At 41.4% G+C, this 67,232-nt stretch overlaps 2 protein-coding genes across 3 annotated transcripts in view; both read left to right on the forward strand.

The window, feature by feature from the left end:
• Nucleotides 1–3,344, forward strand: part of EXOC1L (exocyst complex component 1 like) — a 17,653-nt gene extending 14,309 nt beyond the window's left edge. The window contains exons 2-3 of the mRNA XM_070949113.1: nt 694–824; nt 3,078–3,344. Coding sequence (XP_070805214.1) covers nt 694–824; nt 3,078–3,344 — 398 coding nt within the window. The remainder of the gene's footprint in view (nt 1–693; nt 825–3,077) is intronic.
• An 8,059-nt stretch (nt 3,345–11,403) lies between these two features.
• On the forward strand, nt 11,404–60,699 carry EXOC1 (exocyst complex component 1). 2 transcript variants are annotated; one of them, XM_070948624.1, is made up of 19 exons: nt 11,404–11,445; nt 14,950–15,083; nt 16,311–16,441; nt 17,314–17,473; nt 23,598–23,785; nt 24,130–24,357; nt 27,688–27,820; nt 30,081–30,190; nt 32,609–32,662; nt 35,558–35,707; nt 38,600–38,705; nt 47,942–48,105; nt 49,305–49,415; nt 49,506–49,582; nt 51,587–51,815; nt 52,722–52,905; nt 54,638–54,837; nt 57,651–57,845; nt 59,053–60,699. In XM_070948624.1, the coding sequence occupies exons 2-19, from the start codon at nt 14,960–14,962 to the stop codon at nt 59,203–59,205; spliced, it is 2,697 nt and encodes an 898-aa protein (XP_070804725.1). In that variant the 5' UTR covers nt 11,404–11,445; nt 14,950–14,959; the 3' UTR covers nt 59,206–60,699. The 2 variants fall into 2 exon arrangements, with proteins under 2 accessions (XP_070804725.1, XP_070804726.1); XM_070948625.1 differs by lacking the exons at nt 16,311–16,441; nt 17,314–17,473.
• The last annotated feature ends 6,533 nt before the right edge of the window (nt 60,700–67,232 follow it).

Below are 67,232 nucleotides of genomic sequence, written 5' to 3' on the forward strand. Positions count from 1 at the left end.
CCTATATTTCAAAATTTTGTTTTGCGGGTCAGTGCTGGAATCAAGATGACTTCATGTTGCTTATTTCTTTTAAATCATGTCTTCCCTGATCTACAGTTAAAGTTTTCAGAGTAATTTGTAATTATTATTTTTAAAAAACCCTTCTATATTCCAATAGATTTCCAACCTAAAAGACACAACACAAAAGGAATATTGGGCATTAATAATATCATAAATTCTTTAGCAGTAGATAGTTTACATTAGCAATACATTAGATGCAATGAGGTCTACTTATATTTAAAATAAAAAACAAATTGTACAAACATTGACCCATCAGTAAATTGTTGAAACCATTAAAGAATTTGGTGTTATGATTGCAGTCATAGATTGGAAATAAATCCAACTTATTTCAAAGTAAATATGCTTCAAATCTAATTTTAAGTTGCCCTTTTAAGTTTAAATATGGACAATTTGTACATTTTATTTAAATATGTACATTTTGATATCATAGGTAGAGCTTAATTAATTAATTAGGTTAAATTAGTTTAAATGGCTTGAATGCTAAAAGCAACTGCAATTGCTGAATCTTAGAAATGCTGGCCCTAACTCACCAAGTGCTATTATTAGAAGGCATTTTTTTTCTTAATAAAGATTTTATTTTTGCATTCTGTATGAAAATATATTGTGTGTGTAAACCAAATGTTCATCCTGCAGTGTCAAAAGGTGAAGAAGTACAAATATCTATGGTAAAACACTACAGAACTGGCCTTGAAGAGAAGTATGAAATATCTGAAAAATGGCTTCTAGATGATTTGGAGATGATAGATGGAAAAGAGGCAGATTCTGTAAGTGCTGCATTTTATTACAAGGCATATATTCTGTTGTTGATGTTATAACAGCTAGAATGTAAATGTCTGTGGAGATTCTCAGTCATCCGGGTCATAGTTGTCTCAAAGGTGCTTTTTCAAAAGGCAACTGGACTGTTTTTTCCTTGAGGAAAACGTTTTGCTTCTCATCCCAGAAGCTTCATTAGTTCAGGCAGGATGGTGGGAATGATGGAAGGATTAGTACTGACTGGATTGGGGGGAGGTTGGAAGGATCATATTTCTCTGCAGTCATCCGGTCATTAGTACTCTCCCTGAGAGCTCTTTAGGCCAATTCTGTCCCCTCAGGATTACCTGTATCAGAGTTCAAATGGGGGAGGAAAGTTCTTGGAACTGCTGAAAGGACATCTTGTAGTCATGAGATAGATGGTGTCTGTTGAGAGAGGGCTGCTCGATGTTAACATAAATGGCCTCTTTTACCCCTCTTTCAAATCAATGGTCAAAAAGAGGCCATTTATGTTAAAATTGAGCAGTCTAGTACAGTGGTGGGTTTCTACCGGTTTGCCCCGGTTTTGGGCAAACCGGTAGTGGCGGTGACGGGAGACTCCGCCCACCCACCCTGACGTCATCATGGATGCTCTTCGCCAGAGGTAGGTTTCAGGAGGTTCTGACCAGTTCTGGAGAACCGGTAGCGGAAATTTTGAGTAGTTCTGAGCACCAGTAAATACTACCTCTGACTGGCCCCGCCCCCATATATTCTCTGCCTCCTGAGTCCCAGCTGATCGGGAGGAAATGGGGATTTTGCAGTAACCTTCCCCTGGAGTGGGGAGGGAATGGAGATTTTACAGTATCCTTCCCCTGCCACACCCACCAAGCCACGCCCACAGAACCGGTAGTAAAAATTTTTGAAACCTACCACTGCTCTGCGCATACGCAGAAGTGCCACGCGCGAGAGAAGTGACGCACGCACTCACACGCTCACAGTTCCGAACCGGTAGCGAAGGTAAATGAAACCCGCTACTGGTCCAGTGTCAACAAAGGGGAAAGGAGAAGACACCAACTATCTCCTGCCTACAAGGAGGTCCTTTCAGCAGTTCCAAGAAGATTTCGCCCCCATTTGAAGTCAGGATACCAGGAAGTACAGGGTTATACAGTCCAGGCAAGGTAATTGAATCACTAAGTATGAATATAGCAATTGCAAATTACTGTTATCGTTGCAAAATGAAAAAGAGAAAATGAATGTGAATAGGCAGGAATGTGCCTATTTTGACACTATAACTTCAGCATCACCAAAGGGAGCCTTTACTCATGCTGTCTTTGCCACATCCTTGGCTGATTGTTAATTGTTGCTCTATTTGAAGCTATCCTGGGAAAACTTCCAAAACATCGTAGTTAGACTGCATGCCTTGCTAAAAGATCTCATTAATTGGCAGCTGGTTTCCAACCACAATTGATCTGATATTCTAATCAACTCTCTTACCGCCTCGGTCAAACCCTTCCTTATTTTGCATGCGGATAAGAGCTCTTTTTGTCCCTACACTGCTTTCAGAAGAACAACCAACACAAATCTCTTTTCTTTTTTTTTTTGCCAGATCTTAGAAGGGCAATGGTTCTCTATAGCAGGTGTCTCCAATCTTGACAACTTGAAGACTTATGGACTTCAACTCCCAGAATTCCTCAGCCAGCAAAGCTGAGCAAAGCTGGCTGAGGAATTCTGGGAGTTGAAGTCCACAAGTCTTCGAGTTGCCAAGGTTGGAGACCCCTGCTCTATAGTACATTTTACAGATAGTCCTTGATTTACAATCATTCATTTTGTGACTGAAGTTTCAACGGCACTGGAAAAAAGTAACAAGACCATTTTTCACACTTAACAATCAGCATCTCCATGGTCATGTGATCAAAATTTGGACAATTGCAATTGGCATGTATTTATTATGATGGTCGCAGTGTCCCGGAGTCATATGATCTGTTTTTGTGACCTCACAAGCAAAGTCAATGGGGAAGCAAAGATTCACTTAACAACCGTGTTACTAACTTAATAACGGCAGTGATTTACTTAACAACAGTGGCGAGAAAGGTTGCAAAATGGGGCAAAACACCCTTAACAACTGTTTTAGCAATGGAAATGTTGGGCTCAGTTATGTCTACAAGTCACCTGTATTGTTTCATAGATGCTACTTTATATCTGCCATGTTATTTTAAATTCTGTGCTAGTCTGAATCTTCTTTCTGAGCAGAAAGGCAGCAAATAAAACATTATTTTTGTTCCTTTTAGGATAATCCATGGTTCGATTTGCATTTCAAGCAAGTTTACACTTGGGAAGCTTACAGCTGTGCATCTAAATACGCCTTTGCAAGAATAGTAAACCAGTTGAATGAGATGTACCTGCAAAAGGATCTGAAGATTGTGAACTTTGATTTTACCTACATTAACGACGCAGCACTCTGGTCATCAAATAACGGGGATTGCTTAGTACTTATGAGAATCTGCTTTTACGCATTCAATCTTGTGTGTCTATCTCTGTGCCCCCTGCCAGTTTGACGGTTGTAGCTACATCCAGATTTGAATATGGCTACCAAAAAGCTCGATATTCAGTACTATATCAGGGTTTCAATTTTCATAACATTTTTAGCCAATTGTTCTTTCAGTCCTGATAATCGATTTAAGTACCAATTTCCTGAAACCAATATTTTTCAGCATTCACAAAGCATGTTCAGGTTAACTGTAAACTCCACTGAATTTATCTGGCTTGCTTCTCAGCAGCCATTTATTTATTTCGGCTGCAAAGCTACACAGCACTCTGGTATGTGTTACTTTTGTATATTATTTCCCCAACTTTCCAAAAGAAGCCATAAAGTCTTGCACAAATTATATAAACCCTGTGTAACTATGCACGCAGTGAATTTCTGTGGAGTTTTGTTGCCTTTGCAATAATTTTTCTGTGGACTTTTGAATAAAAACATTTCCACTGCCTTTGGTCCAACGATTCTGCAGCAAGTTGTGATGACCCCAAAATGCATAGTGATGCATTTTAACAAATGAAGTCATGAAACAAGTTATGGCCTTGCATACTTGCATCTCAGCTTCTGATGTAAGCAAGGAACCCACTGTTCTGACCAAGGCCTCCTGAGTCAGGAAAACACAGGAGTAGTCCCAAAAACCTGTTTTATTTTAACAGCTGTGAATTCTGTTCATTCACAGATGAGTCCCAAATAGTTGTAAAGAGTCCTTCGGGATAAGGCTGATAATCACCCATCTTTATTTCCCTTGACACGCTGCCAATGACCTAATTGGCAAAGCCACACGGAGTCTAGAATCAAACAGACTTTAAACTGCACAGAATTAACGTTGCTTCCTGCAAAGGGCCCAAGTGCCTTTGCTCCTCTTTTAAGTCTTATGGGAGGGGCCAATCATCCCCAAGCCCTACTCCCAAGTTGTCCCTTTTGTTTTAACTGTTCTTGCCTTCTGGCAGCTCTGCGCATGCATGCACTGGGAACAGGCTCCCCCTGTTCCTCCGCCTCGTTGAGGTCTGACTCTGGAGGTTCCAGAGACAGTACGTACCTCCCAGATGGCCCTTTCTCTGCCTCCGATGCAGAGCCTTCATCTGAGCCTTCCCCAGACTCCAGGACTGGCCCATGTCCAGGGGTGGGTTCTAAATTTTTTTACTACCGGTTCTGTGGGCGTGGCTTATTTTATGGGTGTGGCTTGTAGGTCATGTGACTAGGTGGGCGTGGCTAGCTGGTCAGTCATTTCTGGAAGGTTCTCGCACTTACGACCAGTCCTCGCACTTACAACCTGACTCATTTGTTTGCTTTTAACACTGATCAGCTGTAGGACGGCCCTTTGAAGCCCCACGGCAAGAGTTTAAACAGGTTTTTTCCCTCTAGTCATCAGCTGGGACTCAGGAGGCAGCAATAGATTGGGGGTGGGACCAAATAAAAGGTAAGAATAACTGGGGGGGTGGGAGGGCGGGGGGGAGAACCGGTTCGGTGACGTCATCGTCACCGCTACCGGCTCGGCCGAACCGGACCGAACCGGGAGGAACCCACCACTGCCCATGTCCCTCCCCCGCCTCCTCACTGTCCGACTCTGCTGCCAGCTCTGCAGGCTGCTGGTGGACACCCACACTATTTGTATCATGAAGTCGTGGCATGCATTTTATCACCCACAATGACTAATGTTTTGGTCCAAAATATAATGCATATGTATACCAGTTTGGGAGAACTAGCTGACACTAGTTTACATAATTTCTAACCTATCAAGATGAACTTCATTCTTCACTCTTCACTAAGGCTGAACATTTTTTTCGTGGCCCATCTGATGCTGCAAACTATTAGGTTTGGCTTGCTTGAAAATCCCAAACTATGGCTGCTGTATTGTGTTTGGATTGCATGTTATCACCTTTATATGCTTCCATTATAAAAAAAAAAAATGTGAGTGTTAAACTTTGGGTGCTGCAAATGGTTTCTCTCCATTTGCATCTGAACTAGCCAGGGTGTAGCTTACCAGTCTTAACATAATGACATATAAGTGTTTTATGTTATTGTACGAACCTTTTTTTCTACCATGAAACTAGTCAATGAATATCCACATTGATTGCATGCATGCTGTGTTTCAGTGGTGGGTTGCTACCGGATCGGGCGAACCGGTAGCAGTGGGAGGCTCCACCCACCCACCCGGCGCATGCGTACCCACGAGCAAACTGGTAGCGGCCAAAATTGAAATCCACTACTGTGTTTGTAAGGAGCCAAAAAATCTGCTTATTATCACCAATTAGGAAATTACGGTACTCTTAAAGTCTGAAAAGGGATTTGATCTCAAGATTTAGATAAACAGATTTTTTAAAAATAAATTTTATTAAAAGTTTAAGATCATTAAAACTAACATAAACTATTACAGAATAAATAAAACAAAGACAAAGACAAAAGAAAGTGCAGAAAGATAAAATAGAAAGGATTTCTGTCCTTTGCAGCAAATATAAATATGCTTATAAACTTATCTCTTACTCTATAATTACCAAAAAGCTTTTTTCTATTATATTTTTTCTAAACATCAAAACAACTGAAAAGCACGTTTTTTTCCTTGTTTCATGCAAAAAAAGTCTGTAAGGGTTTCCATAATTGTAAATAACCTCTTTAGCCACCTCTGAACATTCCGTCATCTTCACTAATCATTCCTTGGTTGTGTTGAACTTTTCCACTTTTGAATAGGAGTAATCTCACTGCAGTCATATATTAAAACAAAGCTTCATGGCAGCTGCCTGTCCATTTAATCCTCAAATAAAAAGTTTTTGGTATCCAATTCTGCATTTGTCTTTAAAATTTTCTGAATTATTTTATTCATCAATTCTTTTTTTATCTTTATCTTCATATATATTTTGTTATCATCTTTGTCTTCTGTTTGTTAATCTTGAAACCTTCCAGTGCCCCAAATTCTTTTAATTTACTTATTAAAGTTCAATTCCCTTTTAAAGCACGGGTGTCAAACTCGATCACGTCACGTGACGTATTGCAACGTTTTTGCCTTTGCTGAGTCAGGGTAGCGTGGCCTGCGCGTGACGCGTCCAGCCCACAGGCCGCCAGTTTGTGAGTGGATGCCAAAACAAAAAGTCATCCACTAAACAGAAGATTCTCAGTGCTGAATTACTTACTTAAATATTTATTTCTTGTCTGATCCCTTTTCACAAAAAGTTATACCACAATATGTTCATTACTTGAATATATTTTAGCAGAGTCACATCAATATTTTTGGGATGTATCAATTTGTCAAAACAGGACAAAAATCAGTTTTTTTTTTTAAAAAATGTATATAGAGATCTTCAAAATCTAACATCCAAACCTCAAAACGTGAGGCAAATAGTTAACATTCTCAATATTTAAAAGACAAGAGAGTATAGTGATAGCTGTAAGAGAACTTTAAGACTTTTTGGAAGCAAAATCAATTAGCCAACTATAAATGCTCACCATTCATTTTTTAAAAAACATGATGTAATTGTTATTTTTGTACTGAAAATTATGTGGCTCTATACTTGTTAAATTTCAACTGTTTCTCTATTGCTTTGGTCTTTATATGTTTTCAGTATATATCGTAAAATATAATGGATATGGAATTGGATAATAAATTTAAATTGTTGTGATGATACACTTGTTTCCATATTCAAGGCTCAATAATTCAAATACCTTTAAGTAATTCAGTTAACTAAATACGGTATATGAAAATATATTTTGAAAAAAATATTTTTAATTGACAGAGATAGATTTCTGTTAAGATTTTATGATTTATCTTTTTTTGTGATGTCATTCATTTAGCTAGAACTGATCCTATACTTAGTTATGATGTTTGCTGCTATGATGTGGTTTCAGGATGAGTCGAAAAACTATTAAAAAGAGATTTCTATATTAGTTTTGTCACATTTGTGTCAACTCTGTGTTCGTTTTGATTTAAATATTTATTTAAGTGCCCTGCATTTTTGCACACTAAGGCAATGTAGGCAAGTACACAATACACAGTCAAATAAAAACACCTAAGCTTCATTCCCACAAAACCAAAGCACACATTTCAGTGGTGAAATCCAAATTTTTTTACTACCGGTTCTGTGGGCGTGGCTTGGTGGGCGTGGCAGGGGAAGGATACTGCAAAATCTCCATTCCCACCCCACTCCAGGGGAAGGATACTGCAAAATCCCCATTCCCTCCCCACTCCTGGGGGAAGGATATTGCAAAATCTCCATTCCCACGCCACTCTGGGGCCAGCCAGAGGTAGTATTTGCCGGTTCTCTGAACTGCTCAAAATGTCCCCTACCAGTTCTCTAGAACCTGTCAGAACCTTCTTAAAAGGACCCCTGACACATTTAGACAAAGTAAATCTTGCCGGATAATGCAATGAGGGGGAAAACAGCTTTGGTTAATTGCTGCCTATGTTGGTCCTGTAAAAATAATTAATGAAGTGATCTAATTTAATTAGAGTTGGAGAAAGAGGTGCTTGCTCTGAATTAATGAGTGCAAATATAATTTCGATCCCGGGGGTTGTCCAGCACCACTTTAATTGATGCTCCACTTACCTATCAAATCAACAGTTTCCTTCCTTTCCTAGGAATGCATCATTGTAGAACTATGTTTTCAATCTGGGCAACTTTAAGATGTGTGACTTCAACATCCACTGGCTGGGGACTTCTGGGAGTTGAAGTCACATCTTCCAATTGCCCAGGGGTAGGTTCAGTGGTGGGATTCAACAAGTTCGCACCACTTCGGGAGAACCAGTTGTTAACTTGCTGAACAGTTTGGCAAACTGGTTGTTGGATGAAATCATTAGGGCAGAGAACCGGTTGTTAAATTACTTGAATCCCACTGCTGGGTAGGTTCCACTACTGGTTCACAACGGGAATATGTACGCTTGCTTCACTCGCACACGTGTACTTCTGCGCATGCGCAGATCATCAGTGATGATGTCAGGGTGGGTGGGAGGAGCCTCCCACTGCCATTACTACCGGTTCACAAGAACTGGACCAAACTGGGAGTAACCCTTGAGTTTTCTCAACTCATTGCCCTAGTTGAGAAACACTGCTCTACACTGCAATGCCAATGTACTGCCTTCCTCAAGGTGGAGCAGAGATACATTGGTACAAAAATCGTACGTCAGTGTACACTTCCATCACAACCTTGGCAAAAAAGCCAGTATGTGTTATTGCTGTACATTACATACATACATACAAATGTACATATTTGTACAACCTTCATGTCAATATTGATTCCTGATGACTGAACAAGTCCCTGTAATTTTCTTGTTATGATATTTTGAAGTGGTTTTCCTTTGCCTCCTTCCTATGGCTGGGAGAGAGAGACTGGCCCAAGTCATCCACCTGGCTTTGTGTCTAAGGCAGGATTAGAACACATAGTATAGTAGAATAACAACAGAATAACCAAGTTGGAAGGGACCTTGGAGGTCTTCTACTCCAAGCTCCTGCTCAGGCAGAAAATCCTTTCCTATTTCAGACAAATGGTTGTCCAAACACTTCTTAAAAACTTCCAGTGTTGGAACATTCACAACTTCCGGAGGCAAGTTGTGACACTGATTAATTGTGCTAACTGTCAGGAAGTTTCTCCTTAGTTCTAGGTTGCTTCTCTCTTTGATTAGTTTCCATTGCTTGTTTCTTATCCTTTGGTGCTTTGGAGAATAGATTGACTCCCTCTTTTTTTGTAGCACCCCCTTAGATATTGGAACATTGCTATCAGGTCACCCTTAAACTAGACATACCCAATTCTTACAATCATTCTTTATGTTTTGGCCTCCAATCCCCTAATCATCATTGCTCATCTTCAAGTTCCTTGCCTGGTACCTTAACCAGTACGCCAAATTTGCTCTGATGCGCTCCTGTAACTCATTTTTAAAATTCCTGAGGCTGATAAACTTTTTGTAGATTAAACCAGCCCATTCTCCACATAAAATCAATGTATTTCAAACCTGACAACTTTTAAGAAGTGAGAACATCTTAACATCCTAAAATTCTAGAAATCCTGCTAGCTGGGCATTCAAGTCATTAGCAGCATGGTGGCTGGGAATTCTGGGAGTTGAAGTTCCCAGATCTGAAAATCGCCAAGTTTGAAAAACACTGAAATAAGAACCTCAGGGTTTACACTTTAGTGAAATTTGAAAACCTCTTAAGAAGTGGCGAGACTGAGAAATCGCAAACCCTGTCTCATAGCCATGGGGAAGGAGGAACCAGTACATCAGCTTGCCAATAAAGCAGAGTTGGGGAACCAATAGCCCCTTAATAACTTGTAGAATTCCTGAGCTTTAAAAGTTGCTGAGTTTAAGAAAGCCTCATCTAGTCCATCAGCCTATTTTCCCCACGGCCCACCAACCGCCCAAGGAAGCCCACTGGTCTCCCAGCAGGCGGCCTTTGGGGGAAGCCCCACAAGCCATAACCATCAAGGCTAAGAGTCCAGGGACAACTCACACCCTGGTCAGCACTTCTTTATTCTCCTGGCCGTCGGGAAGGAGATATAGAAGCATAGGCAGCAGCACAAAGAGGCTGAAGAACAGTTTTTTATCCATGGGCTGTCAGGCTTCTGAATGGAAAATAACTTTACAACAACGTAGTACGATTGACTTGCGGGGCCGGCACGATGTGCAATAAATTCACATGGTGCGGTAGGATTGTATGCTTGTTAGTAGTGTAGGAAGAAATATCCTTCTGGGTTCTGCTCCAAGTGGGGAAAAAGACACTGGAAACACGGAGACTGCTTGGAAAGATGGTTTAATGGTGGACAGGATCACATGGTTTGAGTTCCTGAACAGAAAAGGGACGAGATACAGCGAGTCCCCGGGTTTTATGCTTTCTCTGGCTTTGAACTTCCTGGGGCCCCGAAAGAGTATCCTGATTGGTTGTCAGACTCCCAGGGGGTGGGGGTCTTAGCTAGCCTTGCTGGCTGATGTGATCTTCCCAGGTGCCATGTGGTGAGTTTCTGTCCTAGATGGATCCCATTGTGTTAAGTTTCTGTTGCTATTGTGTTGCAGATGGGTCCTATTGTCAAAGATTGAGTTTCTGCCTCTGGCCCATTAACAAAGGGGGGGGCAGGAAGGTGGGAGTTGCTTTGTCTTTAAAACATGTTTCTCCATTTCTCAACCAGGGAAACATAACATTCTGCCTTTTTAATATTTCCTAAAATATTTCATTCTTCCAGGAACTTCCTATAGTAGGATTCACTGGGTTAGGGATTTTTCTTTTGCTGTCTTTCTCTGTGAGTTGTATTGGGTTGTGTGTGTGTGTGTGTGTGTGTGTGTGTGTGTGTGTGTGTGTGTGTGTGTGTACACGAAGGGAGACTCAGCCAATCTCATTGTACACATGTCGTACTCTGACAATAAAGGTTTGAAATTGAAATTTATTTATTTATTAGTTTGTCAAACATGTACAAGACAGCAGGTATAAATATAAACGTGGAAATGAACGGAGGAAATGAATGCAAATAAATGGAGATAGCAGGACAGGGGTGGTAGGCATGCTGGTGTGCTTATGCATGCCCCCTTTACGGACCCCTCCATCCCTATGAAGCAGGAATCTCCAACCTTGGCCACGTTAAGCCTGGTGGACTTCAACTCCCAGAATTCCCCAGCCTGCAAAGCTCTATCAAAGGGAAAAGCAAAGCTGGCTGGGGAATTCTGGGAGTTGAAGTCCGCCAGGCTTAAAGTGGCCAAGGTTGGAGACCCCTGCTATGAAGCCGTCCAAACCACTTCGGAAACCAGTTATGTTATTTATGCTCCTTTTTTTAATCCCTTGTTGAAGCGCACAAATCATAACAAGTCCCATGCTTCGCCACTCCTGCAATGAAGGAATCAGAAGAGAGCCCATAGGACAGCAAGAGAGCGATGAAGAAGGAAAAAAAAAAGAAAAGAAAAGCCGGGTGGGTTGGTGGGAGGGAGGACTCGAAGCCGTCGCTTAGTAACGCGCCTCTCTACCCTCCTCCCTCTCGCTTGTCAAAAAAACAACACCACCCCTCTTCCGGAATGCTTCCGCCTCTGTCACGTGACCGAAGCAGGAAGTTCAGCCGGGATGGAGAAGGCGGGACTTTAGAGCCTGGGAGTGATTGAGGTTTCGCGGGAGCGGCGGAGACTTGCAAGGGAGACCCGTCTGTCCGGGCGCCGGGTAAGAAGGGGGAGACGGACGCGGGGAAAGATCGGTCGGTAACGCGCTGCTTCCGCCGGCGGCGTTCTTCTTTCTTCTTCTTTAAGGACTGGCCGGATCTGGGCTGCAAAACTCCGGGCTGCCGCTTGATGGAGCACGAATCCTCTATCAAAGGGAGGAAAAAAAAACGCTTGCTCTTTGCTGCCCCCGGTGGTTGTCTGGCGTTTTGCACCCCTGAGTCTGGCGGCCGCTTTGCAGGGTCCTTCTTTCCCTGAGCATCTGTCAAGCCATCTTTGCTGGCTTTCTCCAAATTTCACCTTAGACCAGAGATCTTCAAACTTGGCAGCTTGAAGACTTGTGGACTTCAACTCCCAGAAGGGCTGGAGAATTTAACAAGTGACAAGAGTTGGAAGGGACCTTGGAGGTCATCTAGTCCAGCCCCCTGCTCAGGGCAGGACAGCTATACTAGGGATTCGAACCGCCAAACTGCCGACCTTTCTAATGGACTTTCTCATTCTAATTCTAGAAGTCCACAAGTCTTCAAGCTGCCAAGTTTGAAGACCTCTGACCTAGATACTCTTTTCTTCCTGGCCAGTTTTCTTCATTGAAAGGGACGAGAAAGGAAAAGGGATCGTTGTCGTTGCTGATTTTCCAAAAGTGGGATGTAAAATCGTGGCTCAGTTTTCCGGGGAAGCGGTAGTGCCAAAATAGGATACAAAATGGGCAACATTCACAGTGCCAGATTAAACTCGTTGATGGATTGTCCAGAGAGGCTGTGGGAGCTGGGCAGCATATCAATTTAATGGATGATGATGATGATGATTATTATTAATCGGCCCCATTTTGGGCCGATTAATATTCGGATACGGACCACGTATCCGAATATAAACTGACCGGATGAATTGAATTCACACAATAAAAGGCTCCCCCCCCCCCAAGGTAAACCCAATCAGGAGTACCATATTATGCAAATGCTGCTGTAATTTTATTTATTTATTGAATTTTTATGTCTCCCATCTCCCCTACAAGATGATTCTGCTGTATCTTTTTTTAATTATTATAAAACTTTATTGTTAAAACCAAAGTTGGACATAGTGGAACCATTTTGGCGCTATCTCCGCCATACAAAATATCAATATGTACAAAATATAGCCTATGTTTCATATATCTTCGGTATGCATTACTACTTACTGATTCTATACACATACTTAACTTCTTTTACGTATTTACAGATATATACTATATTTATTTATTTATTTATTTATTTATTATTTATTTATTTATTAATTATATTTCTATACCACCTTTCTCCCGTAGGACTCAAGGCGGTGTACAGTCAAGAAAAATATAGATACACAAACATCATAAAATTGCTAATTAAAATTATTATTATAACATAGTTTGGCCCAATATATTACATATATTGCATCTTGTTTCAGTCTATACCTCTTTGTTCTTATCTATTCCGACTTCCATTCCTTAGGTCTAACCATTTATAAAATTTATTCCAAATCTCATAGTATTTTGTCTCTTCTTTATTTTTCAGTTCTAATGTCAGTCTATCACATTCTGCACATTCAAGTACTTTCTTTATTATTTCCCATTCTTTCGGTATGTTTTCACTCTTCCATTGTTGGACGTAAACTATTCTTGCTGCTGTTATGATATGCAGTGTTAAATATATTAACCCTTTACTTAAACCTTCTTTTATAATTCCTACCCTGTTTCCCCAAAAATATTATCCCCTGATAATAAGGCCAATCGGGCTTTTGAGCGCATGGCAATAAGACCAAGCGCTTATTTTAAGGTTCAAAAAAATATAAGACAGGGTCTTATTTTTGGGGAAACACGGTAATAGAAATAGTTCTGGTCTGAATTCCATTTTCTGTCCTGTCATTTTTTCTAAACACATTTGGATCTGCTGTATCTTTTATTGACCAAGTAGAGCACTTTAACTACATTGTTTCCTGAAGATACATTGGTATCAAAGGTTTATCTCCTCCTCTTCCTCTTCCTCCTCTTATATTAAATTTACATGCTGCCTCAGTCTCTATAAATAATCCCTTGCAAAAATTATTCCTTATTTCAAGATTTTATGCCCAAGGTAGCTCATACAATGTCAGGAGATATTAGTGCGTTCCTGGATACCTCCTTTGGTGGCACCTGGCTCTTTCTGTCTTATCTGGCGTTTAAAAAAGATTTTTAATTTCAAAACAAAATTGGAAGTTGGCATATTACATAAAGCCTGTAATGTAAATGTAATCTAAAGCATCAGTCTGTAATGCCTTGTTTATTTGCAGGAGTGTTTTGGAGTCCAGAAAATTCCCAGTAGAACAATGTAGATGATAATTACATAGATAACAGAGAGCATTTCATGTACATTTAAGTAAACTGATGTTTTGTGATGTGCCATTCTCTCTGGGACAGCTCTTTTGAAATAGGGAAGTTGTTCCTGGCAGCTACAGTATTTTATGGCTGTGCCCATCAGGCTCAAAGCAATTGCCTGCCCCTGCTTTTTGGGCCCATTAAATGGAAGTGCTGTATGACCTATGTCCGTGATGGCGAACCCATGGCACGCGTGCCACAGATGGCACACGGAGCCATATTGGTGGGCACGCGAGCTCAGCTTTTGGGCCTTCTGGGCCCACTGGAAGTCAGCAAACAGGCCATTTCTGGCCTCCGGTGGGCCCCCCGGGGATGGGGAAGGCTGTTTTTGCCCTCCCCAGGCTCCTAGAAAGGCTCTGGAGCCTAGAGAGGGTGAAAAATGGGCCTACCGGCCCACCATGCCATCGCGTGCCAAAAGCGGGAGAAGTGCGGAGGGGTCGCACACACATGCACGGGGGCGAACCACATAGAATTATGGGTGTGGGCAAGCGAGTGTGCGACACCCCCCCGCACTCCCCCCGCTTTTGGCATGCGATGGCAGAAAGGTTATCCATCACTAACCTATGTGATACTTGTTTTAGAATCTTCATATACATTTCGTACTTTCCATTTTTGTTCAAATATAACAGCATTTCATACTTTAAATGTTCACGTAACTCTTTAGTAAATTAGTGATTGATTTAGTTCTGATTATTCTGTTAGTTAGGCGGTCTGGGATTGATATAGAGTACCACTTTTGTGATATGTGTACCACTTTTGTGATATGTGTGCGTTTCATATAATTCACATTTACTACTGCAGTTATGTTTTGATTCATTGATTTTAAGTGCATCATTGCCTAAATACTATCAAAATACCATGATGAGCTAGTGTGAAAATAGGCAACAATATTCGTTACGACAGGCTTTTATTTAAAATGCATTTTATCTCAAAGAATAAATATGAAAAAAAATTGTATTATCCATTTAGTAGGACAGATCTTTTACATATCTGAATAACACAATGCCAAATTTGTGAGTTATTTCTGTAGGCCCACCACACGTATTATATCATGGTTTATGGGCTACACTTGGTACAAAGCTAGAGGAACTAGGAATGATCCTGATGAGGCATGCAATTACTTTACCCTCTTTCTTACAGCTTGGAGAAAATGACAGCCATCAAGCATGCCTTACAGAGGGATATTTTCACTCCAAATGATGAGCGTTTACTGAGCATTGTTAACGTTTGCAAAGCAGGGAAAAAAAAGAGAAACTGTTTCTTATGTGCTACAGGTACGTAGATTTTAAATAATAGATAAACGTTGTCTTTAGTTCATTGGATTGTGATGTACACTAGGATAACTTAATTTAGGAATAATGTTTTGTTTGTTACCATCTACACTTCATGTGTAACGTAAAGATGATTACATACTATGTACATTGGTGACACTAAATAAAACAAAACAGTTTGAATTTTCTTTTAGAAGAAGCCATTGTACATTGTTACATATTACCCCAAAAATATTTTGCTATAAAGCTTTAAATCTTAAGATCAATGACTAAAACATATCTAAGGGGAAATTTCAAAAAGCTGGTATATTTATCTCTTATTAACGATAGAAAGCATCTCATATATAAAAAACTGAATCTGGCAATTCATAGCTGAATTCACAAACATGCAAGGAAAATAGTGTTTTGAGGCCAATTGTATGTTGTGAATACTCACTCTCAGTTTTACGTGCATGGAGTTGGTTTACTGATTATCTGCTACCAATGTGTCAACTCTTAGTTTGCTCCCATTCCAGAGAAAACTCCCAACTGTTTTAGATTATTTATTTCAGCATGTTTTTGGGTTAAAAAACACTCTGGTAGTTCACATTGTCATCTGGTTTGTTCTCATTGTTAGTTTTAAATAGATGATTATCAATTAACCTGTTTATCAAGATTATCAAGTTAACCTTGAGGATGTTTCGGAGAGGCTCTTGCTTGATTTAATCCTTGGAGTAATTTTTCTGCCTTGTCCATTATGGTTACTTTTCCTTTAAAGCAGGGGTGTCAAACTCAATTTCATTGAGGGCTGCATCAGGGTTGTGTTTGACCTTGGGGGGCCGGGGTGGGCCTGGCCACCTTGATGTCACTCGTTTCGGGGGCGCCTGTGGTGGCCCAAGCGCTCTGCCAGCGGAAACGGGCTCCCGAGCTCTGTTTTCGGCTGTGACAGCCTCCTGCAACCCTCTGCCAGCGGAAACGGAACTTGTGAGGGCTGCACGGAGCCCTCCCAAGCTCCATTTTCGCTGGCAGAGGCACTGTGGGCCGGTTCTTCGCTTTTTCCAGGGCAGCCCCACGGGCCAGATCTAAGCACCCCGTGGGACGGATCTGGTCCCCGGGCCTTCAGTTTAACCCCCCTGCTTTAAAGCAACTTGGGGGAAGTATGTGTTTAAGTGCTGATTTTTTTCCCCCAAATGTATTTGTGGGGAAATGTGTATTTTCTTGAGAGCTTAACCATCTGTTGTCCTTAAACAGTGACAACTGAACGCCCAGTGCAAGTGAAGGTGATCAAGGTGAAAAAATCTGATAAAGGTGATTTCTACAAGAGGCAGATTGCGTGGGAGCTTCGGGATCTGACCGTTGTTGACGCCAAGGATGCCATCAAAGTATGTCTAAAATACAATGATCCATCTTCACCGTACAAGCATAAGTAGACTTTCACCTGAATATATTGTTATGCTTTTATCACTTCATCCTAGAGTCCTGGTGGCACAGTGGTTAGAATGTAGTATTGCAGGCTAGCTCTGCCCACAGCCAGGAGTTCGATCCTGACCGGCTCAAGGTTGACTCAGCCTTCCATCCTTCCTGTGTTGGACTATATGACCTACAAGGTCCCTTCCAACTCTGTTAATCTGTTAAAAGGTTGATAAAATGAGGACCCAGGACCCAATATGCTTAGAGAGAGCTGTAAAGCACTATGAAGCGGTATATTACTATTCAATGATCATTGGAAATCAGGGTTACTGTTGTTTTGCATACTTAACCTGGGAATGTGTCCAAGTGAACTTGGTAATATTTACTTATATGGACCAGTCTGAACCTTAATTTCTAGAGAAAACTATGCTCTAGGTCAGTGATGGCTAACTTTTTTGCCATCACGTGCCAAAAGCGGGGGCGGGAGCATGGGGGGGGGCATTGTGTTGGCATGTGCTCAAACCCATAATTCAATGCACTCGGTAGGCCCGTTTTTCGCCCTCCCCAGGCTCCAAGAAAGCCTCTAGAGGCCGGAAACAGCCCATTTGCAAATTTCCAGTGGGCCTGAAAGGCCCGAAAATCAGATGCGTGTGCCGGAGCTGACCTAGCGCAACACTTGCGTGCCCACCGATATGGCTTCGCGTGCCACATAGGTTCGCCATCATGGCTCTAGGTGCACTTTTGCTCTGTAGTCTGTCCTGTGTCATCTTTAAACTTGTCTGCAAATTTGTTGCTTAAAGAAGAGAGTATGATAGTTGACATTTGTGTCATCTCTGTTTTTCAGGAAAGTTCTGAGTTCGATCTGCATTTTGAGAAAGTATACAAATGGGTTGCTAGCAGTATAGCAGAAAAGAATATTTTTATTTCGTGTATTTGGAAACTCAATCAGCGGTATATTAGAAAGAAGATTGACTTCATCAACGTTAGTTCTCAGCTTCTGGAAGGTAAAAGATTTTAGCTGAATCCTTGCTATGCTGTCTCTAAATTCAGCATTTGTTTAAGCAATTAGAACATTCATATTGTCACTCTTATTTTTCTTATCTCTAATATAAGTAGTTTCCTTGTCTTTCAAGTGTCGTTCAACTTGACTCTGATCCTGTATTCAGAACATGGAATAATTTCAGTGGAGGTTACATTCTTTGTCACTTTCACAATATTCAAACTTTATTCATTTGGTATAACGAATGGAAAGGGACATGGTGGCTCAGTGGCTAAGACGCTGAGCTTGTCGATCGAAAGGTCGGCAGTTCAGTGGTTCAAATCCCTAGTGTCGCATAACGGGGTGAGCTCCTGTTACTTGTCCCAGCTTTTGCCAACCTAGCAGTTTGAAAGCACGTAAAAAATGCAAGTAGAAAAATAGGGACCACATTTGGTGGGAAGGGAACAGCCTTCCATGCGCCTTTGGCGTTTAGTCATGCCAGCCACATGACCATGGAGATGTCTTCGGACAGCGCTGGCTCTTCGGCTTTGAAACAGATGAGCACCGCCCCCTAGAGTCGGGAACGACTAGCACATATGTGCGAGGGCAACCTTTATCTTTACCTTATAATGAATGGATCCCTGAATTAGAATCTATGAAAGTAAATTCCCCAAAACTACGTAGTCTCAGCCTCACCCAACTTCAATCTTAAACAAATCTTTCCTATCCCAGTTCACTTATATCAGGGAATGAACGTTTACTACTTTTACATAACACATCTGCCCCTTAATTATGACTTTAACGTGGATATATGCATGTAACTTTAGACATAAAATTATATACCAAGCCTTTTCTTGTGTATCCTATTGAAGGGAAATCCTACTTCTCTATGCAGTATGAGTTGTTATCATTTATGTCTTGGGAATTTGGTTATGATGCCAACTATGTAAGATCTAAGTCAAATCCCATGGTGTAGACCAGGGTGGGTTCTAACCTTTACTTCCGGTTCGCAACGGGATCGCGCATGTGCAGATCGCCGATGATGACATCCGGGTCACTGAGCGGGGCCTCCCATCGGTTTTACTCTCGGTTCTTGCAAACCGGTCCAAACTGGGGGCAACCCACCACTGGTGTAGACGTGCTCAGCTAGTAGGTTTGGGAGACTTTTGGCAAATTAAACACAGCACTTATAACAACTTATCAGATCCGCTTTGTACTACACCCAGGTTGGCAGGCTTAACCTGTTTCCTCTCACAATAACTGAACACAATTTTGTTGTAGCGAGGGTAGTCTTAATTACTAAACTTCTAAGCTGGTATAATCTTAAAACTTCATAATAATTCATCTGATCCTCCAGGAGTTACAACATACAGTAGCTGCAAAGAAATCTGCTTTGTGGTTTGTTTAAAGTTCTTCTCAGTTTTCAAAAATTTTGTTAACAGAGACAAATTGTTGCCATTTTAATGAAAAAAAAAATTGTGTTCATTGCCTGCTTAGCTAATATTCTTTGCTTCTTCTCTGCTTTTCTCATACTTTCAATCCTCCAGAGCTACCTAAAGTCACCGAAGGTGCGTAACACCTTTTCCTTCCGTATTTCTTTTTCTGTGTAACTAATTCAAGTTGCTTTTGCACTGAAATTGTGAATAACACTTCGTTAAGAAGATATTTCATTCGGGTTTCTGTCAGAAATACTTTGCAAATTCAGATTAAAAAAAATATTACTCGGATGTTTTTAAACGACGAGCAGTTGAACGGAATTTAAATATGAAGACAGAGTGCCAAACTCCATTAACTTAAACACTTTTTGATGAGAATTTTCGGAATCTGCCTTTTCAGTATAATTCAGTACAACATTGGGTTGACTTTTTGTGTAAGTTAAGGCTAAGTTTTTGGTGGAAAGTTTGGTTAACAAGTAAATAAGTATTTTATTGTTTGTTCATCCAAAGTTGCTTGAAACTCAATATTTTGCTCACAATCTCTAATCAAACTACTTTCATCATGCACCTTAGAGATAAATTGGTGCTAAAAGCATCTTAAATGATATGTTTGTGTGCCTTAAATATATTCTACCTAGAGGTGGGCTGCTGGGGGTCCGCAGGGGTTCAGGAGAACCTCTAGCTAAGATTCTGTGCAGTTCGGAGAACCCCCAAATCCCACTCCTGGCTGGCCCTGCCCACCTTGCCCCACCCCTCCCAGGAGTCCCCAAGCCGCCTGTTTTGGATGCCGGTAAGTGCATGGCGCACATGGAGGCTTGGGGAGGGCGAAAAACGGGCCTAAGTTCGGGAAGGCTGGAAATGGGGCCATTTCTGGCCTCCAGAGGGCCTCCAGACCCTGGGAAGGCCATTTTTGCCCTCCTGGAGGCTCTAGAAAAATCTCCAGAGCCTAGGGAGGGCAAAAGCGCCCCCCCCGCCATTGTGCAAGGGGTGGACTAGGCCCCGCCCACCCAGCAACTGGGCAGAGAACCTTTTGCTAAAATTTTTGAAGCCCACCCCTGATTCTACCCACATCCTATACTTAAGTTACTATGTATATTAAACCAGAGCGCACAAAATTGGGAATAAATTTTATTGAACTGACTTGAGTTTACTTTTGACTAGAATTGCCTAGAATGGAACACACGGACGCACACACGGAGGGGTGTGTGTGAGAACTAGTATGGTATATTATTGGTTAAAGTTTAAAAACAGAGAGACCCTGATTCTCGTTTTTCCTTAGACATGGAAGCCACTGGGTGATTTTTTGGGGGCCAGACGTCCAATCCTAGACTAGGAAATAAAAAGACTGGACCAGCACGGTAGATTTTGACCCATAACATTTAGCTATGAGTAGAAGGTATTTTAGGAAAATTTGAGGGTCATCTGGTCCTCTTTTGGGATATTTTTATAAAGTCAAAGCAGCTAGTCAGTTTGGAATAGATACTGCAAATTCAACATTTTACACATTTTTTGTTAATTTTGCTGGAGAAACTGATTTATTCTTGGCATTCATGATTGAATACGGAACTCTGTTTTAGTTTACCAAACTTAATGGTTCCGGATTACTTTATCCTTTTTTGCCTTTCGGAAATGGCAACAAAAATGAGGAGCATTTTAACTGGATCTTGAAATCATGTCATATTCCACATGTATTTATGCAATTATGCTTCTAATGTTAGAAAAACGCTTATCCTGAAGTGTGCTCCTGGTGAAGCTAATCATGGAATAATCCAAATAAATACTCAATTTATTGACTTCTTGTCAGTCTAGTATTTGCATGTAGTATATCAACGTTCCCCAACCTTTTCAGCTTTATGAAATACATGCTCCAGATGGAGTGATCATTTGTTTTGTAATGGTCTCCAGTGGGTTTTTCACAATGCCTTAAATAAAAGTTACTGTTGGACAGATACATCGCTATTTCCATAAATATGCTCAGAAATAAGCTAACATGTATTCTACGATAAGATGTTGTGTGATGAACTTAAAACATTGCTGAAATATATTTCCCAGCAGTGATTTTTTTTTCAGTCTGGGAACAAGAGAAATATTAAAAAATTGTGGTTTAGTAATATCCAGAGTGCCACGAGTTTCTCAGTCATTATTTAAATAAATGTGCTGAAAGCCATCCTACAAGTTCTAATATACAGGTTCAACCAGGCTCAGCTTAGCTCACCTCTTTAAAATTGAGCAAGATATAATTGCAGAAGAATGTGATTGCTTGCTAAAATAATGGAGGCATTTGCATATATGGTAAAATTCTAAGGGGAACACTTACAAAAAGTCCTCGCTTTACAACTAATTGAGCCTGCAATTTCATTCATCAGTTGTGAGACCAATTTTTGCAGTGGTCGTTAAGCAAACCCATTGTTCACCATGGGTTGGTTTTTACTGTAAACTGGAAGTAAACACCAGTTTCCAGCAACACTGTCATAATTTGTGGTCTTGTGACTGTGGGGCACTGCAAACAGCTGTAAACACGAGCTGGTTGCCAAAATGTGGTCAGGTGACCACGGGGTGGCGAGTGGGGTTGGAAGAGATGTTGGAACTTTGAATCTGGGTCGTAAGTCCCTTTATCAGAGGCTTATCTTTGGACGGTTGTAAGCTGAGGACTACCTACGCAAGGGGACAAACAGTGCAATGAGATAGAAAAACAATTGTGATACATAACAGAAATACCTTTAGTAAATGAAAGCTAGAAAAGTTACATTTGAACACCTCTGGGTCTTTCCTAAAAGGGGCAGCGTGAAAACTGGAATAACAAATGCAGACTTGGAGGAGCAGTAAATCTGGAACAGTGCTTTCCAACCTTGGCAACTTTAAGATGTGTGGAATTCAACTCCCAGAATTCCCCCAGCAGGCATTCTCAGGCACACAAAGGTGTTACACAAACAGGAACAGTGTTTTGCAAATCTGTATGCAACTCTTCCATCCCTTTATTTTTGGGAGAACTAATGCGGGTCAAGAGGGACGCGGTGGCTCAGTGGCTAAGACGCTGAGCTTGTCGATCGAAAGGTCGGCAGTTCAGCGGTTCGAATCCCTAGTGCCGCGTAACGGAGTGAGCTCCTGTTACTTGTTGCAGCTTTTGCCAACCTAGCAGTTCGAAAGCACGTAAAAAATGCAAGTAGAAAAACAGGGACCATCTTTGTTGGGATGGTAACAGCATTCCGTGTGCCTTTGGCGTTTTGTCATGCCGGCCACACGACCATGGAGATGTCTTTGGACAGTGCTGGCTCTTCGGCTTAGAAACGGAGCTGAGCACCACCCCCTAGAGTCAACAACAACTAGCACATATGTGCAAGGGGAGCCTTTGCCTTTTTAATGAGGGTTAGAGGTGGGTTCTACTTACCTTTACTACCAGTTCGCAATGGGATACGCAGATCGCCGATGATGACATCCGGGGTGGTGGGCGGGGCCTCCCGCCGGTTTTACTACCGGTTCTTGCAAACTGGTCCGAGCCAGAGGCAACCCACCACTGATGAGGGTCAAGCTGAAAGTTCTTTCCCTAAAGAGACTGATGTATACACTATGTTTCAGAGAGTCGGATTAAAAAGCACACTATAAATGGGTAATTAATCCATGCTCCTTAAAAATGACTCATAACTAAAAGTAATTATGAAGCTAGATTATTTAACCTTGTGTCTGAAAGATTGTTGCTAACACAGGATATAGCAAAAAGAAGCAGGAATAATAAGGCATTATTATTGGCCTAATTTTTCCTCAGTATTACATTTAAACGAAAAACAGGATAGGTTCCGAAATTAGCTATTATGCTTCCTTAATTATGAGAAGTATTAATTCATGAGCCATATTTTAATAACATGCGGATTAAAATAACTCTCTGATAGAAGGCACCGCAGGGAAACGTCCTTTTATTATTGTCACTGAACGTTGCTATGCATCCTTGTTACTGCCTTTACTTTATTGTTTCTAGTATAAATGGTTTCCAACATTATCACTCTAAAGATTGATACTGTTATCAACTGAAGGAAATATCACAGGTTTTCTAAATTTTTCCATGATTTTTAATATCGTGTTTCCTCAAAAATAAGACATCCCCTGATAATAAGCCCAATCGGACTTTTGAGTGCATGCGCTAAAATAAGCCCTCCCCGAAAATAAGCCTTCCCCGAAAATATTTAACCGCATGTGCAGCCAGGCCCCGCCATTTCCTCTGGTTAGGGTTAGGGAGACAGAGCTGGAAATCAGGAAAGATGGCAAGAGGGGCCCCGTCTTGCTCCACGCGCCCCAAAATAATAAGATCTCCCCGAAAATAAGGCCAAGCACTTATTTTGGGGTTCAAAAAATATAAGAGAAGGTCTTATTTTCGGGGAAACATAGGTATCTATTTTTCTCTTAGTGAAACAAGAGGAATAGATATTTCTTGCAATTTGGTTAAAAATCATAGAGCATTGTAAATTTTCAATTTATTAATAGCTCAGTACCAAATTAAGAACAAGTGTGAAATTTAAGCAGAATATCTTTATTCTACATGATGTTAGATTAAAGAACCTATTTAATGTGTTTGACTTACAGTGAAGCTTATATTACATGGGTATTTCCTTTTTTTTTTTTTTTAAAGAAAATTAGAATTATCCAGAATGATTTTGATGGCCAGTGCAGCCGTATCCATTTTTCATAAATTATGACCGCCTCTTTCCCCCTCCTCTTTAGAATCTGTTCCCAGTGGTGAAAATCAGAATGTGGCAGGAGCAGACGAAGAGGCGGTGGATGAATATCAAGAATTAAACGCTAGAGAAGAGCAAGATATTGAAATAATGATGGAAGGCTGTGAATATGCTATCTCTAATGCAGAAGCTTTTGCAGATAAGTTGTCTAGAGAGCTACAAGTTCTCGATGGGGTAAGGCTGTCTTCTTCTGTACCAATGATGCGGGGGTTATTATTTTAGTATTTTTATTTCTTTTATATTGTGTTTAAGCCAGGAGTCACCAACCTTGGCAACTTTAAGACTTGTGGACTTCAACTCCCAGAATTCCTCAGCCAGCAAAGCAAAGCTGGCTGAGGAATTCTGGGAGTTGAAGTTGGAGATCCCTGTTTAAGTTACCTTGAGTCACTGTGAGATTATTTATTTTCCAAATAAATAAATATAATCAAAGTCCTGCTGCCAATAGTTGCTGCTACAGTCACCTGTTGTGTTTATTTTCAATTTGACGATTGGTTAATTTTGCTGCTTTTGCTTTATAGGCAAACATCCAGTCGATTATGGCCTCTGAGAAACAGGTGAACATTTTGATGAAATTGCTGGATGAGGCCCTGAAAGAAGTGGACCAAATCGAATTGAAGCTGAGCAGTTACGAAGACATGCTCCGGAGCGTCAAAGAACAAATGGATCAGATTTCAGAAAGCAACCATCTAATTCATCTTAGCAACACGAACAACCTAAAACTGCTGTCAGAGATTGAGTTCCTTGTTGTAAGCATTGAAATATTCTTAATTCCATGTATCATCCATACAAAATATTTGGAGTGATGCATTTTAACGTTTTATGAGTCTGCTTCGGAGGTGGTATTTAGCCGGTTTAGACCGGTTCGCCAGAACTGGTAGCGGAAATCACAGGTTTCCCCTCCCCCTCCGGCTCTGTGCCATCCTATTTAGGCATGTTTTTGAGGCTGGGTGCATGCGCGGAAGGCACGAGAGAGAGCAAAGCGCATGCACTGAAGTCCAGGCACATGCGCGGAAGGCAGGCGTGCACATAAACCGGGCGCGCACGAGTCAAACCGGTAGTAACATAAATTGAAACCCACCGCTGGTCTGCTTGTTTATCAGAATCAAAACATAATGCCACTACAGGTGGTCCTCGACTTACAACAGTTCATTTAGTGACCGTTCCAAGTTACAACGGCACTGAAAAAAGTCACTTATGACCTTTCTTCACACTTATGACCGTTGCAGCATCCCCATGGTCACGTGATTTACATCCAGATGCTTGACAACTGAGTCAATTGATTTATGACACTTGCCGTGTCCCGGGGTCATGGGATCACCTTTTGCGACCTTCTGACAAGCGAAGTCAATGAGGAAGCCAGATTCACTTAGCAACCGTGATACTAATTTGACAACTGCAGCGATTCACTTAGCAACTGTGGCAAGGAAAGTTGTAAAATGGGGCCAAACTCCCTTAACAAACTTCTCATTTAGCAACAGAAATTTTGGGCTCAATTGTGGTCATAAATTGAGGACTATCTGTAATCTAAAGCTACCACAATAGTGTTCATTAGATTTGTGGCCACCATGAAAGTTTTCTGTTTTAAAAATCTTTTTGAGTTTTTTCTCTATTTCTCAGACATCATGATAAATGGAGGGGAGGCACAATATCCCTGTAGAACAGCACATTTTTAATCTTTAAACCAAAGCTCAGATTAACTTTTATTATTTTGGTAGTTGGTTTGCTCTCCAAGCTGGTTTCAATTTAGTTACTCAATGTTTCCTTACCAGACTAGGTAACAAAACGGTCAGAAACTACCGTATTTTTCAGACTATAAGACACACCAAGATTTCGAAGAGGAAAACAAGAAAAAAAAAAGTTTTTGCCTCCCCCAGCCCCCCAGGAGCACTCTGCAGGCCTCCCAAACCTTCTGCACGTCCCGTTTTTGTGAAAAACAGGCCCATTTCTGGCCTCCCAAAACCGCTACGCACTGCGTTTTTGCCCTCCCCAGCCCCCAGGAGCACTCTGCAGGCCTCCCAAACCCTCTGCACATCCTGTGTTTCCGAAAAACGGGCCTGTTTTTGGCAAAAACGGGACATGTGAGGTGAGGTTTTGGGAAGCCAAAAATGACTGTATACGGTATATAATACGCATCAACATTTCCACCGTCTTTTGGGGGGGGGTGCGTCTTATACTCCGAAAAGTACGGTAAATTGAAACAAGTTTGGAGAGCAAATCACTGCCAAAATATAAAACCCGAGCTACAAGTATTTTCTATTATTTCTAATTTTTATTACTGTATTTTTCGGAGTATAAGACGCACCGGAGTATAAGACGCAGCTTAGTTTTCGGGGAGGAAAATGAGGGGGGGGGGAATCTGCCTACCAGGTATTCATCTGGCTAGCGTCCTTAGTCTGGTCAGCTTCAGCACATTAGTTTGCTGTTTTTTTTATCCCCTGCTTGGGGATAAAAAACAGCTTCTAAGGCACAGCTGAGAGGAAGCAGCAATGAGAAAAGCAGGCAAAGCACAGGGAGATCGCTTGGCTCGGCTAGCGCCTAGTTAGGCCTGGAAAAAAGCTGGCCTGACCTAACTCTTCTTTTTTAAATTTTTAAATTTTTAATTCGTTTGATTTTATAAATTGGGTGTTTTAATCTGTGTTTCAGCCCAAATATTTAATAATTTTAAGGGACTTTTAATGTTTGTATTATCTGTATTTTATCTTGGCTGTTCACCGCCCTGAGTCCTCCGGGAGTAGGGCGGTATAGAAATTTGATTAATAAATAATAAATAAATAAAATAATAAATAACAGCTTACAGTTGGAGCAAAGCATGGAGATCGCTTCACTCGCTAGCGCCTCCTTAAAGCACAGCGCCTCGTTAGCGCCTCGTTAGCATCTCGTTAGGGCTGAAAAAAAGCTTTGAAAAAGCTACATTCGGAGTATAAGACGCACCCAAATTTTCAGCCTCTTTTAAGGGGGAAAAAGGTGATACTCCAAAAAATACGGTATATAATGAGTTGTAAACAGATTTGTTAAAGAGTACAGTAGAGTAACTGCTTATGATTTCTGGTAACTGCTAATTTACAGTTCATCTGTTGACTGTCAGTCCTTGCCTTTCCTGGCACAAAATGCATACTAATAGATAGAGGTTTCCGGAGAGGTGAGACTTGAGTTTCCATCAGAACTGTCCTTCCACTCACATCTCCCAGACCTCTCTTTCTACAGGTGCCCCACCCCTGACATAAACTGAGAGGAGGTATCCTGTGTTACATCCTTTGATTGACATTTCTAATACCCAATTATCATAGGAGTGTTCTAAAATACTCTTTTACTTATATAATAGTAAAAGACCATTTCAGAAGAACTAGATCAGATTTATCAAAGGGTTTGGGTACCCCAATATACCTATAATTAAGATATAAGAGATAATATGTAAGGCATATAAATATGAGCAGTGCAGTGGTCTAGAGGTGAAGATGCCCGCCTTCCACTTGGAAGATTGCAAGTTCAATCCTAGGCAGCGATAGATGTTTATTTGAGAGCAAAGAGAAAAATAGTGTGAACTCTGTGTAGGTGTCAATAGAAAGAATAGAATAGAATAGAATAGAATAGAATAGAATTCTTTATTGGCCAAGTGTGATTGGACACACAAGGAATTTGTCTTTGGTGCATATGCTCTCAGTGTACATAAAAGGACAAGATACGTTCGTCAAGAATCATAAGGTACAACACTTAATAATAGTCATAGGGTACAAATAAGCAATCAAATTATACTAGGAAACAATATAAATCGTAAGGATACAAGCAACAAAGTTACAGTCATAAGTGGGAGCAGGTAGGTGATAGGAACGATGAGAAAATTAATAGCAATAATGCAGATTTAGTAAATAATTCGACAGTGTTGAGGGAATTATTTGTTTAGCAGAGTGATGGCGTTCGGGGAAAAAACTGTCCTTGTCTCTCGTTGTTCTGGTGTGCAGTGCTCTATAGCGTCGTTTTGAGGGTAGGAGTTGAAACAATTTATGTCCAGGATGCGAGGGGTCTGTAGATATTTTCACAGCCCTCTTTTTGACTCATTGACTCCACTGTTGTTGCAGAATCACATGGATTTGGCCAAAGGTCACATCAAGGCCCTCCAGGAAGGAGACCTCTCCTCTTCACGCGGCATTGAGGCCTGCACAAATGCAGCAGATGCACTTTTACAATGCATGAACGTAGCTCTTCAGCCAGGTAGGCATTAAAAAAGAAAAAGAAAAAAAAACCCAGCAGTCTATATTGTGACCAGATCCTCTGATTGAAATATTCTGCTTTCTTTAAGTTCTCAAAAAAAAAAAACCTAAAATCAGATCAATCTTTATTATAGTTATACCAAACAAAGTTTTTTAAAAAAGGCTTAAAGATGGAACTATAAGCGATAGTCAGTAAAAAGCTCAAATTGTGTTTTAAGTACAATAAATGTTGAAAGCTTTCACTTAAATATGAGTGATTTGGGCTAGAAAAAGTACGTTTGTCCTCAATTTATTATTGTAGGAATAAGCCATATTTAGCCTATTATAATCAGGCAGGTTCAGCTGCTTTTGTGTCTTATTTTATGTGGAACCATGCAGAACCTGATTATATTATCTGTGGCCTCTGGATTAGTATCAGGTAGCAAGAGCTCTGCATATTTTAGAGAGAAAGGAAGATAATCTTGACCTCAATATGTAGGATCCATTGCGTAGGCCGGACGGGGACTATGGCCCCTTTATGTCCTGTGGACTTCAACTCCCAGAATTCCTGAGCCAGCATGGCTCAGGAATTCTGGGAGTTGAAGTCCACAGGTCATAAAGGGGCCCTAGTTTCCCACCCCTGGCCTAGGAAGAAGGGATTGAAGCATTTTTAAAATCCAGAACAAGATAACATTTATAAGCAACTCGGGGAGATATTTGCTTAATTCATGAGGTGTAAGGTGGTGGGGCAGCACAATCAGATTCGCAGGATTCTGTTATTATTGCCAATCTTGCAAGTATGGGCAAGTATTCTTAGAACAGTGTTTCTCAACCTTGCCAAATCTAAAATGTGCAGACTTCAACTCCCAGAATTCCCTAGCCAGACTTGCTGGCTGGGGAATTCTGGGAGTTGAAGTCCACATGTCATAGAATTGCTAAGGTTAAGAAACACTGTCTGAGAAGATGGAATAATAGGGTTCAATGGGATCTTGGAGTTCTTCTACTCCAAATCCCTGCTCAAGCACATGGACATATGACTGGACACATGGCTATCCAGTCTGTTCTTAAAAACTTCCAGGGATGGTGCACCTTTGGATCATTGGATCTTCAGGCCTGCCACATTTACTACTGTGGGAAACTGGGAGGGGGGATTGTATGGAGCCAGGGTGATATATAGTCACAATAACATTCCTTTCTCAGAGAGTCAAGGACATCTTGCCCTGCACCTGGGAGGCTGGAACTGGGAGGCATCTCCAGTTGGGATGATGTTTGGATTGGACCATGTGATGGACTTGTGGGTGCCAGGCAGGGACTTGGACTTCCCTTTGGGTGGGGAAAACCTGGAAGCTTTCAGATTCGGGTTTTCCCAGATGTGCCAATAGGACATCTCTAATAAAATGGAACTTTGAGGAAACTCAAGCCGCTGAGTTTTCTTTCATTGGGGGTCTTACTTGGAACCCTGACAGCTGGCCTTTCACTGAAGACTTGGATGTCCTCCAGAACATGGGGATGGGAGATTAAAGGGGCATGGGAGATGTTTCCATAGTCAAATGTTTATTGTGTTTGTTCTCAGTGACCCTTGGAGGTTTTTCATGATTTTTCATATATTGTTAGCCACCCAAAGTTGTATCTGCAATTTATATGAGTGGCCATATATAAATGGATGAAATTGGATTGCAAAACCAATAATTATTATTCAGAAGGAGGAGTAATTAGGGCCGTGATGGCGAACCTATGGCCCGCGTGCCATAGGTGGCACACGGAGCCATATCTGTGGGTATGTGAGCATTGCCCTAGTTCAGCTCCAGTGCGCTGGTCAGCTGATTTTTGGGCCTTCCGGGCCCACTGGAAGTCGGGAAACGGGCTGTGTTTGCCCTCCCCAGGCTCCAAAAAAGCCTCTGGAGCCTGGGGAGGGAGAAAAACGGGACTACCGGGTCCACCAGTAACCTTTTTGCTATCACGTGCCAAAAGCGTGGGGAGCGTGGGGGTATCACACACACATGCATGGGGGGGCGGGGCATGGGGGGCATTGAATTATGGGTGTGGGCACTCATGACACCCCCCCCCCGCTTTTGGCACGCGACGGCAAAAAGGTTACCCAGCACTGAATTAGGGGTTCTGCAGGTTCCCTGTAGACTTGCCAATAGAGGAGACCAATAGATTCTACGTGTCCTGAATTATTTTATTTATGGATCACATTTTGAAATTGCCCCTCTCCCTCACAGAATGACATACCTTTAATGATCATGCTTTCAAGGCCTCTTTCCATCTTCTGATCTTAGGACATGAATTGCTTCATGCGGTCAATCAACAGCAGCAGCGATTTGGCGACCTGCGTGAGCTGTTTGCCCGAAGACTAGCCAGCCACCTCAACAATGTCTTCGTTCAACAGGTGCTGCTTTTCTCTTTTCTCCCTTTGTAGTTGGTTCCTCACTTCAGTTGTCAGAGTTTTCAAGAAAGTCTTGTCTTGGTAATAGCTGTTTTTAAAAACCATCTTCTTTGCACACTTCTCCATAACCAAATTTGGAATGGAAAACAAAATGGAATTAATTATTCCAGTTGCCAAGTACCCTTTATGTAAAACCAACTGATTTCCAGCGTGCATCTAAATCAGTGTTTCTCAACCTTGGTAGCTTGAAGATGCTGGCTGGGGGATTCTGGGAGTTGAAGTCCACCCATCTTCAAGCTTCCAAGGTTGAGAAACACTGATCTAAATGAACAGACACTGCCTGAATTTTTTAAAATGCGGGGAGTCCAGCATCCATTCTTTTTTTAAAAAAAACAACCATGCAGAAATTGGCATTAATTCAGGCAGCTTTATAAACATACTGCAGATTTGGCAGGGTTAACATAACAGGTGTAGGTAAGAATGGAATTTCTTTTGTAGCAATTTTTTAAATAATTATACCGTATGGAAAAAATGTATTAATTGTGAGGCTTTGATAGAATCAAGGTGGGTGATGAGTCAAATCCAGGAAGACACTTTTTATTGTACAATAGCGTTAAGGTTGACTAGAATAGCCTTTATCCATGTAAGCCTTACGCATTTTACTCAACAATAGTAAGATGTTCTGAAAAGGTAGTGATTAGTATAGTTATATGGAATGATATATTGCCATCTAAAAGAGGTCTTCTTTGGAGGTATGTCTAGCATTCTAGAATAAATGAGAAAATAAACGATCCACAGTATGAACAGAACAGAATAGAGTAGAATAGAATAGAATAGAATAGAATAGAATAGAATAGAATAGAATAGAATAGAATAGAATAGAATAGAATAGAATAGAATAGATAGTTATTATAAATGTTAAATCTAAACCAGATTAAATTTGGACACATTAATATGTGGAATCCTTGTATTCTCTGGTTTTGCTTGTAGACATTTCATTACCTGACTAGGTAACATTATCAGCAATAATTGATCAGCAAGCAATAACTAAGCTTAGTGAGCATCAAGAATAGGATAGGATAGGATAGGATAGGATAGGATAGGACAGGACAGGACAGGACAGGACAGGACAGAACAGAACAGAACAGAACAGAACAGAATAGAATAGAATAGAATAGAATAGACTTTATTGTCACTTTGAATGTACACTAATTGGCATACATTAAAATGAAATTTCATTGCATTAAAAGGCTATATCCTTGGCCCAAATATCTGAGCCAGTATGTTCTTCAATCGTGATTGTTTTAAGATGCGTGGACTTTGATTTCCAAAATTCTCCAGCCAGCATGTCAAGGTTGAGAAACGCTCTTCAAAGAGCTGGACCAAACCAAAAAACATAACATTCCAATTGTGAATATCCTAATCCATTTTCAGCCTTGTAAGGCAGGGGTCCCCAACCCCCGTCCCAATACTGGCACCGGTCCGCGGCATGCCAGTAACAGGGCCGCGCAAACAAGAAAAGCCCCATCCATGAGGTGTAAGGCAGCACACGAAACCACACCCCTTCCGGTGGTAAAACCTTTCTCCATGGATCTGGTCCCTGGTGCCCCAAATATTGGGGGGGGGGGCTGTTGTAGGGCACGATGGATAGTTTTACTAACAACTCAGTTCCAAATCTATTTTTTCCATTTGACTTTTCGGATTTGTCCTTAGTTTGGTATTTAGAATAATGTAAAAGAAAACAGATGGAAATTATATTGTGATGATGCAAAAATATAAAACAATATCCTATTTTTTAAAAGAGAAACTACTTTTCTGGATTATTTGTATACATTATACAAATTATACATTATACACCAAGAGCCTTGGTGGCGCAGCAGACTAAAGCACTGTTAAGTAACACCAGCTGCCTGCAATTACTGCAAGTTCAAATCTCACCAGGCTCAAGGCTGACTCAGCCTTCCATCCTTCCGAGGGAGGTAAAATGAGGACCCGGTTTGTGGAGGCAATAAGCTGACTTTGTATAAAAAAGAACACCGCTGGGGGGGCTGAAAGCCCTACTAAGCAGGAATATACAAAAGTATGAAGGCTATTGCTTAACACATTGTAAGCCGCCCTGAGTCTCCGGAGAAGGGCGGCATATAAATCGAACCAATAAATAAAACCAATAAATTATTCTGACAGTTAAAGAGATGTTTCTGTTGGTTAATTGAAACGTGTGTCGTTAACAAATACAGTATATAGAGATATAAAAGAGAGTTTATAGTGCTCTCCAGATGGCCCTGCAATTGTACATTTATTCCAGAGCAATTCATCCTAAAGTGTTACATTCACCATTCAAGCTCTGTGGTGGGTTGTTTGGGCAAATCTATTCAGTTCTCTGTGTTTTTTTTTTTATCCCTGTATTTTATCTCCAAATAGTTTATTGAACTGGAGAAGGGTCTCAGTAACAGGTCCTACTATGTTTCAGTTTCTGTGAGTATAGAGTTTGAATCAAGCTGCTTGAATTCTACTCGGCCTCTTTTTAAACCAAGCTTGCTAAACCTAACTATTTCTTGCAGTGTTGCCTCTGTAAAGTACAAAATGCAGCTTATGAGTTGAAGAATAAGTCTTTGTGACTGCTACGTCTTCTTTAAATCTTTCACGCTTTGAGCCCCTGGTAAAGAAGTATATCTTACATGAGAAGATATTGAATTTAGATGGACGATGATTAAAATATATGGTTAATATGAAATGTGCGATTAAAGTGCATCAAAGTGTGTTGTTTTGAGAATTACACATGGATGCATTATGAGCTCTATCATAATGGATTATTTCCAAAGGTAGATTTTTTTTCCCCATTAGATAATTCTTCCCAATTACTAAATTATATATAGTGTCCTTTGTATCCTCTCCCTAGAAGCTGGTTTGTGCTTGGTTCTCATTGACTCATTTGATCCTTTTGTCCAATTGAGGATTTTTTTTAAATTAATTCATTGGTTTTCTTGCAAAACATGGGTTTTCCCCAAAGCCTACCATGTTGTGAATGGGTTATTCAATTTTGACTGCATAAGAATCCACCCTGGGAAAATACCGTATTTTTCGGAATATAAGTCGCTTCGGACTATAAAACGCACCTACTTTTTTGGGTGAGGAAAACAAGAAAAAGAAATCTGCCTCTGCCTCCCAGCAATTTTGCCTCGTTGCAGCAAACAGCAAATACCCTGCTTTACTTTCATTTTCGTTTTCAGCATAGCTTGATTAGCATAAGAAATAAAATATCTGCTCCCAGCAATTTACCTCCTTGCAGCAAGCAGCAGAGGCCCATGCAGCAATAGGCAATGGCAATCCCTGCAGCCTAAAACAGCTGAAAGTCGGGAGGCTAATCCAACAGACAATCAACTTGTGCTAATCAGGCTATGCTGAAGCTGAAATGGGCTGTTTCTTGTGCTTGCTGTAGGGAGGTAAATTGCTGGGAGGGGCCAGTGGGTGGGCGGGGCTACATTCATTGTATAAGACGCACCCAAATTTTCACCCCCTTTTAGGGGGGAAAAAGGTGTGTCTTATACTCCGAAAAATACGGTAGGTTTGCTAGAGCAAATGTATACAAATTTTTTGGCAAGAAGGAGCATGGAAAATTTGAAAGCATGTTGCTGAGGCTTCCAGTAAAATGACTATTGTGATGATAGTAACTAAGTGAGGATATTCCTTGGAGGCCCAGTTTGGTCTAGTAGCAAAGGCACCAGGCTAGAAAGCAGGAAATCTGCCGCCATATAGCAAAATGTGTAAATTAACTGACTATCCTAGTAAATACCGCATAAATTCTACGTATCAGTGTTGGGTCAATCATATTTTGCAATTTATTCACGTTTATCAAGCCCAAGATAAAGTGATAATGATTTCCTTTTAATTTTTATTGAACAAAAGTTAAGAAGCTAGATTGTTATGAAATGATAGGACCAAACAACATTCCTGGGTCAGCCAGAGACAGTTGATTGCGCAGTTTCAGAACCAGATTTGTATCTGCAATTCTGAACCAAGAAGAGCTCTGATACACCTGCTTTTATACATATCCAAGACAAAGGATTTTGTGGGCACAGCAGTTTTCCATATATGGTTAACATACATTTGTTACATTATAATTGACACTTTCTAATTACTAAATTCTTTCATTATTTTCTAGTTCATAAGATTATCTTAGCTAAACAACCTTCCTCAGTTCTGTGACTGCTGATGCGTAGATTCATGACTGCTTTGGATAATAAGTAACTTTTTGTTTCTTATGGATGTCCTTGCATCCTTGACAGCTAGGCCCCTCAGAAGATATGTATTACCAAGAATGGAATTTAGCTGATTTAGTGCAATCTCTAAACAAGCACATTTCTTTCTTATAATAATGTGAATAAAGAGGGTCCTTCAGTGTTCATATAGCTGACCCTGTACTATTCCTACATTATTCACATTAAGATCACATTGATAAGATCTTGTTTTTTTGCCCTGTAGACAAATAATTGGTCAAGAGTGTGGCTTACATGTATATGAATAGTGTTTGTTAACTAGCACTGCTTTGTGTTAACATCTTGTCTGGAGTTGCCTGTCAAACGCTTATACAGGTAGTCCCCACTTCATTTAGTGACCATTTCAAAGTCACAACGATGCTGAAAAATGGGTCTTACAACCGTTTTTCACCCTTACGACCATTGCAGCATCCCTATAGTCACGTGATCAAAATTCAGATGCTTGCAGTGCCCCAGGTTCATGTGATCCACTTTAGCGGCCTTCTGACAAGCAAAGTCAAGGGGGAAACCAGATTCACTTAGCAACCACGTTATTAAATGGACAACCGCCGTGGTTCACTCAACAATCGTGGCAAGAAAGGTCGTAAAAATGGGGCAAAACTCCCTTAACAAATGTCTCACTCAGCAACATCCATTTTGGGCTCAATTATTGTTGTAAATCGAGGACTGCCTGTAATTAATTTTACTTAAAAATCATCCTTGACAAGATTGAAGAGTATGAGTCAAGGCAAAGATTGCACGTAAAGGTTAATTTTTGCCTCACAGATAATTGAAACCCTCGTATATTTCTATAAATTGATATTAATTCATCAAATTATAAATTTCATTGAGAGCCACCTTGAACTTTTCAGCAGAAGGAGCAACTCCTGATAAGAAGGATGTGTTGTGGTTAATCTGTAATCCATTGTTTATTTTGTCTTTTATGTTGTTTCTGAATGTTACAGCCATTGTTGTTTTTCACAGAACAGCAGGACGGCCTAACTAACCAATGACAAGCAGAGCCTCTTTTCTATGATTAAACGGCAATCTGTCTGGCAGATTTACCGCTATAATTTATTCAAACAGCTTCCTTCTGTTGCTTCCTTCCACAAAGGGACACGACCAGAGCTCCACTCTTGCTCAGCACTCGGCTGAGCTGACCTTGCCAAATCATCACCCTTTTCACCGAGACCTGCTCCGGTATGCCAAACTTATGGAGTGGTTAAAGAATACGGATTATGGGAAATACGAAGGGCTGACGAAGGTAAATCGCTCAAAGAGTGAAATTAGGATAATACAGAATAAGGCACCCTTGCAAAAATCAAACACGTTTCTCACATCTGCAGCCTCTAGATCGGCGGTCCAGATCACTGGCTGGGGAGGGGAAGGGGGGAACCAGGACACGTGAGCGTTGGGCGGGTGTGCGCATGCACGTACAGCTCTGTCAGAGTTTGTTGCAAAACCAAATCCAGAAAGCACACACAGGCAGACTGATGCAGCAGGATTCATTAACTTCTCTTTATATACATATAACACATGAAGTTAAATGTACAATACCAATAGCTGATTCTTCCAACATGGTAGAAGTTACAGGCAGAGGAGAGAACAGTTCTTAGTTTCAATTCAGCAAAGCAGGCAAGCCCAGACTTGTTTTGTTTTAGAGCTGAGCACAGAGCTAAGCCACGCCCAGACTTCTTGCTTAAGTTTCTGTTTCTAAACAGCCCTCATTGGCTGATCCAGTTGCTATGCCTATTCATTGGCTGACCTTGTTACCATCTCTCTGCCAGTTCATGAATATTCTGACAAGCTCGACTTGTGTCTTATCACTTGCAAGTCAAGCTGTGTACACCGACCCGCAGCTCACATGGCCCAGTTGCAAATAGGCCAAGACCTGGTAGTGGGCCGCAGCCCAGAGGTTGTGGGATCCCTGCTCTAGATCAGAATCTCAGATTATTTCCCAGAATGTGCCAGCGCTTGAATTTGGGGAAAGCTACTTCTCTTTTACAAGGTCTTTTTATGATTGTATGTTAAGGGGGGGGGGGGGAATCTGTTTTTTTTAAGATTGTATGTTAAGGGGGGGGGAAATCAGTTTTTCTTGACCATTCTTTTTTTTTTTTTCTTTTGCATAAAAGTACTTTTTATTAAAGGAGAAACACAGTAATAATAAAAAAACTGAAATCAAAAAAAAGAGACCAAAAATAGAAACCCAAAATGCAAAAAAAACAAAAAAAGAAAGAAAAGAAAGAAAGAAAAGAAAAAGGAGAGAAAAAAAGAAAAGAAACGGGGGGAAAAAGAATATTTAAAGAAGCAAATCAAATCAAATCAGGTGCATGCCAGGAATTATTATTTCCAGTCTTCACTAATAGCCGGGTTATTCCGATTTGCTTTATCTCAAAATGTTATTATTGGAAGAGTCTGATTTTATTTCTCTGCCCATAGTCAAGTACTGTCCTATAGGCTGCACCGTATCCTGTAGTATTAATTCCAACCCTTTTTAGATACTTTAGAACAGGGGCCTTTTGGCACCAGGAACTGGTTTCGTGGAAGACAATTTTTCCACAGACTGGGGGGTTGGGGTGGGGGTGGGGAATGGTTTCGGTTTCTCTCGCTTGCCCACTGCTCGGCTACAGCTATGCAGTCTGGTTCCTAACATGCCACGGACCCCCGCTTTAGAAAAGTATATTTTTCCTTTTATCATAATTAATTGTGGTCTGTGACCGAATAAAGATTGATTTGATTTAGGAAGCAAAAGTACAAGCAAGTTAATATTTTCCCCATAATCTACGAAATTACATACATACATTGCATACAATTTACATGGAGGACGTAAGCATCTTCTCATATCAACCCTCTTTTTATCTTTTCTGGGTCATTTTCACTAGATTTCAAGCTGTATTTCGATTGCTTTGGCTGGTAGCTTGTCTTTGCTAGGCACCAGACAAGGGACAGATGCTACTCTCTTATAGGCATACTTGTTTTTAAGTACGCTTAACATTTCTTTTTGCATATCTGCAAGCAATTAGAGGTGGTAAGTTCAGAAAGGGACATGGTGGCTCAGTGGCTAAGACGCTGAGCTTGTCGATCGAAAGGTTGGCAGTTCGGCGGTTCGAGTCCCTAGTGCCGCGTAACGGGGTGAGCTCCCGTTACTTGTCCCAGCTTCTGCCAAGCTAGCAGTTCAAAAGCAGGTAAAAAATGTACATAGAAAAAATAGGGACCACCTTTGATGGGAAGGTAACAGTGTTCTGTGCGCCTTTGGCGTTTAGTCATGCCAGCCACATGACCACGGAGACGTCTCCAGACAGCGCTGGCTCTTCAGCTTTGAAACGGAGATGAGCACCGCCCCCTAGAGTCAGGAACGGCTAGCACATATGTGCGAGAGGAACCTTCACCTTTACGTAAGTTCAGAAAGAAGCAAAAAACTGGGCTTTGTGCATTATTGACTACTTATGGATTTCACATTAGTGATCTTTTGCCAAGGTAGGCATGCTTAGCAGACCAATATTGTTGTAAAATTAAATTAATGTGAAGGTTTTGCCATATGGCTCTGGACTGGTGCAAGAATTTGGCTTAGGTAAACTGGTGAGTATGGGCTAGAGTACCTAAGCAGTTAGTGAAAAATGGATAAAATTAGTAAAAAAAATAATAAAACCCCCAGACTTATTGTTTTATAACCTAGACCAGTGATGGCTAACCTTTCCAGGACCGAGTGCCCAAAGCGTGTGTGTGAATGCGAATGCACGTGTCCGAACCCACAAAATGCAATGCGCGTCTGCCCCCCGCAAATGCCCCTGCCCTCACACATGCACACACGCCCCACCCTCCTGCACATGCGCGGCAGAGACCCAGTGACCAACTGGCTGGCGGGAGGTGCACACGCATGCGCGGTGGAGCTGAACTGGGGCGACGGCTCACATGCCCACAGAGAGGGCGCTGTGTGGCACGTGTGACACACGTGCCACAGGCATGCCATCACGGATCTAGACTGAAAATAAATGAAATACTCTTTTCTTCATTCTGTCTTTTGTTCTAATAACTTCACTGCTGTTCGCATGCTGATTTGTCAAAATTATCTTAAATGTATGGACGTAAAAACAGATGAACCGTTTGCATTCTCTCTTGGAGCCAACCATGTCTGCTTTTTTTTTTTTTTTTAAAGAACTATATGGATTATTTATCCCGTTTGTATGATAGAGAAATAAAGGACTTCTTTGAAGTGGCCAAGATTAAAATGACAGGCGCAACTAAGGAAGGAAAGAAGTTTGGTAAGTTTTTTTTAAAAAAAAACAAAACAAAACACCGAAGAATCTTTTTTTTTGCAGTTAATTACTCAGAATGTAGCGGAAATGCAGAATTATTTCAAACAACTTAAAAAATATCTCCTTGCTAAATAAATAAATAAATACCGTTTACCCATTAGTAGCAATTATGCTTCGGGTAAGCTTCAGCCCTATGCATTAAAAAGGGAGGTTAATTAAAAAAAAACAACCTGTAAAGTAATTTTCTGCAACATGTTTATCGGAAATGAAATAAAATTGTTGACATCTTTGCAAGGTTGTTAAAAATTTTGTTAGAGCTTGAGAGGAGGTTACGAATTGTGGTATAAAATAGATAATAACGCCTGAGCTGGAAAGATTTTTTGAACTAAACTCTGCTACTCTGCTTGACAGGCAGAGTAGCAGTGAGCTCTGTTTAACTCTTGTTGATATTCTGTCGATGAGATTCTGGGAAATTTTCACAGCGTGATCCCAGTGACTCCAAAAAGATCTGTGTTCAGAGATTCCAACGAGGCCTGGTTTTTCTTAGGTGCTGTTGATGGATCCTAGACAGAGGTGGTATTCAGCAGGTTCTGACCAGTTCTGGAGAACCGGTAGTGGAAATTTTGAGTAGTTTGAAGAACCAGTAAATACCACCTCTGACTGGCCCCGCCCCCATCTATTCTCTGCCTCCTGAGTCCCAGCTGATCAGGACGAAATGGGGATTTTGCAATATCCTTCCCCAGGATTGGGGAGGGAATGGAGATTTTACAGAATCCTTCCCCTGGAGTGGGGTGGGAATGGAGATTTTACAGTATCCTTCCCCTGGAGTGAGGTGGGAATGGAGATTTTACAGTATCCTCCCCCTGCCATGCCCACCAAGCCACTCCCACAGAACCAGTAGTAAAAAAATTTGAATCCCACCACTGATCCTGGGAATGGATTCTTCTAAATATCTCAGTGATCGAATGTACACACACACACACACACACACACACACACACACACACCTTTCCAGCCATATACAGGTAGTCCTCGACTTACAACAGTTTGTTTAGTGGCCATTCAAAGTTACAATGGCGCTGAAAAAATTAACTTATTCCCATTTTTCACACTTATGACCATTGCAGCATCCCCATGATCACGTGATCAAAATTGGCCACTGACTCATATTTATGAGTCCCGGACAGGAGTGGGTTCTACTTACCTTTCCTAACGGTTTGCAACAGGGCTGTGCGCCCGCCCACTCTTCTGCGCATACGCAGAGGCTTCCTGATGACGTCAGGGTCAGTGGGTGGAGCATCCCGCCAGTTTTACTACCGGTTCTTACGAACCGGTCCAAACCGGGGAGGGGGGGCAACCTACCACTGGTCCCAGAGTCACATGATTCCCTTTTGCGACCTTCTGACAGGCAAAGTCAACGGGGAAACCAGATTCGCTTAACACCCGTGTTACTAACTTAACAACTGCAACCGTTGCAAGAAAGATTGTAAGATGGGGCAAAGCGCACTTAACAAATTTCTCACCTTAGCAACAGAGGTTTTGTTTTGGGCTCAATTGTGGTCGTAAGCCGAGGACTACTTATATATAGCTACTTTTTTGAAAGGAAGAAAATATGTACTTCTAGCAGCTTGTTTTTTTTATCAGCAAGACTGCTTTTTTGTTTTGTTTTTTTCATGGAAAGCAAGCAGGGATATAGGGAGAAGCAATAAAAAATACATATAATTCAGTTTCTGTGGATCAACGAATCTTTTCTAGAATAGGCAGTTCGAGTTAGGTTGGAGCCAGAATCTTGCCTTCCTTCAGGAATAGAACATCAATGTAGCCAGCCACAGCCTGTCTGATTAAGAAAAATATAAATAAAATATAAATATTAAATATTTATTTATATAAATAAATAAATTTATTTATTTATATAAATAAATAAATTTATTTATTTATAAATAAATTTATTTAAATAAATGTATTTATTTATAAATAAATTTATTTAAATAAATTTATTTATTTATAAATAAATTTATTTAAATAAATGTATTTATTTAAATTTATATAAATAAATAAATTTATTTATATAAATAAAATATAAATATTACTAGGTGCAGCTGAATTCTCATAATGCCTTTGCTCCATTTTTAAATGCTGGTATGTCCCCATCCTTGATGTTTTTGTTTAAAAAGTCGCTATTTGATTACATTGTTTTAAACTTTTATGTTCACAGATGTGGAATTGTCTGAAATATGTTTTAAATTCGTTTCGTTTGCTTTTGATGGAAAAATCCAGCAATAGAAGCTGGCAGATTGTGAGATACCGTATAGCAGAGGTCTTCAAACTTGGCAGCTTTAAGACTTGTGGACTTCAACTCCCAGAATTCTCCAGCCTGGCTGAGGAATTCTGGGAGTTGAAGTCCACAAGTCTTAAAGTTGCCAAGGTTGGAGACCCCTGCTGTATAGGTTCTCCTACTTGAGCAAGGGGCTGGACTAGAAGACGTCCAAGGTCCCTTCGAGTTCTGTTCTATTCTGTTCTATTTCCAAGTTTAGCTTTATATAGTGCGCTGCAGACGTCTTATCTGGCTGTTTAATCTAAAAAAATAATCTCTAAATCTTAACAGTTCATTATGTTCTTATATTAGCTGGTTTTAACAAACTTTTTTTCTTCCTGTGATAGATCAAAATAGGTATAGTCCTGGGTACCCGCAGCAGTGGGTCAAGCTGTGTCACGCGCAACATGATGTCATTGCACAAATGGCGCAAATTTTAGATTTGCGTGGCGTGCATGCTAACTTTGGAAGTAAATCCATGTGAATTCTATGAGCCTTCCTGTACAGGGTTCCACTGGATTTTATTTCCTGTGGGCACTTTCTAAACTATACCATTGATCATTTGGTCAGCCTGGTACTAGTTGAGAATGTAATTTCCAGATTTCTTTACAGTGTTTTAGGTAACATTGTCTCTGATTTTGTATTTGCAGTCGCAATATTTGTCCCCTCCGTTTGTGCTCAAACCCAGCCACGGTTACATTACAGCAACATGGATAGAAAACAATCCTGTATTACACATGAAAAACTTAATGCTACCTACAGTAGTGGCCAAAATTGTGGGAACCTTTTGGGAAAAGTGTATTTTCTAAAACTAGCTAATAACACCACTTTTTTTGGAGTAGTACCATCAAATTATATATCAATGAAAGATAATTTAATCAAGAATGTAAGGCAATAACTTTCATGAAGGATTTGCTATTAGAATAGCAGTTACAGTAGAAAGAAGAAAAGTGAAACACGTAGAAAAAACGAGATATACAAAAATTATCACCATAGAAAAAACAAGATATACAAAACTATCACCATAGAAAAAACAAGATATACAAAAATTATCACCATAGAAAAAACAAGGAGCCTGAGTGGCGTAGGAGGCTAATGCCTCCTAAGGCAGCATGTAACATCCAGCTGCCTGCAATTACTGCGAGTTCAATTCTCACCAGGGTCAAGGTCGACTCAGCCTTCCATCCTTTCTAAGGTGGGTAAATTGAGGACCCAGTTTGTGGGGGCAATAAGCTGACTTTGTATAAATATACAAAAGTATGAAGGCTATTGCTTAACGCATTATAAGCCGCCCTGAGTCTCCAGAGAAGGGCGGCATATAAATCAAATTAAAAAAAAGATATACAAAAATTAACCCCATAGAAAAAACAAGATATACAAAATTATCACCATAGAAAAAAAAAGATACACAAAAATTATTATGTCAGTTAATACTTAGTTGGGTAACCTTTAGCATGAATTACGGCCTTACAACATCTTCCCATGGAGTGAACCAAGTCTTTTAGTTCTGCAGCTGTTATAATGTGAAACCAAGATTGAATTATTGTTTCTATTATCTGGGTTTGATTGCTGGGTCGCTTCTGACTAACAAGTTTCTTTAGTCAGCTCCATAGATTTTCAATGGGGTTAAGGTCTGGGCTATTCCCAGGCCATTCCAGCAGTGGGATATGATTATCTTGAAACTCCAAAAAAAAAAAAAAAAAAAAAAGTGGTATTATTAGCTATCAAACCTCAAAAATACACTTTTCCCAAAAGGTTTCCACAATTTTGGAATCGTAATTTGTAAAAATGAGGCTATTTGTATGGTTTGGTACCAAGACACACCTTAGCCTCGTGATCAAGGACTTACACTTTAAAGATTTTGCTAAGCCTCTCACAGCTTTCCTTGGTGGGCCTCAGGGACTTTTGAGGAAAATTTCTCAGGAAAATGATGATTTGATATTGCTGTTTAAAGTAGCATTGTATCTTTTGGCTCACAACTTGGGTTGTTCCATTATTGTCGGAACGAGCCTAACAATGCAAGCACGAAGGTGGCCTGTTAGAGAGGCACTAGAGTCTAGAAGATATCCAAGGAAAGTGGGTTTTCTTCATACAGTCCAAGTAAACTGTATCCACACCCCTTGTCATGCTGCAGAGAAAGTTGGGGTCAACTTCTAGATCAGGGGGAAAAAAAAATAAAGATACAATTGCCTTTAAATCAAACCTGGTGATTACAGAAGGCACATCCGTGTAGCTTGGTTTGCAGAAATCTAGAAAAAGGTGTACAGATAGTCCTTGACTTACAGTCATTTGTTTAGCAGTGATTCAAAGTTGACAAAAAGTGAATTTATGACTGGTCCTCACACTTAACAATCGTCGCAGCATCCGCAGCATCCCAAGCTCACACGAGAGCCATTTGCGACCATTTTCAGCTGGCTTCGGACAAGCAACTCATTAGCGGAACCCCGATTCGCTTTAAAGACCACATGATTTAAATTGGGGAGCCATTTTGGATTTAATTTTGTTTTAAATGTATTTTAATGTTTATATTGTATGTTTTTTAATCTTGGCTGTTCATCGCCCCGAGTCCTTCGGGAGAGGGGGCGGTATAAAAGTTTAATAAATATAAATATAAATATATATATGATTTACATAACAACGATGGCCAAAAAAAGTTATACAATTGGGGATGACTCACCTAACAACTGCCTTGCTTAACAGCTGAAATCTTCGTCCCAACTGTAAGTCAAGGACCACCTGTTTAGTCCCTGTTAATAAAATGGCCTGCAATCCAAAGACGTGTTCCAGGATCTAATGGGGAATTCTGGGAATTGAAGTCCTCCAGGCTTAAAGTTGCCAAGGATGGAGACCCCTGTTGTAAAAAAATCCTATCACACACTTTGTCCCCTTCAGATCTTGTGGCTTTCTTTGAGCAAGATCTGCTTTCTCTTATAACTTGTCCGCACCTGATGCACCATCTTGCATTCAGGACTCACCATCATTTCTGTTTGTGTTCCCCCGCCAGATTAAAAAAAAATGGGGAAAATCATGGAAAGGCTCCTTAACACATACATATGTCCTGCATATTTAAATAGATTCCACCTTAGTGCCTTCCCAGCTATGTATGTTTGCAACTTGTAGTTACTTGCTTCTTACAGTTCTCTGCATGTTTCTTTCCAGCTAGTGCTTAACTTGCATCTCGTGCATGATTTGTGCCAAATGCATTTTTAACTTGTCTTTGTCTTTGATGCTTGCAACCTAATTCATCCCAGCCACCCTGCCTCGAAAAGAAAGTGCTGTCAAACAGGAAACAGAGAGTGAGTATCGCCAGAGCTTTTAAATGGTTATTGCCAGTGCATTTTATGTTTTGGTAAACAAACAAAAAAAATTCCACACAAATTATCACGGCAAAACCTGTGAATTGTCAGATGCGGTGTTTTTGCACTTGATCTGAGGTACAGGAAAAGCAAATGTTCAATTGGGGAAGCAGCAAAAAAAAGAAAAAAATAATTGAATTTCTTCGGTGGGATTTGAGTCATGGGCAAAATAAAACGTGTTTTACAATTTATCTTAAAGTTAGGAAGTATCGTACCTTCCTCATATTTTCTTGGAATATGAGAAAAGCATTTCCATAGTGCAGGATGCTGACCCTGTGAATGAATCCATGAGGATTGGCAGGGCACACAAACGACAGCTGCAAGCCCAATGCAAGGCACTGAAAATGGTTAAATAATGCTAGCGTGCATTATTCTGCATTGCATCATCCTTACTCATTATGGGAATACCATTTTGTGCACACGGAGTCTGACTGGTGGAGAACTTTCTCCCAGGCATCGTCATCCCCCTTACACTTCAGCTTTAACTTTCAGCAATGTGAACTCGTAAACTCATATGTATGCCTCTATATTTGTATTTTATAGAGGGAGGCGGTGGCTCAGTGATTAAGACGTTGAGCTTGTCGATCGAAAGGTCGGCAGTTCAGCGGTTCGAATCCCTAGCGCCACGTAATGGGGTGAGCTCCCGTTACTTGTCCCAGCTTCTGCCAACCTGGCAGTTCGAAAGCACATAAAAAATGCAAGTAGAAAAATAAGGACCACCTTTAGTGGGAAGGTAACAGCGTTCCGTGTGCCTTTGGTGTTTAGACATGCTGGCCATATGACCAGATAGAGATGAACACCGCCCCTTAAGAGTCGGGAACGACTAGCACATATGTGCGAGGGGAACCTTTACCTTTATTTGTATTTTCAATTAGCTGCCGGCAGGTAATTTTGAGAAACTTGGTCCCTGGAGTGTGCTACCTGACTTTTCCCGCTTACATTCTTGTGGCCAAGTAAATTATTTTAGAGGTAACGCCCGCCCAACTTTTGTTAGTCTTAAGATCTATGACACGATTGGTATTCAGTGGCATTGCCATCTGCATGGGCATCAAGTCATCCGTAACTTCCCCACCCCCCCATGCATTGTTTGCTAAGAACTATTGTGCTGCTCTTCGAATGTGGGTTGTTGTGGCAACACACATCAGGTTTCATGGCTTGGGGCTATTGTGGACCAGCATTTCATGAGACTAGGGGTACTCCGGGTTGAGTATTACCTGACCGCTATAGTTGTTCTGTTCCCCTTCCTCACACAGGCAAACGTAATACCAAGCACGCCTGCCAATATTTTATTAGGTAAACAGATAAGAATTCTTGGCAGACCAAGGTTTTGGCAGCCAACTGCCGAATGCCTGCCAAGACCGTTTTCACTCCCATAAAGCAGAAGGGGACTTATCTTCAGTCTGTTCCAGGAGCAACAAATTATCCATGAGACAAGAGTTTAGTTAATGTTCAGTCCAAAATATATCCAAGCCGAATTTCAGAGATCACGATGTGACTTTCAGGGTTTAACTTTGTCCGTCACAAAGCCTGAAGAGCAATCCCACCCACTTTTATTCCTGGTGGGGCGTGGCTCCGTGATTCAGCTCAATCTCTGGCCCTCCCACACCTCTTCCGTTGCTGCGCACGCTTCTCCCTCCGACGCTGCCTGGGATCAAGCCAGGATTCATCATCCTCGCTCCCTATCAATTGGTGCTCCGATATGCCTTCCTCCTGGCACATCCCAGGCTGTTCCTCCTGGCCTTCGGATGGGACCTGAGGCATTGCCAGAAAGGAGGATCCTGGAGAGGGAGGCCTTGTCAGTTCCTCCCCATCACCTTCTGAGTCCTCTTCCTCTGTTAGGACAGGCTCGGGAGTCAGGGTCACAACAATAGTGCAGGCAATTGTTTCTAGGAATTGAAGTCCACAAGTCTTAAAGCTGCCAAGTTTGAAGACTTCTGCTGTAACGTAAAGCACTTTTGACTATACAAAGGATGATCTCCAAGGGCTTGAGATTTCCCACCCAGTGTCCTATTGCATTTCGTACACCCTTTCAAATGCTGGGCTACTGAATTATAGTTTCTCAGTTTAAGAATAAGCCTTCTCGAATGAAGGCGAATATACGTGTCCCAGGATAATGTTGCAGGATCCAATCTGGGTCAGTCACCGGGACCAGAGGTTTTGAGTTCAGAAGTTCTCTAACTAGGGATAAGTTCCTTAAAGAAGGGCTCCAGCACGAGTCCAGAAGCTCGGAAGACAAAACTTCTGGTCCTGGTGACCAACCCAAATTGGATCCTGCAATAAGTCTCCTTTCTCCAGTACACTTGCAAAAGAGGTATTTGGAAGATTTTAAATTAACCACTGTTTAAGGTAGTGATTAATCATAATAACCAGAAACAAGCCAGTTTCATAAATGATGTCTGAAGGCTAGCTTCTTTTCACTGATTGTAATTATGATTAACAGCAGTGTAGGGTGAATAAAGAATGTCAAATGTTTTGGTTGTGACTCCAAATCCCTTCCCATTTGCCAATGCCAGTCTGGGCTGATGTGATTGGTGCCCAAAAACAATTAAAGAGAAACAAGACATCTAAAAATGCCTTACGCCCCCGTACCCCATTTTGGGCATAGTAGGCCTCCCTGCATTTACCTGAGAGCCAAAATGGGGCGCGGGGACGGGGGACGACTTTTGGAAGGGGCAGGGAGGGGAGGGGCCAGCCAGCAATTTAACAACCGGTTCAGCCAAAGGCGTACGAACCGGTTGAATCCCACCACTGCTTACGCTGTCTCAAACGATGATTTGTCTAGAATTAAAGCAGAGTATTGCATTCTGCTCGAAACTCTTGCTGAGGGATGGAGTGAGACATCTCATAATTTAGAATTTCATTTGCCCATTTTAGAGGGTCAACCACCTCTTAGGTGGGGAAGGATGTAAGGGTTGGAAGCAGGAAATATGGGGATGGAGACACACCCACACTCACACCCGCCCACACTCACTCCTGGAACTTTTTTTTTTTTAAGCAAGGGAGCAACACAAAATTGGGAGCCTTAAAATATTTTGACTCGTCTGTTAAGAATAGTCTTCTTCTCATTTCTTTCCAGTTGAAATGAAATACAATCAAACCGCAGTAAACTGATAAAAGCTGTAAGAGTAGGTGGCCCAGGAGAGGTTTCTACTGGAAAGGCCCCCAAGAATGGGAAGACTAATCTCCCTAATTTTTTTCAGGAGTTGGTTGCTTCTACTTTCTTCCTAAGAAAATAGTGATGTGTGGCTTTCGTTCCGCTTTGCTTCTAGAAGATGCCCCTTTGTGAATTGTTCCTGGCCTTTCTGTCTACCCTTACTTGTGCTCTTTTCTGGATTCCTAGTAGCCTTAGGTGCCAGTTCTTGTATTGGCTGATCCTAAATGTCTGTCGTTAAGTGTGCATTTCTGAATCAGTTTATTGTCTTTGGTGAAGCAATAGATTCAACACCAGAGCAGTTCTGGTGTTTATTCTGTAAGGAATGCCCTCATAATATGCAGGTAGATGAGGAGATCGTTTTTAACGTATGATGCTTACCGGTGTTGCAACTTCTTATCTAGCTTGTGTTATGTCATAGGCCTTCACGGAAGCTCTGGGAAACTGACCGGCTCAACATCTAGCTTGAACAAACTCTCCGTTCAGAGTTCAGGAAGCCGTAGATCTCAATCATCCTCCTTGCTAGATATGGGAAACATGTCCGCTTCCGACCTTGATGTAGCAGATAGGACTAAGTTCGATAAGGTAATGCAACGATTCTGGGTATAATTGCATGCCGGCTATTGCCCCCCCCCCCCCCCGAAAAAAATATTAATTTAACACATATAAATGCCATTGCAGCCTTCTTGTTTCACGTGAATCAAGCGTTCCCAGCTTTTTCCCATATCTGGGACCAATAGATCTGCAGGCTGCAATTCTTCATATTGTTCCTTAGAACTTGATATCAATGGAAAAAGGATATTCGTTGGGCTCACAATGATTGGCAGAATTTCCTCTGCTGCCTTTTCAGCACTTGGAGAATCCACATGGCAGCAGCTTCTAGCCTATGAGTAGGCTAGAAGTTGATCTAATTTTTTTTTTGTCTTTTAATGATCCCATGATCCCTTGCGGGCTGGAGTCGAGGCAACTGAATGGAGTTGGGTGTTTACTGGCCGGATGCCCTTCCTGTCACCAATGCAAAGTTTGCAGCTGATATTTACCGTATAAGACGCACTTTTGTTTTTGGGGAGGAAGATAAGAAAAAAGCTGATTGGCAGGTGGATCGGAATACCCCCAATCAGCTGCTCCCAGAGGTGAATTTTAGCAACAGGTTCCTTGGTTGTGAGCTCTGTGCCTTGCTTTTTTTTTGCTGCCTCTGAAACTCTGTTTCAGAAAAAACTTTTTTTCCTGCCTCTGAAAGCCTCCGAAACAGAGTTCAGAAAAAAAGCCTCTGAAGCTCTGTTTGGGGGCTTTTTTTCTGAAGCTTCGTTTCTGATGCTTTTTTCAGCCTCTGAAACCTCCGTTTGAGAAGCTGGGTGGGGCTACATTCGGAGTATAAGACGCACCCAGATTTTCACCCTCTTTTTTGGGGGAAAAAGGTGCGTCTTATACTCTGAAAAATATGGTACTCATTGTGCCCAGAGAGAGAAATATCTGCCACTACCTAGGATCGAACTCACAGCCTCCTGATTGTGAGGTAGGAGCTTCACCTCTAGGCCACTGCACCACTCAAGTTGATCTCCTAATATTAGCTCTTAATATTTTAAGCACCTTTTAAAAATCTGGCAGAGCTACTTTCTGAGCTATTTCTGCTTTTTCCCCCCCTTCTTCCTCTAATAGCAACTTATGACCACAGGTACAGTCAATTGAAAACACTTCCATTGCTCTTAAAAGGAACATAGTGGCAATAAGACGTTTGTATATGTGTGTTTGTGCGTGCTAAATATCTGTTTTGATCCTCATAGATTTTTGAACAGGTCTTAAGTGAATTAGAGCCGCTTTGTCTGGCAGAACAAGACTTCATTAGTAAATTCTTCAAACTTCAACAGCATCTCAGCATTCCTGGAACACCGGTGGTATGAATCTCAATTTGGAAATTATTGACTCAGAGCTAAATGGCTGTAATCTTAGCCTGATTTCCCTCTACATTTCCATTTATTTTCCAGAGTGATACCGAGGAGACTGATGGAGGAACTTTAACGAGGCCACACAATATTGGTGGGCTGCAATCAGCATATTCAGAGTATGTTTCCAATTAGCAGGGGGATCTTTTGAAAATGAAACGCTCTTTGTATCTTGAATAAATTGTGAATCTTTATTGCTCAGGACTGTTTTGGAAGTTAGCAGCATATAAATCACATAAATAACGTGTTTCTCAGAAAATAAGCCCGAGTCTTATTTTCTTTTAGACTTGAAAATAAGCACTTGGGCTTATTTTCGGGGCGGTCTTACTTTTTTTTGAGGTGCAGCAGGTCAGACTCAGTGAGCTGGACATGCCGCGGATGCACCGTTGCCTCATTCTGAACCTTCAGTGTTCGGAATGGAGGCTTTTTGGCGAATGGGAGGAAAATGGGAGGGGGATTTTCCTGCCTGTCATCTTTCCCTCAGTCTGTGTTGAGCTTGAGGAATGAATGACAGGCAGGAAAATCCCCCTCCCCATTTTCCTCCCGCAAGCCAAAAGGCCTCCACGAGCCTCCCAAAAAGAGGGAAAAAACAAAGCAGCTGGCCGTGGAGCTGCCGGCTTTGGGGAAGCGGCCCAACAAGCAGAAACATTGTGCCCAGAAAGAGAAGGACAAAAGTGGTATTTGCGCTGCCCCAAGGGGCCAGGGTGCTGCAGCTGGACAGTTGCCTCCCCCACACGCCACCACTCGTGCTGGTCATGCCCATCCCCCCTGGGCTTATTTTCGGGGTAGTGGTAATATTAGGCCCACCCCCAAAAAATTAGGGTTGGGCTTATTATTGTGGTGGGTCGTGTTTTCGGAGAAACACAGTAAATATGCTGCTCATGCAGCAGTGAACAATTGAAATTAAAAGCCACAGAAATTCGGTTGAGTGTTGCCTTAAGCATAACATATTTTATTTGCACCAGGCTGCTCCTAAAAAAGGAAATGGCAGGATTTTGTATAGAACATTGGACTTTGTGGTGAAACTTTTGAAAAATTTCTCCCAGAATTATTTGAAATCAAATAATGAAGACATGGTTGACAGCAAATGGCAGCCAGTGGATGACTGTGGGTTCAGAAAGTAAAAAACATGTTCAGTTGACTGAGTTTCATGTTTAATGAATAAAATAATACTTAATTTACCTGGTCGGTAAAGGCATTGTTGTGAAATCAGAGTAGAGTAGAATAGAATAGAATAGAATTCTTTATTGGCCAAGTGTGATTGGACACACAAGGAATTTGTCTTTGGTGCATATGCTCTCAGTGTACATAAAAAGAAAAGATACGTTTGTCAAGAATCATAAGGTACAACACTTAATGATAGTCATATGGTACAAATAAGCAATCACATCATACTAGGAAACAGTCAATATAAATCGTAAGGATACAAGCAACAAAGTTACAGTCATACATTCATAAGTGGGAGGAGATGGGTGATAGGAACGATGGGAAGATTAATAGTAGTGCAGACTTAGTAAATTGTTTGACAGTGTTAAGGGAATTATTTCTTTAGCAGAGTGATGGCGTTCGGGAAAAAACTGTTCTTGTGTTTAGTTATTCTGGTGTGCAGTCAGCACTCAGTTGGATAGATAAATAGGTAACTTTTTGTGAACTAGTATTGTGATTTTTTAAAATCACAAATGTCTTGAAATAGAGCCGTATTCTGTTTCTGGCTTCTTTATCTCCCAAGATGCCAGGCTGCAGGGAAGGAGCAAATCACAGTTCCTGTAGTCTCAATCATGACCAGAGGAGTTTAAAAAATAAGCTGGGAGCAACATGAAGCTAGTCATATATTTGCTTGTTGCCGCACTAATATGATAGTCGTATTTCATTCGTGTTTTTCCAACTTAGCATTGACTGGGGAATTCCGATAATAGATGTCCACACATCTTAAAATTGCTCAGTTGGAAAAATACTGAAATAGATCAACACTGGTTTCTTCATAAGGCTCTGTGAATGAACGGTGACTTAGAAAATTAAAAATAATCAAATAAAGTCCTTAAAATATATGTTAAATCTCAGTATTTGTATCTAATACTTATAAGTATTGTTAATATTGTAATACTCCGTGCCATCTGTTGCAGGAATCACATGATCCGGCAAATGATGATAAAAATATTTCGCTGTGTTGAACCAGAACTGAATAACCTCATTGCTCTGGGAGACAAGATTGACAGCTTTAATTCCCTCTATATGCTAGTGAAAATGAGTCATCATGTGTGGACAGCCCAGAATGTGGATCCAACCTCCTTCCTTAGCACAACCCTTGGGAATGTTTTAGTGACTGTCAAGCGAAACTTTGATAAATGCATTGTAAGTTTTAAGCACTTTGATAGATTAAATGATTTGTTTGTAGTGGTTGCATGCAGTTTTGATTCTGGATAAAATTCAAGATTCAAAGTGAGATCCTAAGATGGGGGGCGGCCTGTGTTGTGCTTGGTATTGCCAGAGTGTTTAACAACTCAGTATTGTACAAATATTTAGCCCTTTAAATGGAGCCCCTCCCAAGGGTGGGCTGCTGGGGGTTCGCAGGAGTTCGGGAGAACCTCTAGTTAAGATTCTGTGCAGTTCAGAGAACTCCCAAATCCCACTCCTGGCTGGCCCTGCCCACCCCACCCCTCCCAGGAGTCCCCACACGGCCTATTTTGGATGCAGGTAAGTGCAGGGCGTGCACGGAGGCTCGGGGAGGGCAAAAAAATGGCCTACCAGAAGTTCGGGGCTGCCTCCGGAGCCTGGGGAGGCCGTCTTCGTCCTCCTGGAGGCTCAAGGAAAGCCTCCGAAGCCCAGGGAGGGCAAAAATGCCTCACCCCCACCCCCACCATGGTGCAGGAGGCTGACTAGGCCATGCCCACCATGGCCACGCCTATCCAGCAACTGGGTAGAGAACCCCTTGCTAAAATTTTTGAAGCCCACCCCTGACCCCTTCCCCTCCATTTCATGTGGATGAGAAGACGAAGAAAGATGAAACCTGTGGAATGAATATTACACACTCACACATGGACACACACTGATCTTGTGCAGTCATATTGTTGTGTAGCAAATGCAGAGGGATACGAACATGCCTTGACAATCTTCTTTTCCGAATGTAACTAGAATCCCTTTGTTTTACCGTTCGATCAGAGATCCCCTTATTTATCGGAAATCGGTTTCCTGCGTGGAAATATAAGTTTAAGATTAAAAACATGGCTAATCTTTTTTTTTTTTTTAATATCGTTTTAGAGTAATCAGATAAAGCAGATGGAAGATGTAAAGATATCCAAGAAGAGCAAAGTTGGAATTCTTCCTTTCGTTGCTGAATTTGAAGAGTTTGCAGCCTTGGCTGAATCTATATTCAGAAATGCTGAACGCAGAGGAGATCTAGATAAAGCTTACCTGAAACTTATTCGCGCAGTTTTTGCTAATGGTAAAATCTCTTTTCTGAAAGTCAGTGATCTGCTATGTGTCATAAATAATATCTCATTTTACTGAAGAATTGGGCTAAAGTCTTATATTGCTGAAGTTTATGCATTATTGCACTACAAGTCACTTCCAAATCATTTTTGTTACTTGAGAGTTTGTACCTATCAATCATGGATGAAGTGTTTCGGTATTTCATCCCATGTTTTTGCAACTCTGTTGTCAATTTCCAGATTCTGATTTAGAGGTACTTATCTTATAGGGACAGTCCACAAGCAAAACTAAGACATAATCTAGCTGAATCTGGGGAATTCCAAGGAATTATGATTTGGACATGCATGCCCACTGAATGCTATGGCTGCGTGGAACTCTTAAGTTATAAATGCAGTTTGTTTGATTTTGACTTTACATGCTGTTCAGGCTAAATCCTTATCTATCGCTTAGTAAATTAGTTGATTCTCACCAGTTATAGTTAAACAAAGCATGAGTGATGTGGTGGCCTAGAGGTGGAGCTCTCGTCTCACAATCAGGAGGCTGTGAGTTTGATCCTAGGTAGAATCAGATATTTCTCTCTCTGGGCATGATGAGAATATAGTATCTGCTGAATATAATTCCGCTTTGGCAACAGGAAGGGCATCCGGCCAGTAAACACTCAGCTCCATTCAGTTGCCCAGACTCCACCCCAAAGCATGGGCTAGTGTGAAGAGACAGAAGACTCACTTCTGATTCAAATAATTTAATGATGATAACAATGAGAGAAATAATTGATTTTAACTATACTGTAGTACTAGGGGTGAAATCCAGCAGGTTCTGGAGAACCGGTAGCGGAAATTTTGAGCAGTTCGGAGAACCAGCAAATACCACCTCTGGCTGGCCCGAGAGTGGGGTGGGAATGGAGATTTTGCAACATCCTTCCCTCAGGAATGGGGAGGGAATGTGGATTTTGCAATATCCTTCCCCTGGAATGGGGTGGGAATGAAGATTTCGCAGTATCCTTCCCCTGCCACGTCCACAGAACCGGTAGTAAAAAAATCTGGATTTCACCACTGTGTAGTACACTAAAATAATAATATAATTTTACTTTCTCTCTTACTAGTTTTCTTTCATTGTTATCTTTTTTCTGTTTTATAACTACTAGTTAAGACCTTTTTAATTTGTTGTCCACTATCCTTTACAGTTAACTCTTTGCTTGTATTTCCAAATTTATCACAATAATCTTCTGATTTAGAAAGTAAGCATAGTTATTTGATTGATTTGATTTGATTTATTAGATTTCTATACCGCCCTTCTCCCAAAGGACTCAGGGCGGTGTACAGCCATATTAAAACAATATAAATGTACAAAATTTACAACAATTTAAAATTGAATATATAAAAATTTGGCCTATAGATTAAAACACACATACACCCATTCTAAAATTCGTATTAGGCCAGGCCGGCTTACTGGAACAGGAGGGTCTTCAAGATGCGGCGAAAGGTACGCAGGTCAGGGATGAGACGAATCTTAAGAGGCAGCTCATTCCAGAGGGCTGGTGCCCCCACAGAGAAGGCTCTCCCCCTGGGTGTCGCCAGTCGGCATTGTCTGGCCGACGGCACCCTGAGGAGCCCCTCTCTCTGGGAACGTATTGGCCGGTGGGAGGCTGTTGCTGGCAGCAGGCGGTCTCGTATATCATTATCATTGCTCTTTGATACTTCATGGTGGTTATGTCTACATGGGATGCGTTCTTTTTATTTTTGTAGTTGAGAAAGTAGCAAATGAAAGCCAAAAGACTCCTCGGGATGTGGTTATGATGGAGAACTTTCACCATATCTTTGCAACGCTCTCTCGCTTGAAGATCTCTTGTCTAGAGGCCGAGAAAAAGGAAGCCAAACAGCAATACACAGATTACTTACAGTCATATGTGATCTACTCTTTGGGACAGCCGCTTGAGAAATTAAATGTAAGAAATGTTTTTTTAAAAAAATTCTTTAATTCTGGGTTAAAACCAAAAATACATATTTTTATAAAACACAAATAAAGTATTCTCTCCTTCATTAAATACTCTATTTTCCAGATCATTCAAATAATGCGAAACTAATTTCTAAGAGCAGGTTTCTGAGAGTGGGAAGAAGTGATAAAGTATTCCTTCTTAATATCGCTCTGGATTAATGGTTACATGATTGCTGATAACAAATTGAATATTTTCAAAATCTCTTTTAAGTGTTCGAAAAACTGCACAGTTTCCTTCATACTTGTTGACCTGCTGTCCTTCAGTGCTTTCTATCATACCACAAAAACGCAGAAGCCACAAATAGTATTTTTAAGAAGTACGTTTTTGGCCTCCCAACCCCCCCCCACACACACACGTCCCATTTTTGCCCTCCCTAGCCCCCAGGAGCACTCTGCAGGCCACCCAAACCCTCTGTGCATCTCGTTTTTGTTAAAAACAGGCCCATTTTAGTGAAAAATGGGCCCATTTTTTTGCCTCCCCAACCCCCAGGAGCACTCTGCGGGCCTCCCAAACCCTCTGCACGTCCTGTTTTTGGCAAAAATGGGACACACGGGGGGTTTTCGGGTTGCCAAAGCGGCCATATTTGGTCCATAAGACGCACTGACATTTCTACCCACTTTTTTGTGGTGGAAAAGTACTATTATTATTATTTTTATTAGTCATATTTCTATGACTAATACTGTCTTTGTATACTGGCATATTTCTATGCCGCCCACTCTCCGAGGACTCTGGGCGGCTTACACCAAAGACAGTATACTAAATAGCATATTGCCCCCAACAATCTGGGTCCTCATTTTACCCACCTCGGAAGGATGGAAGGCTGAGTCAACCTTGAGCCGGTGAGATTTGATCCGCTGATCTGCTGAACTAGCAGTCAGCTGAAGTAGCTGCAGTACTGCCTTCTAACCACTGCACCACCTCGGCTCTTATAGTGCGTCTTATAGTCCGAAAAATACAGTATATTTGTTTTTTATGTAATTTTAAATTAAGTTTCTCTGTAATTTAAAGCCAATCAAATTTAGTTTCTGAAGTATGGCTCCCACTCTCTACTCAAGGGTAAAATTAAATCTGTGCCATTCTATTTTAATGTTATGAAAGTATGGTTTGCTTTAGATACTGAAGACCAAATAACTGTTCTGCGTTTGTGAATGTGAGCATTAAGGAAGCAAATTTGCATTGGAGCTGTGTGATTCTATGATAGTGGCTCTGTTTGACAACTAATATATTTCTTGCTTGGATGAAACTGCAGCAAACCTAGCGTTTTTATTAAAAAAAAGAAACAGAAATCAAACCTCTATAGAATTTATGAGCACTTCCCAATTTACAAGAGTTTCCGCCTATCTTTTAGGCTTCAGATCTTTCATGGGAAAGTATGGCTGAGCCTCTTTTCGGATTCCCCTTATAGAAATTGATTGGATTGTAGTTAGGTATTGGTAATACCTAAATAAATATAAGGGACACGGTGGCTCAGTGGCTAAGATGCTGAGCTTGTCAATCAAAAGGTCGGCAGTTCAGCGGTTCGAATCCCTAGTGCCGTGTAACAGGGTGAGATCCTGTTACTTGTCCCAGCTTCTGCCAATCTAGCAGTTCGAAAGCACATAAAAAATGCAAGTAGGAAAATAGGGACCACCTTTGGTGGGAAGGTAATAGCGTTCTGTGCGCCTTTGGCATTTAGTCATGCCGGCTACAATACCACAGAGACGTCTTCGGACAGAGCTGGCTCTTCGTCTTTGAAACGGATTTGAGCACTGCCCCCTAGAGTTGGGAATGACTAGCACATATATGCGAGGGGAACCTTTACCTTAAATAAATATAATTTAGGTATTTAGGAAATATAAAATGTACTTTATTACATGGAGTGGGAGGATGGGATTTTTGTTACTAGAGAATCTGTGGAAGCTCAGGGTGGAGGAATGATTTTTTACTCCTAGCGGCGCGGTGACTCAGTAGATAAGATGCTGGGTTTATTGGCTGGAAAGCCAGCAGCCCAAGTTCAAGATCTGAGCGCCATGTGATGGGGTGAATTCCCGTCCTTGCCCCAGCTTCTGCCAGCCTAGCCATTTGAAAACATGCAAATGCAAATAGATAAATAGGTACCACTTTTGTGAGAAGGTAACAGCACTCCGTGATGTCATGCTGGCCACATGATTTCGGAAATGTCTTCTGACAGCACTAGCTCTAGGGCCTTGAAATAGAGATGAGCACCCGCCCCCTACGCAATGATTAGTGGAGTAAAATCCACAGGAGACTTCTCTAGAAACTACAGGTAGTCTTCAACTTATGACCACAATTGAGCCCAAAATTTACATTGCTAAGTGAGAAATTTGCTAAATGAGTTGTGTCCCATTTTACGACTTTTCTTGCCACATTTGTTGAGTGGATCACTGCAGTTGTTAAATTAGTAACACGGTTATTAAGTGAATCTGGTTTCCCCGTTGACTTTGCTTGTCAGACAGGCGATCCCGTATGACCCCCGGGACACTGCAACTGTCATAAATCTGAGTCAGCTGTCAAGCGTCTGTATGTAAATCACGTGACCATGGGGATGCTGCAAAGGTCATAAGTGGTGAAAAATGGTGATAAGTCGCTTTTTGTCAGTCCCGCTCTAAATTTGAACAGTCACTAAGCGAGCTGTTGTAAATCGAGGACTACCTGTACGAGGTTGGAAGATGCAGGCGAATTGCCTTGCAACCGTTTTGGAAGCGTTGGGGCATGGAAGCGGTGTCAACGTGGAAGTTGATCTGAATTGTATCTCATTGCAGCACTTCTTCGAGGGTGTTGAAGGCCGTGTGGCTCAAGGAGTGCGAGAAGAGGAAGTGAGCTACCAGCTGGCCTTCAGTAAACAGGAGCTAAGGAAAGTTATTAAGGAGTACCCTGGCAAAGAAGTCAAAAAGGGATTGGACAATCTTTATAGAAAGGTGGACAAACATCTGTGTGAGGAAGAAAACCTACTTCAGGTAATGTAAGAGAGCAGGCTGAAAGAAGGACCTCTATTACGGTTTTCATCATTTGTCTTTTAATATCACAAGAATGAAATTTGAATTATACTAGTTTGGATTAGTATTTAGTATGTAGTATGTAGTGATAGGACAGTGATGGCTAACCTTTTTGCCATCGCATGCCAAGAGCGGGGGTCACGTGCAGGGGGGGGTCGCGTGTGTGCCCACACCCATAATTATATGCACCCCACCCCCCGTGCATGCATGCGACACCCCCCCCCCCGCACTTGGCATGTGATGGCACGGTGGGCCCGTTAGGCCTGTGTTTTGCTCTCCCCAGGCTCCAGAGCCTTTCTAGGAGCCTGGGGAGGGCAAAAACAGCCTCCCCACCCCCATCCTGGAGGCCCTCCAGAGGCCAGAAACAGTCTGTTTGCCAACTTCTGGTGGACCCAGAAGGCCCGAAAATCAGTTGGATGGTGCGTGCATGTGCGCCGGAGCTGAGCTCGCGTGCCCACCGATATGGCTCCACGTGCCACCTGTGGCACGCGTGCCATAGGTTTGCCATCACGGTGATAGGACTTGAATGAATAGTACTGTGTTTCCCCGAAAATAAGACCCTGTCTTATATTTTTTTGAACCCTGAAATAAGGTGCTTGGCCTTATTTTCGGGGATGTCTTATTATTTTGGGGCGTATGGAGCAAGACGGGGCTCCTCTTGCCATCTTGCCTGATTTCCAGCTCTGTCTCCCTAACCAGAGGAAATGGCGGAGACCTACTGTGCATGCTTTTAAATATTTTCGGGGAGGGCTTATTTTCAGGGGGGTGCTTATTTTAGCACATGCGCTCAAAAGCCCGATTGGTCTTATTATCAGGGGATGTCTTATTTTAAGGGAAACGGTAGTACAGCACATTCTTTCTAGCATGCTGAGGAGAACTATTCTTCTTTCTACATGAATAGTTTATGCTGAGATAAATGTTTGTAGGAAGGACTATGAGGTCATGTAAGCCCCTGTTACCATTTAAGTCACACAGCTCAGACATAGGTTAGCATCTGAGTGGAAACTCATCGATGCCTCAGGCATTAGTGCATGAAATTAAATTCACATTCCCCAGGTACTTCTGGAACTTAACACTGAAAACATTTAACGTGACTTCACCTGTGGAGTTTTGGACTGGAGCTTTTCATTTATTTATTAAAGATTCCACCTTTTCCCCCTTTTGATAGGTGGTGTGGCATTCCATGCAAGACGAATTCATACGGCAATACAAGCATTTTGAAGGCTTAATAGCACGTTGCTATCCTGGTTCTGGAATTACTATGGAATTTACCATTCAGGATATTTTAGATTACTTCTCCAGTATTGCACAGTCACACTGAAATTTACCTGGCGCAAATCAAGCAACCGCACACAAAATTGCTGGAAAGCATCGTTGACACTGGAAGTTGTCATTTTGAGGAACCGCAGGATGTTCTTAATTATCGTCATACATATCAGCAGTTGGCTTAGGCCGACTTTCCTTAATATAACTTGCTGTCGTATATAAAATTGGATTACAGCTCTGAGAATTCACAGCAGGATTGTCCTTGGTCCTGCTGGCTAACAATTTTGAGAATTCTAGTCCACTCAGTTGGAAAATTGGCCTAGGCAGAAGTACTGCCTAATTGCTGGATAAAGAGTGTTGAACTATACATTTTCACATGTAAGTGGCATGTCAAATGTATATTTATTATACTAAGCTCATCTGCTTTCCTAATCCTTTACTTTAAGAAACTAATAAGGATAGATATTATATCAACTTACGGTGTTTCCTTTTCCCCTTGAAAGTGCATGTTAATATATAGATTAATAAGATGGCTGAGATTCTGAGAATCAATTTACAAGATTATGTAATTGCAGTTCTTTTGATTTGAAGCTCTTTACAAAGAAAGTACTTATTTCCTGAGGGGGATTATTAGTGGTGCCTCAGCATGGCACAAAGGAAAAAAATGCTTTATTTCTTCAGAAGAAGCAGCCAGTGATTGTATATGAAGTAATGTTCAGTGCATTGATTGAGGTTTCCTTGGCAACTCTGAAATTTTTAGATTTAAGCATCATAATGGTAAATCTGTTTGAATGGCTGTAATTAGAAACAAAAATGCAAGATACTACTCTTCTGTAAAAGAACTATTGCAACTCAAAATGTCTTTTTTAGATTATGTCCTCCTATTGTAATCTTTAACTCATATGACACAAAATGGCACCTGCCAATGTATTTACCTATCTCAGTTTCTTCCTTACTGCACTGTTTTCGCTCAAGCTACTACATATATCTTTAGTTGATGAGGATTCCAGACGCTGTGGAAATTATGTTTTCTCGCCTCCTGGTTTTATAATTATTACTGGTGGAAATGGTGTGGAAATGGGACTACCTCTTTGCAGAACTTCTTTCTATTTAGTAGCAAGAAAGGAATTTGTAGAAATGTTTGGCTTGTTCCTTTTCACAAAGCTGTTTTTTCACCATGCTACTTTACAATGAGCATATAAAAAAAGCAAGCTGAACTAGCATGTGATGGTAACAGTTGTCATGCTATTTGACCACACTACAAACACAAATGTTAAATTTGTTAAATGTTACCCTGCTTTTGAAGAGCCAATATGCCATGCCACTCTCCTCCCCGCTCCGTGAGGAACTCAACATGTACCTTTCTAATTCTTAGGCCTAAGAACCATTTGTTTATATTCTATTTTAGTTGTGTAGCTTCAGTTTGTTGGTCCTCAGTCTATTCTGTATCTAGGCAAGTGTCAAATACTTGTACAGCCTTTCCTGATTCAAGTGAAAAGGAGAAAGTGTGTTGGAGAATGAAATGTGAATAAATGTTTACCATACCGATGACACTGTATCTATTTGTCCTGCATTTACAAAATTGTTGATATATTTAATAGCACATGTTTTCATGCCATTAAAGTGTCATAAAAAGCAATTGCATTTGCCCCCCAAAAAATTCTCAACAACAACCCTCCAGTGTGCACTAAACTGATGTAGAATGATAGGGGACTCTCATATTTATTTTTAATATGTGCTATCCAATATCGGTAATCAATAGAATCTTGAGAAAGTTCATCGGTTTCCTTGATAGCTCAGCTTGGGAATCAAAAGAAGCGATAAATGTGTCAGTCAGCTTAACAAGACAATTTCTTACATGATTGGGAAGATCCTGAGTACCCATTAGGAAATTCATTGATATCTAACTATCCAGAATCTTGGCACTTGCCAAACTTTAAAGTGCCACATTTGTCAAATACACTTTACATTTTTTTTAAAAAAAAGATGTTATTTATTTATTTATTTACTTACTTACTTACTTACTTACTTACTTACTTACTTACTTACTTACTTATTTATTGGTTCGATTTATATGCCACCCTTCTCCGGAGACTCAGGGCGGCTTACAATGCGTTAAGCCAGTGTTTCTCAATCTTGGTAGCTTGAAGATGGGTGGACTTCAACTCCCAGAATCCACCAGCCAGCAGCGCTGGCTGGGGGATTCTGGGAGTTGAAGTCCACCCATCTTCAAGCTTCCAAGATTGAGAAACACTGTGTTAAGCAATAGCCTTCATACTTTTGTATGTACCTGCTTAGTAGGGCTTTTGGCCCCCCCAAGCGATGTTCTTTTTTATACAAAGTCAGCTTATTGCCCCCAGAATCCGGGTCCTCATTTTACCTACCTCGGAAGGATGGAAGGCTGAGTCAACCTTGAGCCTGGTGAGATTCGAACTTGCAGTAATTGCAGGCAGCTGGCAACTAAGTGCTATTTAACAGCGCTTTAGTCCGCTGCTCCACCAAGGCTCCAGTAGGTTGGCCTACTGGAAAGGAGAGCACCAGCATCAAACAACTAATGATCCTGATTTTCAACACCTCATTAGAGGAGAGAGAATCTGAATCAAATAAATCCCAGATGGCTTCTGTTCTGGATTCTGCATAGGTACCCTTGAAGCATTCTTAGGAAATCGGAAACGAACATAATTAGGTCTGCTGTATTGCAAGGAGAGATGGTTGATTCAATGGGATTCTAGAGACTGGCCATCACAACCATGATGTCAAAAAGATACCCTCAAATTTCTACCTGTACCTGAAAGGTCAAGACAGCAGCACAGAAGGGAGATTTTTTTAAAAAAAAGTAGAACTACCTGCTCATCACTCAAGGTTTACAAAATAATAATTTTGATTTTAGGTGCTCTTGGAATTCTGGGTGCCCGTGTTTTCTATTATGGCATGTACTGAAGCCCAGATTTCAGGCCAAATAAATAGTCCAGGCTTGCTCATCGGCATAGTCCACGCTGTGGATTTGGACACAAAGCTGAATGCTAAAGTGACTTTCTCACTTTTGCCTGGGAAAGGAGAGGGGCCTCGTGCTCGCTTTCATCACGATCAACTCTGAAACTGGAAACATGTTATGCCCTCTGATCCCTGGACTATGGACAGAGTTACTGTGAGAGCATCTGATGGAGGTTCTCCTTCCTTGAGCACAGAAGTGATTGTCCGAATCCACATCATTGATGAAAACTGACAACGCTGCCTTCTTCCTGTGTCCCCTACAGGACAAAATCCATCCCCATGCAATTGTTGTGGCCTGCTGGTGGCCAGCAGAACTGGCAGCAGAGTCGGACAGTGAGGAGGTTGGGGAGGAACTTGGGCCAGTCCTGGGCGCTGGGGAAAGCTTGGATGAGGGCTCTGCATCAGAGGCAGAGAGTGGGGCCAAGGCCATCTGATAGTTCTTTGCTGTCTCCGGAGTCTCCAGAGTCTGACAGCAGAAGAAGAGTGTCAGCCTGTTCCCAGTATGCGCATGCACAGAGCTGCCAGGACACAGGAACAATTAAGAAAACAGGGTCGACTTGGGAGTAAGGCTTGGAGATGATTGGCCCCTCCCATAAGACATAAAAGAGAAGCGAATGGGACGTGAGCTTTTGCAGGAAGCAATTAGTTCATCTGGTTGATAAAAGCTCTGGAAAAGTTCTGTTTGACTCTGTGCTAAGTTTGGCCTTGCCCTGCATTTGGCAATTAGTTCTCTGGCAGCATTCCAAGGGAGATAAGGTGAGTGTTTGTAAACACTCCCCTGCAAGACTGTTTGAGAAGCCTTTTGGACTGGGAATGACAATAATTCATAGCCGTATGAATTAAAGAGGTTTGCCGGGGACTAAGTTTGTGCTGTATACTGTCTAAGGAAGCCTAGGTCAGAACAGTCTTCTCTCTACTTGGAAAGCCTATGCTTGTAGTCCTCAATGAGGTGCTTCTGCTGAGCCGCCTCCTCGGCCGGATCCAAATTGAACTGAGCCAGCTGTTTTGCCAATTCTTTCTCATGATGGCTGCTTAGCTCCAACAACTGCCTCCTGTAGGGGGCCAACAACTGCCTCCTGTAGGGGGCCTAAGGAGCCCAGGCGGGGAGGCAAGGAGTGGTTGAGAGGAGAGGAGCAAGTAGAGGCCAGCAAGGCACCCCTCGACATGAGTGACATTGAGCTGGCCAAACCCACCCAGTCACATGACCACTTACCCACACCCACCCAGCCGGCCATTAAGCAGTTCATCTTGGGAACCAGCAATGAGCTGGTTCCCAAGTCAACCGAGGCAAGCTATCTGATCACCAAGGTGGTGTGCAATGCATGCAGATTCTGGCCACAACTCTTGGCTTTCTTATGAATTGCTGAAGGCCATGGATCCAGCCCTTTTCAGCATAAGGAGTGCAGAATGGGAATGTGAAAATCAAGAGAGCCCTGAATGAGCGAGACACAAACAAAGAAACAGAGCCTGGTGATACTAGTCAGAGACAACGGTCTTCCTCCACAGATCAGCACTGCGTTGCTTTAATGTTTTCAAAGGAAATGAGAGGTCTGGTCAGTTACATGATCAGATAAAGAGAAATGGCTAACAAAAACCTTGATGGTCTGACTAGGTGGCTCAGTGGCTAAGACACTGAGCTTGTCGATCAGAAAAGTCAGAAGTTCGGCTGTTCGAATCCCTAGTACAGGTCTCCTCTGTGGGCAGGGGGTTGGACTAGATGACCTCCAAGGTCCCTTCCAACTCTGTTACTGTTACTTTTCACATCCTTGGTGGTAAAATCCACTTGTCATTTTCTGCTTCCCTTTAAAGCTGCGTGAAATTTAACAGGAGACAGTGAACCAATTAGAAACGTTAACGGAATGAACGCATCCTCTACCATTGGATACGTAGATTTATATCTGGATGCAAATAACATTTCCTAGGCAAGAGATTTAAAAGCTTCAAATAAAGCACGATTTTTTTAAAAAAAACAAAAAATCCAGCTGTGCCAGCAGTCCAATAGAGTTGAAGACCAAAAAGTCTTGTTTTCCTTCCAATGAAAAAGGTTGCGATTCCCACCCAAAAGCGCTTTTTCAACTGGACTTTCTGCTTTTTTGTTCGAAGACATTTCGCTTCTCATCCAAGAAGCTTCTTCTGCTCTGTTACTCCCACACTATTCAAAGGGTGTTCATTTTAAAGCGCATAGCTAAATGTCTATGGAGCTTCTCAGTCATCCAGGGCATGGTTTTCCCAAAGGGGCTTTTTTCAAGAGGCAACTGGACTTTTTTTGTTTTTCTTTGTTTCTTTGACATTTCGCTTCTCATCCAAGATTCATCCAAGGTTCTGCAACCCAACAAGACAGACACAGACTTCAGAGGATAATGAGAACTGCAGAAAAAACAATGGCTACCAACCTGCCTTCCATGGAGGACCTGTATGCTGCACAAGTCAAAAAGAGGGCTGTGAAAATATCTACAGAGCCCTCGCATCCTGGACATAAACTGTTTCAACTCCTACCCTCAAAATGATGCTATAGAGCACTGCACACCAGAACAACTAGACACAAGAACAGGTTTTTCCCAAATGCCATCACTGCTAAACAAATAATTCCCTCAACACTGTCAAAGTATTTACTAAGTCTGCACTACTATTAATCTTCTCATCGTTCCCATCACCCATCTCCTCCCACTTATGACTGCATGACTGTAACTTTGTTGCTTGTATCCTTACAATTTATACTGACTGTTTCCTAATATGATTTGATTGCTTATTTGTACCCTATCACTGTCATTGTTGTACCTTATGATTCTTGACGAATGTATCTCTTTTTTTTGTGTACACTGAGAGCATATGCACCAAAGACAAATTCCTTGTGTGTCCAATCACACTTGGCCAATAAAGAATTCTATTCTATTCTATTCTATTCTATTCTATTCTATTCTATTCTATTCTATTCTATTCTCTTTTCTATATTCTATTCTATTCTATTCTATTCTATTCTATTCTATTCTACTCTATTCTATTCTCTTTTCTCTATTCTATTCTATTCTACTCTATTCTATTCTCTTTTCTCTATTCTATTCTATTCTATTCTATTCTATTCTATTCTATTCTATTCTATTCTCTTTTCTCTATTCTATTCTATTCTACTCTATTCTATTCCCTTTTCTATATTCTATTCTATTCTATTCTATTCTATTCTCTTTTCTCTATTCTATTCTACTCTATTCTATTCTCTTTTCTCTATTCTATTCTATTCCCTTTTCTCTATTCTATTCTACTCTATTCTATTCTCTTTTCTCTATTCTATTCTATTCCCTTTTCTCTATTCTATTCTACTCTATTCTATTTTCTTTTCTCTATTCTATTCTATTCTATTCTATTCTATTCTATTCTATTCTATTCTATTCTCTCTATTCTATTCTACTCTATTCTATTCTCTTTTCTCTATTCTATTCTATTCTATTCTATTCTATTCTATTCTATTCTATTCCCTTTTCTCTATTCTATTCTATTCTATTCTATTCTATTCTATTCTATTCTATTCTATTCTATTCTATTCTATTCTATTATTATCAAGAAGCTTGAAAAAAATGCCTCTTTTAAAAAAAGCACCTTGGATGACTGAGAAGCTCCATAGACATGTGCCATTCCCACCAAGCTCCAGCAGGGGCCGCTGTGCGGACGCGAGACTCTTCCCTCCCCCGTTTGCTTTCCAAACGCTGGTTGCTGGGGCGACCCGAAGAGGAAGTCGCCCGTCCTCCGCGCGCCATTTTCAAACGGCTCCTTTGGTCCGTCCCGCTGGCTTTTCGTCGTCGTCGGCGCGGCGGGAGGAGGAGGAGGAGGAAAGAAAGAAAGAAAGGGGCAAGCAGCTCGACTCAAAGGCCGCCTTTACCTCCCAGGACTTGACGAGGCGCGGGAGACAGCAGCGAAGGCCCTCCCGCCTCCGAACGAGGCCGCGGGCCCCGTTTCCATGACGACGTAGATGACGTTGGAAGGATGACGTCGCCCGGCTGGAAGTAGCGCCCGAAGGGTGGGGGGGGGGCGTCAAGCGAAGCGAGTTAGGCCTTGAGAGCGAGCGGGGCGCCTGGGGAGGCCCCAGCAGGTTGGTGCGGTTGTAGCCAAGCTTCCCCAAGGACCCTCCCCAGGCTAATGGGCTGCCAGGTGTTTCAACCAGCCCCCCTTTTAAACCCTCGTCTCCAGGACGTCCCTTTATGCAGCCTTCACCTCCCCTCTTCCTTTCTACTCTGCCTCCTTCGCTTCTGTACTCATCCCTTTATTGCAGGAGTCTCCAACCTTGGCCATTTTAAGCCTGGCGGACTTCAACTCCCAGAATTCCCCAGCCAGCTTTGCTGGCTGGGGAATTCTGGGAGTTGAAGTCCGCCAGGCTTAAAGTGGCCAAGGTTGGTTACCCCTGGCTTTATTGCATAATATGCTTTCCAACAACTCTGTGGCAGGTAATTTCTAGAAGCATATACAATTTTGTTCTTTTAATTCGTAAGTTCAAATGTATAATACTTTTCTAGTCAGGGTTTTTTCTTACGTAGCTCAAGATGTTTGTATAGCCATAGTGGGGTGATATCTCAAATCGCCACTTTCAGGCTTTATCAGACATTTTGTGTTGTCTGTTGTGAGACTTAAGGGAGACTGGGATAGTACTATTTCTGTCTTATGAGACTTCTTACATCTTGTACTTAAATAAGGGTGTGGCTGGCCGATGAAGTCTCATAAGACAGAAATAGTACTATCCCAGTCTCCCTTAAGTCTCACAATATCACCCCACTATGGCTATACAAACATCTTGAGCTACGTAAGAAAAAACCCTGACTAGAAAAGTATTTATATATATATATATATATATATATATTTCTTTTCCGTAGGTTTTATGTGTGTTTCTCTTTAGCCAGGTTCTACCTACGTAAACCAAGATGTTAATGCAGCCCTAGTTCAGTGAAATCACAATTCACTAGTTTCTTAGTCTCCCAATGGGCAGCAAAGGGTCTGCTGGCTGCCAGAAGAGAGGGAAAAAAAAAGGCCCAGAAACTAGTGAATTGTGATTTCACTGAACTAGGGCTGCATAACATCTTGGTTTACGTAGGTAGAACCTGG

Source organism: Pituophis catenifer, unplaced genomic scaffold, assembly GCF_029215685.1.
Source record: "Pituophis catenifer annectens isolate HBS135680 unplaced genomic scaffold, rPitCat1.0.hap2 SCAF_8, whole genome shotgun sequence".
Taxonomy (NCBI): domain Eukaryota; kingdom Metazoa; phylum Chordata; class Lepidosauria; order Squamata; family Colubridae; genus Pituophis; species Pituophis catenifer.

Excerpts from the sequence above, each read along its gene's own strand:
- EXOC1 (XM_070948624.1), top strand. The coding sequence starts at position 14,960 with ATGACAGCCATCAAGCATGCCTTACAGAGGGATATTTTCACTCCAAAT. Across the intron at positions 15,084-16,310 it reads CTGTTTCTTATGTGCTACAG|TGACAACTGAACGCCCAGTG; the intron begins GTACGTAGATTT and ends GTCCTTAAACAG. Across the intron at positions 49,583-51,586 it reads CTGCAATCAGCATATTCAGA|GAATCACATGATCCGGCAAA; the intron begins GTATGTTTCCAA and ends CATCTGTTGCAG.